Source organism: Triticum urartu, chromosome 1A, assembly GCF_056163025.1.
Source record: "Triticum urartu cultivar PI428250 chromosome 1A, HENAU_Tu73, whole genome shotgun sequence".
NCBI classification, from domain to species: domain Eukaryota; kingdom Viridiplantae; phylum Streptophyta; class Magnoliopsida; order Poales; family Poaceae; genus Triticum; species Triticum urartu.
Genome location: NC_141873.1, coordinates 451,880,371 through 451,952,459, shown reverse-complemented (window position 1 = coordinate 451,952,459; position 72,089 = coordinate 451,880,371). Strand labels below are relative to the sequence as shown.

The 72,089-nt window shown below is 44.3% G+C and overlaps 1 protein-coding gene and 1 pseudogene across 1 annotated transcript; both read left to right on the top strand.

Moving 5' to 3' along the window:
* The first annotated feature begins 37,807 nt into the window (after positions 1 to 37,807).
* Positions 37,808 to 41,154, top strand: LOC147991660 (uncharacterized; annotated as a pseudogene).
* A 419-nt stretch (positions 41,155 to 41,573) lies between these two features.
* LOC147991659 (uncharacterized) lies at positions 41,574 to 44,741 on the top strand. The gene is made up of 4 exons (XM_087538962.1): positions 41,574 to 41,646; positions 42,254 to 42,416; positions 43,512 to 43,560; positions 44,610 to 44,741. Exons 1-4 carry the CDS (start codon positions 41,574 to 41,576, stop codon positions 44,739 to 44,741), a joined length of 417 nt encoding a protein of 138 aa, XP_087395088.1.
* The last annotated feature ends 27,348 nt before the right edge of the window (positions 44,742 to 72,089 follow it).

The following is a 72,089-nucleotide window of genomic DNA, read 5'->3' as shown; positions in this document are numbered from 1 at the left end:
ACTTGGGAGCTGGAGCTCGAGTGCGCGAGAATGGATAAGCAAGGAGGAAGAAGGCGTGGGTAGAAAAAGGTGAGATCTTATCCCTTTATAAGGGCGTACTAAACTATGCGCCCCCACTAGCCTGGTAAAACTCGCTTATCCCCCAAGCACCGTAATTGATGGCGTGGTTGGGTTACCCACGTCCGTATTGATGAGAATCCCGTAATAAGGGGAACATGATCTCTGCTTTGACAAGACGTGTCAAGAAACCGCCTCGCGTTATGTGCGGGGGGTGGTTAAAGAAAAACGGTTCAAATAATTACCGGGCCGTGGCGTCATGTCATGCTGCCAAAACGTGTCAGCAGATTAGATTTGTGGTAATATTATTCTCTCTATGGTGGTATCTGGAACTTATTTTGCAGGGTCGGACACTATCCTTGTATTCAAATTCTTCTGTGATGTATTCGGAGGAGGAACCCGCCTTGCAATGCCGAAGACAACACTGCGCGCCGGACTCGTCGTCATTGAAGCCTGGTTCAGGGCTACTGAGGGAGTCCTGGATTAGGGGGTCTCCGGACAGCCGGACTATATCCTTTGGCCGGACTGTTGGACTATGAAGATATGAGATTGAAGACTTCGTCCCGTGTCCGGATGGGACTCTACTTGGCGTGGAAGGCAAGCTAGGCAATACGGATATGGATATCTCCTCCTTTGTAACCGACCTTGTGTAACCCTAGCCCCCTCCGGTGTCTATATAAACCGGAGGGTTTTAGTCCGTAGAACAACATACAATCATACCATAGGCTAGCTTCTAGGGTTTAGCCTCTCCGATCTCGTGGTAGATCAACTCTTGTACTACTCATATTATCAAGAATAAATCAAGCAGGACGTAGGGTTTTACCTCCATCATGAGGGCCCGAACCTGGGTAAAACATCATGTCCCCTACCTCCTGCTACCATCTGCCTTAGACGCACAATTCGGGACCCCCTACCCGAGATCCGCCGGTTTTGACACCGACAAAGGGTAACGGCTGCGCGAGTTCACGGAGGGCTCCACCCACGAAGGGTCCAAGAAGAAGCAACCTCTTGTCTATCCCACCATGGCCATCGCCCACGAAGTACTTGCCTCACTAGGGTAGATCTTCACGAAGTAGGCGATCTCCTTGCCCATACAAACTCCTTGGTTCAACTCCACAATCTTGACGGAGGCTCCCAAGTGACACCTAACCAATCTAGGAGACACCACTCTCCAAAAGGTAATAGATGGTCTGTTGATGATGAACTCCTTGCTCTTGTGCTTCAAATGATAGTCTCCCCAACACTCAACTCTCTCTCACAGATTTGGATTTGGTGGAAAGATGATTTGAGTGGAAAGCAACTTGGGGAAGGCTAGAGATCAAGATTCTTGTGGTTGGAATGGAATATCCTGGTCTCAACACATGAGTAGGTGGTTCTCTCTCAGAAAATGTATGTTGGAAGTATAGGCATGTTCGTATGGCTCTCTCCACGAATGAAGAGTGGGTGGAGGGGTATATATAGCCTCCACATAAAATCTAACCGTTACACACAATTTACCAAACTCGGTGAGACCGAATCATGAAACTCAGTCAGACCGATTCAGTTCAAAATGTGAACATTAGGCTTTTCGGTGGGACCGACATGTCAACTCAGTGGGACCGATTTCATTAGGGTTAGGGCATAACATAATCTCGGTGAGACCAATCACATAAACTCAGTGAGACCAATTTTTGTAATAGGCAAACAGAGAGTTGCTCAGGAAACCTCAGTGGGACCGATTCACTCATTTCGGTGAGACAGAAACGTTACGAAAAGGAAACAGAGAGTTTGCACTGCGAACTCAGTGGGACCGATTGCTCATCTTGGTTAGACCGAAATGTTACGAAGGGAAATAGAGAGTTTGCAATGCCATCTCAGTGAGACCGAGATCCCTATCGGTGAGACCGAACTGATTAGGGTTTCTGGCTATGGCTATGTCAAGTGAACTAGGTGGCACCGGATAGATCAAATCGATGGGGCCGAGTTTGACTTTTGGTTTGGGACATATGTGGATATGAGGAAGTGGTTGAGGGCTTTTGGAGCATATCACTAAGCATTTTGAGCAAGCAAGACATTAAGCAACACCTCATCCCCTTTTAATAGTATTGGCTTTTCCTATGGACTCAATGTGATCTTGGATCACTAAAATGAAAAAGTAGAGTCTTGAGCTTGAGCTAATGTGTGTCCTTAGCATTAGGGGTCCACATTCCTAGTCCATGCCATGCCAATCATTGAACTTTCTAAAATGATCATCTTGAAAGAGCATTAGTTCAATGAGCTATATGTTGTTAGGAATTACCAAAACCACCCAGGGATAGTTGCACTTTCAATCTCCCCCTTTTTGGTAATTGATGACAACTTATAGATCAAAGCTTCGACAAATGATAATAAGATTTAAATGCATCGTCGCTTTGAGAGGTATGTGATAAGTAAGAGCTCCCCCTAAATTTGTCCATTATTTAAAATTTGCTTTTGAATGCAAATGCACAATCGATTAGGATCATGGATTACTCTTCCATGTCACATACATCTTGGTGGAGCGCTCAAAATGATAGAAGGTAAAAACATGCACTCATCACCAAGGCAAAGTGAATGATCATACAAGAGATATAAAAGATAACATCATTCAAGCACAAGCATTAATGTAGGATATGATCAAACACATGATAAAATAAGTATCTCACACACATAGACATAGAGTATCAAGCAAGCACACAAAAGTATCAATCAAATAGCGAGAGAGACAAAAGAAGCAAAAACACATTCTCTCGAATCCTATGATGTATACATTCCTCCCCCTTTGGCAACAAGTTACCAAAAAGTTTGAAAATGCATAGTACTATTAAGTCCTTCATGGCCAAGCCGTCCACCCTATGCAGCTTTATTAGCTGATTCATCTGGTCGTTTAGAGGCATCGGGTGCTCCGGCGCACGAAACTGCGACCAGAATAGCTTCTCGCTCGAGTTCCCCTCCTGAGCTCAGAAGAATTGTGCAGCATCGGCGGCACTCCTCGGCAGATCCGCAAACACGTCTGGAGAACTCCACACTTTGACCTCCAAATATACTCTGCTAAAGAAAGGCCTTACCAGCCGCTATCTGCTTTGCCTGACGGATCTCCTCGCGAGCACTCCAGGACTCAACCTGCGCCTCTTTAGCCTCCTGGAGAGCTTTGGCGAGTTCAGACGATTAGGCCGAAGTCTTCTCCTCCAAATCCTCACATTTGTGGATGGCATCCTTAAGCTCCTGCTTGACTTCGGCCACTCGAGCTTCGTGTTGGCGGTGGGCGACCTGCTCGGCATTTAGTTCTACAGCCGCTTTGTCAACGGCTGTCTTGTTCAACTTCACCTCCTTATGGGCTTGGGCAAGGGCGCCTTTGAGGGTTTGAACCTCGGCCCCACCAACTATGCTCATAATCAAATCATTACATGAGTTAATCTCCGAATACAACTATCACGTATGAAATATAGCTAAACTTTTAAAAATTATACGCATACCTTGCGTCTCATCGAATCGCTTGTTAATGCGGTCGATCTCTTCATCGGCCAACCGTAGCTTCTGATTGAGTTCAGATACTTTGGTGGCCTGGGAAGTAGCCGCCAACAAGGAAGCCTGTTACAATGACAGAGAAGTATGCTAGCTTTCCCAAATTTCATGTGGATCCTTTGTCCGGTTTATTTCCCACCGGATAGAGCCTCACACTAGAAAAAAAGACACATCCATGACATTTTGGGCCGAACGAATTTTTTTTGTCATACATATGACACTTCTATGACGATAATTGTGACAAAATCCGGTATCATCATAGATGTGGTGGGCTCCTACTTCTATGACAAAAAATCATGACAAAAAATGGGCTTTTCGTCCTGGGTGGGCCGGAGACGTGGCTGCATGACATTCTTTGGGTCGTCCATGACGGAAAAAACCGTGGTAGAAGCGAGGGGGAGGAAAATTTTGGGGAGTTCCCGATTACGGTGGGAGGTCGGGGGCCGAGCGATGCGCGCTTCTCTCGTACATGTACGCGCGTGTGTGCGAGGCGTTGGCTCTAACTGAACCCGAGCGAGGCGTTGGGCTCTAACTGAACCCGAGCGATTGCACTGCAGGCTACGCGTTACTGAACCCGAGCGATCGATCGATGGCTGTTAACTGAACCCGATCGAGCGATTCCTTTGCTACTTCTGCTAACTGAAGCCGATCGATGCTGCCTCTGGATGAACAGTGAGTGTTGCGGGGGGGGGGGGGGTGGATGAACAGTTCCCGATGGGGGTGGATGAACAGGACCCCGTAGTGTTGCCTCTTGATGAACAGGACCCCGATCGATCGAGCCAGTTGGGGCTGGATGAACAGGACCCCGTGGAGGGCTGGATGAACAGGACCACCCTGTGGAGGGCAGGATGAACAGTAGACGGTGGAGGGCAGGATGAACAGTAGCCCGTGGAGGGGTGGTTGAACAGGAGCCCGTGGAGAGGGTTGGTTGAACAGTAGCCAGTGGAGTAGCGCGCGGTGGAGGCTGGATGAACAGGCCCGTGGATGAACAGTCGCAGGTGGAGGCTGGAGGAGGTCGACGGTGGATGAACAGTAGCTCGTGGAGGCTGGAGGGGGTCGACAGTGGAGATGAACAGTATCCCGTGGAGTCCCGTTTTGCGGTACGCCACACCCCTCCCGATGAACATGACCCCTGTTTTGACCGTAGCGCTCCAACACAAGTCTGTTTCCTCCGTTTTGCGGTACGCCACACCCCTCCCGATGAACAGGACCCCCGTTTCGACCGTAGGAGGTCCGTTTCCTCCGTTTTGCGGTACGCCAGACCCCTCCCGATCAACAGGATCCCGTTTTGAACGTGGCCGGTCGAACACAAGGCTGTTTCCTCCGTTCTGCGGTACGCCAGGCCTCGTTTCCATCAGTTGTTCCGTCCAAGCCCTCCCGATGAACACGACGCATTCCGTTGCCTCCCCATGAACATGACGCATGCCGTTGCCTCCCCATGAACATGACGCATTCTGTTGCCTCCCCATGAACACGACGACGACGCTGTTTCTCCGTTCCAACAAAGCCATGTACACGAGCCCTGGCCGTACGTATGCGCGAGTAGGCATTCGAGACCTCGCCCGTATGTACACGTACATGGTCGTATTTTCTTTCTTGCACCCTGGCCGCCTCTACTATGACACGTGCGCACCTCTACATCCATCAGTATATATGTACGTACACGTTCGCGACCAGAATGACAACGCTATGTACGCTTCGACCAGGTGGGTCTCGACTGTCAGGAACTTCCTTGCATGCGAAGATGTAGCTGGTGGGTCCCAGCAGTCAGGGGAAAACGTTTTTTCCGCGAAATACGGTGGCCCGTCCGGTGGGTCCCCGCTGTCAGGTGGAGGAATAATTATTTTGCACTTAATAAGGAGGCACTTCCTTGCTGCGGCCGTGGACCCAGCTGTCAGCCTCTCCACGTACAGTTCACGTCCGATGGAAGCCGTTCCTTGACCACGTTGACCATGCCGTGCCGAGAGCACCAGGGCATTGGACGACGGCGAGGCCTAGGAAGGGGACGACACGGAGCCGGGGAAGACGCGACAGTGGATGCCCACGCGTAGAGGAGTACAAGGGTTCACTAGTTCGCTGCGGTGTGAGGCTGCCGTTGCCGCAGAATAACAGGGGGTGTGGGTGAGTAGAGGGATGGCCTGGCCAGCGGTGGGAGTAGTAGGGGCGGTGAGGCCTCCACCGAATCGCAGCCGGCCACGGGAGGTAGGAGCACGAGGCACGGCCGGCGCTGGTTTGGGCGGCTGGAGCAAGAAGACCAAAGGTTGAAGAAGCACTACGGCCGTTGGATGGACACCGTACGGTCACTGGAGCTTGAATCGTGCATATTGACTAAGTTGACAAAGCCCTCCGTCCCCGTCAACTTAGTAGGCCCACAAGGCAGCCTCCCACCAAGGTGGGTCCCAGCTAGCAGGGGGTATTCATTTTTTGTGCGTAATAAGGAGGCACTTCCGGTGGGTCCAAGATGACAGCACGGGGAACGTTTTTTTCGTGAAATAAGGTGGCCCATCGGGTGGGTCCCAGCAGTCAGGGGCAAACGTCTTTTTTCACGATATACTGGTGAGCATCCGGTGGGTCCCTGCTGTCAGGTGGAGGAATAATTATTTTCCGCGTAATAAGGAGGCACTTCCGTGCGGCTGCCGTGGACCCAGTTGTCAGCCTCTCCACGTACAATATTCTTCTGATGGAATTCGGTCGTTGACCACATTGACCACGCCGCGCTGACAGCACCACGACGGTGGACGATGGCGAGGCCTAGGAAGGGGACGACGCAGAGCCGGGGAAGACGCGGTAGTTGATTCCCACGCGGAGAGGAGTACGAGGGTTCACTGGTTCGGCTGCGCTGCCGTCGCCGCAGAATAACAGGGGGTGTGGGTGGGTGGAGACCTGGAGTGGAGGGATCGCCTGGCCAGCGGTGGGAGTAGTATGGGGGCGGTGAGGCCTCCGCGGCAGCACAGCCGGCCACGGGAGGCACGAGCAAGCGGCATGACCGGCGCTGCTTTGGACGGCTGGAGCAAGAAGACCAGAGGTTGAAGAAGCACTACGGCCGTTGGATGGACATCGTACGGTCAGTCGAGCTAGAATCGTGCATATTGACTAAGTTGACAAAGCCCTTCATCCCCGTCAACTTAGTAGGCCCACTATACTGGGCCCCAGCTAGCAGGGGGGAGTATTCATTTTTTTGTGCGTAATAAGGAGGCACTTCCTTGCGTGCGAAGATATAGCTGGTGGGTCCAAGCTGTCAGCGGCGGTAATGTTTTTTTCACGAAATACAGAGGCCGTTTCGGTGGGTCCCAGATGTCAGGTGGAGGAAATCATTATTTTGCGCATAATAAGGAGGCATTTCCTTGTGTGCGGCCGTGGACCCAGCTGTCAGCCTCTCCACGTACAGTCCACTTCAGATGCATGTCGGTCGTTGACCACGCTGACCACACCACGCCGAGAGCACCGGGGCGGTGGACGACGGTGAGGCCTAGGAAGGGAACGACACTGAGGCAGGGAAGACTCGACCATTGTTTCTGTTTTCCATGCGGAGGGGAGTACGACTGTACGAGGGTTTACTGGTTCGTCTGCCGTCGCCGGAGAATAACAGCAGGTGTGGGTGAGTAGAGGGATGGCTAGGCCAGCGATGGGAGTACGGTGGGGCGGTGAGGCCTGCGCGGCAGCATAGCCGGCCGTGGGGAGGAGGGAGCAGGCAGTCCTGTCAGCGCTTGTTTGAGCGGCTGGAGCAGGAAGAGTAGAGATTGAAGAAGCACGACGGCCGTTGGATGGACATCCAACAGTATACAGGCCATCTGTGGAAAGCCTCAAATATGTGGAAAACAGCATACAGCCCATCTGCCATTATTTCAAATAATTTACAGCTCATTTGCTAATTCTTACGGGCTTTTTTGAGCCCATATTCTTTATGTTAGCATTACAGCCCATATTGTGGCCACAGTTAAAAAATTATACGAAATTATGCATATGTCGGTGCGGTCTGAACTGTTTTTAATGCCAAAATTTCGAGTCACATTCAGACTGATTTTAAAAATAAATGTATATCAATATAAAATCCAATAAATTGTCCACGCATAAAAATCAATGCAATTTAAAATCTCGAAATGAAAAAAAGATATTTGAAAATAATTGCCGGTTTGATGTGTTTTAAAAATGTATAGCCCATTTCTCATTACTGATAGGCCATTTTCTCGGCCAGCCCAATGAAGCTCTCCTCATCTTGAAAGATTTGCAGCCCAACAGGCCTGATAAAGCGACTTACTTGACAAATCACAAAAGAATTGGGCTAGCCATTTTCAGAAAGAAAAAAAAACTACTGGGCTGGTATGTGGTAAACATAAAAGAAAAGGCTGTCTGGACAGGCCAGAGTGTCCCGCACAGCCCAGTTGACACCCTGCTTCTGTCTCAAAAAAAAGTAGATAAATGCCACTCCAATTATGGTGATTCATAAAAATGCCACTGCAATTTCCAAACTTTGAAAAATGCCAGTGCAATTTTTCCAAACTTTGAAAAACGCCACTGCAGTTTGCAAACTTTGAAAAACGCCACTCCAGACTTTGAAAAATGCCACTAGAAATGGCATGAAATGGCATTTTTCAAAGTTTGGAAATTGCAGTGGCATTTCTCGAATACACCAAATTTGGAGTGGCATTTATCAAATTAACCCAAAACAAAAATAATTGGGCGAGCTGCTGGGTCCCTGGTGTCAGCCACTCGTTGTGCAATTCTCTTGTTTATTGACTACGTTGACAATGGCATGGGACCCAGATGTCAGAAATCCACTAGGAGGAGCCATTTTTATTGGCTTGAAATAAGGAGGCACTTGCTTGCGTACTGCCATGACCTTGGCAGGTCCCTGCTATCATCCTCTCCACATACAGTACTAGTTAGTCATGCTTCAAAACTGATCGGCACACCATTAGAAAAATAAAGGTCGATAACTAATGCGGTACCTCGGGCCAACGCGGCCAGAATGCATTTTGCACGAGAAATTACACACCATGTTTCGTTGACATGTGGTCCCATTCCAACATATCAGTGAGACGACGGCGAGTTCGGAGTATAGGAGTATTTTCGAACGGACGTGTAGGCCGGGGCACCTCTTCGTGAACCGTGGCAAACTCACAACCGTCCACGGACTCTTCGCCTTTCCCTCTCGATTTGGAACTGCTGTCGCACGCTCTTCCTCTCCCTCCTCCATTTTCCTTCAGCCCTTCACCCTTCCTTCTGCCATTGTTTGATCGTCTTCTCCATGGAGGGAATAGGCCGGAAATGACCCCGTTATTCTTGCCCCGATCTGAAAGATGACATGATGGAGGAACTCATTGATCGGTGCGACGTCATCGCCTCGGCTAGCATGGCAGGTTCGTTCAAGCCCATTCTCGACTCAACTAATAACATCATGACAAAGAACCCAAGAGTCAAGGAGCGGTTTGATCTCCCCTATCTTCTTCGCCGTGACCCTGATGACTGGCGCCGACACGACGGAGGCCTCGCCCTGTGCCAGTTGATGCCGCTTGATAATGATAAGTATGATGTTAAGATGCCATCGCTTGAGGGAAAGGCTTGGGCGGGCACAAATGGATATTGGATTGTTTACATTGGGTCCAACTACGAGTGGGAACTTGTGAATGTGTACACTCGTCACCGGGTTCCACTTCCAAAAATCTCAGCACACTGCCCAAAGGTTGAGCACACCGGTAATGTACGCATGTTTAAATACGATCATTGTGACTCTCTTCTACGGAAGATAGCAATTTGTCGAGTTCCCAACCGCTCTTGGAATTACAACAACTATCAAGTTGTTGCTATCTTCGACAAGCTTGTTGCCATCCTTCGTGGTTCGACTCGATGGATATTGCTCAAAATCAGTTTCTGTACACGGATGAGTATTGTGATGCAATTCAATACGAGGGCCTTGTGTTTGCTGCCACCACTCGTGGCGCTGTTTTTGCATGGCATCCTAGTAGTTTCGGTACGTTTGTCTTCCACCGTAATTATAATTGTTTCATCCACATGCATGCGGGTTAGCAAGTTTCCCTTTACTAATTAACCTTCTTCTTATGTTTCCATGGTCCTGTGAACATCCCACCACCTATACTTGAAAATTTTTATAACCAAGGGGGAGATGCCGATGGTGATGATCACGAGCAGCACCCATATACTCTATGGTGCATGGCAACTAATTATGATGGATCACCTCTTCTTGTGTGTATACAGCCCACTGATGATGTTACTGCTAAGGAAGCAGGTGTCTCCCATGGTCGCACTCTCCGGACCTATTCCAACACCCGTTGCATGGTATTCGGGATGGATACTAGTGTGCTAGCGCCAACTCCTCCCTGGCACAGAATTGATAGTATTGGAGAAAACTCGCTCTTCCTTGAACAAAACTATCCGATGATGGTGAAAGGTGATCCAACTGCTGTTGACACATTTATGACAAGCAACTGTGTGTATACCTCGGACATTTGGGTGGTTCCCTACCCTGGTACTGATATAGTAGGCCGCTTCAGCCTGGATGATCAGTCCTGCATTGGTCTCCAGATCGACAACAGATGGCCTGTCCCAGAGAATCACTTGTGGTTCAAAGCTAGCGTTTCCAACGCCGCGGAATGGTTGAGTTGAAGTTCATTTCATGGCTTGTTATCTGTTGTGTGGTGAAAACTTTAGTATTTATAATGTATCCTCGTTGTCGTTGTGGGTTGATGACCTGTTGTATGTAATAAAATGATATGCCTGTGATAAACTTACTAAATTTATGAATGGCTTTCGAGTCACTTCTCTAAATTTGTACTAGCATCACATGCTTCGTGTGTCGGGCGGGTGTTTTTACTGTAGCCATATGTTAATGTGTTCGTTGTATGTAACCAGCACCTCGAATCCTCGATACTAGTATACTATATACTAGTAGGAGTAAGTAGTAGGAGTAGTAGGGTAGCCTGGTCCAGAACAAGCATTCACGTCCAGGAGTACGGCACACGCCACCACCACGACATCCATCTGACACCATATTATTTCTTGGAGTCCGTGCTAGAGCAATCTCTTCAACCTCATCGTTTCTCTAACTTCAGCCATAGCGTGGCGGGCGAGGTGGGGGTTTGCCGATAGTCGGTTTCCTTAACTGCGGTCCCACTTGTAAGGCCAACTCCAACACACGACCCCAAACGCACCCCCGTTTTGCATGAAATCCAACGATAATTTTGACTAGAAAAGCAAGACCAAAGAAAACAAGAACCACAAGAATACATTTTACTACTCATGTAAGTTGGATTAGTGCCTTCTCGATGCATTCATTATTGATCTGCGGAGGCTCGATCTTGCGTCTGTGCTAGCTAAAAGTGATAGAACATCTACTAAATTGTGCTCTATCAATATATGGATGTACTCTTCTTCCCAATACAAAAACTTGCATCCATTCTACTCCCTCCGTTGCACAATACATGCCTTCTATTTGTCAAAATATATATGTATCTAGACCTGTCTTAGTATATAGGTATATCCATTTTTGGACAAATGGAAGTTAAGTATTTTGGAACGGAGGGAGTACACGATAAAAAATTTAAGTTAGCACAACTAGTCTAATCCGGGAGCAGAACCGAAGATTTGGTCGAGTTCTTTCTCCTTTTGCTGACACGTGGGACATCCAGTATCCAGGTCATGTCATGAAAGAAAATAGAGTGGTAGTTGAAGCCACGAGATGTGCATCTTGGGTTAAACTGTAAATAAAATCTTACTACTCTTGAGTAACTCCAAAAGCAGCCACCGAAGATCTTTATTGGATTTGTTTTTCATCACCAGCACGTCGAGGTGAAAGATGTGCAGGTTCAGTGGGTCCTCTTGCGTTTTCACTGACATGCGGGGCCTCATGTGAGCAAACAGATGATGGGCTCTGCGCGTCCCCTGGCTGGCTGAGAAGAGAGATAGAGGAGGGCTGAGCACGGACTGCAGGAAATTTGTTCTACGTACCTCGATATAGTGGGGTGGCATGGGCCATAACTAGCATTCACGTCTAGCAGTACGGCACACGCCACCCACACGAGTCCCATCCGACACCAATTTTCTTGGAGTCCATGCTACAGCCATCTCTTCTCCCTCCTGTTTTCTCAGCGATCGCGCGGTGGGCGGGGTGGGGGTTTGCCAATAGTCGGTTTGCTCAACTGCGGTCCCACTTGTAAGTGAAAATGCAACACCGCACGTATTCCTGCTTGAGCGGCGTGCCGGACCAACCGTGTGAGGGTGCGACGCAAACACGGCAGGCTTTTCCTTTTGAACTCGTAACTTGTAAATTTTGGTTCTGCTCCATGGCGCGACCGATAGATAGAAAATAACGATTTTGCCCTGAGTAATGAGAAGTTTGGTTCTGGCGCCGTTCATGCATGGAGTACGTACGAAAATTATGAAGTTGATGCGAAAGGTAAGATAATTACTGTAGTATCATATACTACTACATGGATTTGATGGAAAGATAAAAAAACATACGGATCCATCAACGTTCAACGACATCCTCACGCCCTAGTGCGCCGGGTCACCAACCGACGTGTGAGGAGCAGCGGCGTTGGCGGCGAGCTCAACGTGCTTCTGAACAGTGCCGTCCAAGGTTGCCCCGCACTCCAAGAAGGCCAGCGTCCTATCGTCCTCCTCTTGCATGTAGTAGTCCTTGTGGATGATTTGCGCATAGACGTGGGTGATTATGTCGATGGTGTCTTGCTGTGCCAGGCGCTGCGCGGCGAGCGCGACCTCGAGGTGGACATTCTCTGGCGCGTCGGCGGGTAGTCGCAGGGCCACCAGTGCGCCAAAGAGGTTGTTACCATAGTGGCCGTTGAGGGTGGTGGGCATCGCAGAGCCTGGGCGCGTCGGCTAGAGGCTTACGTCAAAGTCGTCCGCAAGCTTCTTGACGATGGTGAACTTGTCGAGGAAACCGACGAGGACCTCGTCGAACAAGGAGACGAAGCTGTCGTCCAAGCGGCCCCTCGCCCTGGTGGCCTCAAGCAATACTACCTGGAGACGTTCCTCGGTGCCGGGCCGCAGGCCGGCGTCGTGGACCATCTGGCACAGCCGGCTGATGCTCGCGCTCATCGCCTCCATGGGTCTAGCGTAGCTTCCAGTCAACTGATCTTGCGATTCGAGTGATCACTCAGCCCTTGGTTAGCGTGCGTAGGTACGTAGGATTTCGTACTACTCCTCAGCCCTCTACTGCACCTGCCTTTGGCTGTATGATAGGTGGGCCAGCCACCCCCTGGGGCCACATGTCATTCACCCAAAGGCAGTTGCCGTAAGTCAATGAAGTTGCGTCCCCCTCCGTGCCGGTGCAGTATAGTCATCTCACCGGACCTCTAGTTGGGGCCAAACGAGAGAAGTTTGATGTTTACTGGTTTATTGGTCCCCTTTGCATTTTGCGCCAAGTTTTGACCTTTGATTTAACTAATAAAATGTTAATGCATGTAAACAAAAATGTTATGTAAGTCACCTTACGAAAACCAAATAATCCCAAAATACTTAGGCACGGTGCATTAACTCCCTCCTTGTTTCTTATTTCGTGACATATCAACCAATGAGAGATGTGGGCCGTGCATGCTTTCAATGACTTGAGACTACCAAACATGACATGCAGTGTTTAGTTCATTGCATGTAATCCTATTAGTACTTTAGTTAGGAGTAGCAAAAAAACATTAAGTTCTCTCGCCGATAGGAATAAAACACCATGTATTTATTTACAGAGGGAGTAGTACATTTTTGGTGATATGCATTACTAGATATTGCTAGTCAAATAATAAAATCCAGATGGACGTGGTAGTAGTCCTAAATCCAGACGGTGGTGCTACTAGTACTAGTAGTAGTACTACCAATGTAGTAGTAGGAGTACTAGCACTGTACTACCCCTTGGTCAAATTATTATGTGCTGCTCCTCACAGTGAAGTGACAAGACCCTGCGCCGGAGATGACACCTGAGTATAGGCGCCGTGTTTGGCATACCATAGTCAGCCTCACCATCTGCAGTCACTATCATCATGGCTGTAGAGCTAGCCTGCTTACAAATAGCCCTGTTCGACATAATTTCCCGTGCGTAGATGCCCGTGCATTGCACGGAACACCAAGATTGGGGGTGGACGACTCCGGCAGCGGCCATCGCGCCAGATTTTTCCACGGCCTTCTACTCCTAGATGTGGTGGGGAGGAGATGAGGCTGATTGTGAGATAGAAGGAGTTTTTTGTAAATAGGGAACAAGTGCGGGCATCTTTTTGCAAAAATGGAGAAGCCTGGTTTGTATGTGTCAGATCTAGATCCGACGGCTATTGGTGAAAGATGGGAGGCACAACATCATCACCAACTCAGGACCTGTTTGATTCGCGGGATTTTGAAAACGCAGGAATAGGACACGGCAATATTGCAAGTTTCAAACTGATATTACAAATGTTAGGAGTAATGCTGCACCTACGAAGAGGGAATTACTATGAAGTTTACGTAAGAACTTTCGTTACTTTAGGTGGATGCAGCATTATCATACAAACTAAAATCCACCGCCCTGACAAGTCACTAATGGGAAAATAAGTTTTCGAGTCTCTAGCCACTTGATGTTTCAAAAACAAATTCAGCTTCTGCGGAGAAATGAGCTCCACCGTGTACCCGCACGGGTGTGGCTGGGCACGAAGCGTGAGTACGTGCACGGTGCACCTATTCTCTTCTTGTATACATACACCACCTACGTGGGGTTGTGTGAGAGAGATACAAACCTAGAGAGATATAGTGTGTGGGTTCTTGAGAGTTTTTTGTGGGGGGGGGGTCAATCAAAAAATTTAACATATGCAATGTGTGTGAAATAGAGTCCTGGATATAACATATATATAGAGGGGGCGATCCACGAGAAGAGATTGGAGGTATCATTGGCTTGAGGTGTCCATAGAATCAAAGAGAGGGATGATGTGTGTGTGTGCGCGCGCGATCGATAAAGAGTGCCATCGAATTTGTGTGTGCCCATGTCAAAGATATAGAGTGGCTGGCCTACTGGAACGTGAGATGGGACATGTGCAGTTTGTCTCTGTGGCATGGATACCTACCTGCAGCGCTCGACTATCAGCGTGTGGTGGGGGAAGAGGGAGGCCCAATTAACTATAGAGGTACAATGGCTGGTATATGTGTGGAGGAGGAGAGAGGCCTACCTCATGTATTAAGGGGATCGATCTGCCTCATGTATTAAGGGAGATCCATCGACATCCATGCATCTGTGTAGGAGATGAATAAGGTTGGGAGAGAGACAGAGCTAGAGTGTTGGAGGGGGTGGTAGTGGAGTTGCTTCTAACAAATGGTGGGATAGGCTTGCTAGACAAACGGAGGGCACGCCCGCAATATCAATAAGAGAGGAGATGGCTGCTTGTTGTCTGTGCACGTGCGTGTGAGAGACGGGTCAGGAGGCATGCACGAATGATGAGGGGGGACGATGTGGATGTAGTAAGAAGACGTAACTACATAGGAAGATCAATCTCCCTTTGTAAGAGAAAGGAGAGACATAACTTGTGAGGTACGTCGATCGATGGGGGGGTAGTTAAAGCCGATCTAGGTATATGTTGGGAGATCGATCGGTATACATGCATGTGTGTGTTAGAAGCAAATGAGGCGCGAGGAGAAGGATAGAGAGAGAGAGGGATGCATGTAGGAGGTGGTACGAGAGGCATACTATATCGAGGGGGAGGAGTGTGCGAGTATGAGAACGATGAAAAGAGTAGTGGGAGTGAGGCATGGACGGTGACAAGAGAAGAGGGGAAGCTTGTGTTTGTGCTAGGCACACCTGGCTAGAGAGGCATATCGATCGATGTGTGCCGTAAAGGAGCTGGGGGGCCTACACATATCGTGGGTGAACGACCTAAAGTGAAAAGACGAATTTGCGCGATGGAGCTAGAGAATGCTGAGGGAGGGTGAGAGGGATGCGAGCGTGTGCATGCACAAGAGAAAGTTAGTGCTAGCTACAAAGATAAGAGGGTTGTGTGGGTGTAAAAGACGAATAGAGATCATATATACTTCATTATAAAAAGCGAATTCGGATATTTGAAGAATTTATCATAGTGTTTCAAACCGACGGATGTGTGAATATATATAACGGTGATACACATGGTGTGGTTATGAACATGGTATACTACATTTAATATATTTTATCTCTACTCTTATAAAAAACGGAGTTGTTGATGATGGTGTGCCTGCCATCCTGCATTATAGGTCATCTGATTTATATGATCTCCTTCCATAACATGGATTCATACTCCCTCCTTCCATCTATATAGGGCGTAAGGAGATTTTTAAGACTGCCTTTGACTATTGACAAGATTAATAGTACATGACATGCACAATGTGAAAATTATATCATTGGAAGAACCTTTCACAGACGAATTTAACGGTGTGCTTTGTGTAAGTTGCATGTCATATATCATTGCTCTAATATTTGGTCAAAGTTAGCATCAAAAAACGCATTAGGCCCTATATAGATGGAAGGAGGGAGTAGCTTAAAATAGCATTTGTATAGTAAAACGGGGCAAGACTCTCTCTTTGTGTGGTGTGAATAGTTTTATATTTTCGTTTTCTTTTTGGTTGAGGGAAGTGCGAATTGATTTGGTACGTACAAGTACAATATTACTACACGTTAGGCTTGTCCCTAAAATTCAACCCGCGTCTTGTTATATCCCAAAAATTCAGATATCGTGCTCCCAAAACTTGCGCCTTCACAACCCGCGCCTTGCTATCCCGAAATTACAACGCGCGCGAAAACTCCCTCCAGCTGCCAAAGCCCGACACGCAAAATCCCCCTTCTAACCCTGAGCCGAAAGGGCCACTAGTTCAAATCAGTGGGGGGTACTTTTGTAACACACCCTACATTTTGGACAAGCGTGTTCCTAAGTCATGCTTCACCCCCTCCCATCGCCCCCTTTTCGCCATTCGAAATCCCCGGCCGCCATAACCTCTCCCCTCCATCCGCGAAACCCCACCCTCCTCCGTCCGCCATGTCACCGCTGCCCAGCCGGAGACTCTTCCCCGACGATGTCGTCCACCACAACAGCTCGACGTCCCTCGTCCACCTCCCCGGATGAGGATCCGTCGTCCATCTTGCTGTCCCGCCAGTTCAGCCGCCCCGTCCTCCACCTCCAAGGAGCTGCTCCGACGATCGCCCCGTCTATCGTGGCTGCTCCATCCCCACAGCGCCGCCTTAACCTGCTCCACCAGAACCGCAGCATCCTCACCGACTCCTCGGACGAAGCCGAGGCCTACTCGGCGCCACCAAAGAGGTTGTACACTCATCGCATCGCACCTTCTCCTTAACTCGACCTCCCAGCGCCGACGGTGCTCCATCCCGCACCCCCATGGAGCAGCTACCTTGAAGCCAGCGCCGCGGGCGACATCTCCACGGTGGCTCTCCCCCAGTGCGAGGCCCCTTCGGCGGCGGCGGCCATACCAGCCGGATCTGCTGCTGCTGCTCCGGCTCTCGCTCGATTGCTCGCTCGCCCAGCTGCTGCTCTCCCCCTCGCTCGTGCTGCTGGTGTGCTCCGATTAAGCCACACTTCAGTCGACTGAATCGACTTTTGGGTCAGTCGATTTTCAGGGGTTGGGGGGGCTCGCCGGAGTTAAGGAAGAACCACCCGCAGCGGGGATGGGGGCTCGCCGGAGAGGTACCCCACTATCTATATTAGGGTTCAGGGTGGGGGCAGGGGGCCTAGAGGGCTGGCCGGGGCGGCGGTGGTGAGTTGTTTCGGGGCGGCGAGGCGGCACTGGGGCCGGCGGTTCGGCCGGTGGTGGCTGGCGGCTCAGGGGGGTGCAGGTTGAAGATGAACTGCAGGCCCTCCCTAAACTACATGTCAAGTACCTCTCTGCTACCATTGCGTTCAGTTTCGACAATAGCATTCAGATTCCACAGTAAATTTCAGTTTCGACAGTTAAGTTCAGAGTCAACAGTTTTTACCTCATCTGTTGTTGTCAGGTGGTTTTTGGTGATGTTAATTTTACATCCATTTTACATCATCTATTGGAGATGCTATTAGAATCCCACTTGAGATAGACGATATCTGTCTTGTGCTGCTTCAGCCTTGACATCTTACGGCTCACGGGAGCTGCTCCAACGACAGAACGATCCATCACAACAGAGCAGTGCCCTGGACGCCGTCTACATATTCCTCAGATCTTCCTCCACACCTCCGACAACCACCTCTGCCTCAACTGATTTAGCGACCAACCCAATGATGTTGAGGTGGACACGGCTACGGCAAAGAGGTTGTACACTTGTTGCATCACTTACTACTATACATTCACGTCGATCCATTAGGGCTATTTTGGTTCAACGGAAAAACATCGATCCACTGGTTGTTACCATCACTCTAAATTTCTGCATGCTCTCCTTACATAATCTCACCATATTTTTTTCGTATGCATGTCAGATATTGTACACAGTCATGCTGAACATGTAGAGAAAAAGAGAAGAGTTTTGCGCGGCAATACAATGTCATGCAGACATCGCTCCATGGTGGGTTCAATGGCAAACCCTCCCCACCCCTCTCTAGATTGTAATCCAGAGGAAGATATCTGTTCTGAGGCGGATTCAGACGCCGCTGACCACTCCTATTTACCCGCCAAGGTGTTTGCTCTACCTTGGCATGATGATGTTGGTCATATCATGCATATCTTGCCTTGCAATGCCTACTTTTGACATCATATATGCCATCTGCTTAGTTTAGACATGTTCTGTAATGCCACCTGTTTAGTTTCTATATCATATATGGGAATTGTGCAGTCTCATGTCTTTTAGCCAGCCATAATATATGTGAAATGTGCAATGCCATCCTGTTTAACCAGGCATCATATATTTGAATGATATCTTGCCCATCCTTTTCTTCATTACATTTCCATTTGTCGACAATGTTTGTACATTAAACTACTCTTCCTGTGAATCAGCCATTTGGGTGGGAGATGGAAAAATCTGGAGTGAAAACAAGGCCTTCAGAGAAGACAGTGCTACCTGTCGAAGCAGATCTCTTGTTAGGTCCCGATAGCTCCTCAGAGATGGATTCAGAGACAGATGACCAGTCCTATTCCCCCACTGAGGTGTATTCTCTAACTTGGCATGGTTATACTGCTCATATCATGCATACGGTGTCTTGCATTGCATAGTTTAGACATCATATACACAATATTCAACACCATGTTCTTAGTTCAGACATCATATCGAATGCCCTCTGTTTAGCATATAAATCACATATGTGAATTAAATGACGCGATCCTGATTACTTAGATAACATGTAGGAGAATTATGTCATGCGATCCTATTTAGTTATTCATCATATCTTTGAATTATGTTATGCTATGCTATCCAGTTTAAATAGACATCATATATGTGAAATGATGTCATGCTATCCGTTTTAGTTAAACAATATACATGTCAACTATTTTATGCCCTCTTTTTTCCACACTATCTATTGCATCTGTCTCTCATACAATGTCTGTACATTCAACTATGTTTCCTGTTTAGCAGCCATTTGAATTGGAGCGGGTGATGCCAGTATCTAGTGGACTAAAAACACGGTCTTCAAATAAAACAATGCTACCTCTTGGTGGAGATAGCACCCCGGTTGTACATGCACAAGAACCAGCCCTACCACACATAACCCAAACTCTCGCAGATTGTACCCCTACTACGATGGATAGAGAACCAGCTTCACCCAATCTAACCCCAACCCCAGCCGATAGTAACCCAGTTCCTGTTGACACAGCACCATCTCCACCATAGACCTCCCAAACAAGAGCAGTTAGTAAGGCAGCTCCAGTGCCCAAAGGGCCAGTACTATCACGGCGAACCCCAACTCCACCAGTTAGTACGCCTATTCCTGTGGAGGAAGCACAACCAGCTAGTCATAGTTTAGCATCTATCGCATTTGATGTTGTTAAATCGTATGTGCGTATCTTCCCATCTTAGAAATATTATACTGAAGATGAAGGAAAATGCCAGTTGCAGGTGTTTGTCCAGGAATTATGTGTAAGTAATGTTATTCGTGGCAATTACTTTGCTTCGTCCCATGCATCCTACCTCCATGATGGTTATAATACAACAAATTTTCCCATTTTTCTCTATAGAGAAGGACTGATTTGGAAACTCAGTATGAGGTAACCTGTGCTAATACCTCTGCTATCTTCAAGAATGCTTGGTGGCAGTATCGGAATTACCTGAAGAACACGTACTTCACCGGCAAAGAAACTCATCAAATTCCCTTACGTTCTCCTGAGACACATTTACTGGACGATGACTGGGAACGCCTTTTTCTGTACTAGTCCCGAACCAAGAATGTGGTAAGGTCTATAAGCTCATTTTCTATTTTTAAGTATTGTATTCTTGTGTCTTACTGTACTCTGTTCATGTAGAACAAGTGCCTAAACCTAAAGAACAACTGTTCTAATTTAAGATTCCATTGCTACCATAGGACATAGATATATGTTTGTTTGATGCTTTTATTATGTACTAGTACTTGGCAATAGAAGACTTGGTAGTTTAATCCTGTCCACCTTACTAATGAACTGGTTCACCGAAATGAGTTTCATATACTAGTACATGCTAAACTTGTTATGTGTCTGCTTGTTTCTTCTTTTAGAATGCTGACAGAATATTAAGCAACGGTAAAGGAAGTAATGTAGATAAGGTTCAGGATAGTGACACATCCTGTCTTGGTTTAGTGTTGTAGTTACTGGCCACTACCGCTTGCACAAGCTATTCAAACTCACTGTCTAAATCAGTTCGGTTTCTTGAGTCTCAACTACAAGCTGAAAGACATCGTTCAGCTGTGCTGCGACAAGAAGCGGAAGGACTGAGGAAGTCCCTGGAGCATTCAGATGCATACTTTCTGGTGCAACAGCAAGCGTTGGAGGATTTTAGCGCCAAACAGGACAAAGCTAATCAGCTTGCTAAGCTTATTGCCAGCATGGTGGATACCCAGGATAACGTTTCTTGAGCTCTTCTGAAGTTGTTTCAGTTATGCTCTTGTTTTGCTGCCGCGTTTATTTGCACTGCTGGCCAATTTTGACGGCCAGTGTATATGATATGCTGCTTTGTTCCCTATATTTGCACTGGTGGCGAACTTTGATGCCCAGTGGATGTAATATGTGTAATAGCCGTGATAGCCTAGCGTTAGTTGCTTGCTTATTTATTTCCTTGTTGTCTTGTTTATTTGTTTGCTTGTAGTCATTGCAGTTCTTTTTCCGCGGTTAACTAGTGGCTGCAATAACCTATTTTTTAAAACTAGGCCACAATAACCATGGGCTAATATTTACTATAGTGACACTGGGCCTCCTACAGGCCGTAGAAACAGTGGGCCTTCTATGGGCCGTAGAAACAGTAGGCCTTCTACGGGCCGTATCATCAATGGGCCTTATACGGGCCGTATGATCGATTGGCCAAACATGGGCCAATAACAGGCCGCATTATGGCCGTAAACGGGCTAGAGTTGGAATCGTCCGTTCATGGGCCGACCGTAACGGGCCATCGTCAATAGGCCGTATTTGATGACGCTATGAAAACGGCCCAACATATTAACAGACCACAAACGGGTCGACTGTAACCACGGGCTGAATTTGGCCCACAAGCAGAAAATGACAGTAACGGGCCGTAAGTAAACGAATGCTGGAAATGAGCCCAAGAATAAATGGGCTCTGAGAAGGCCGAAAGATAACATGGGCTGGAAACGGCCCAACGGAATAACGGGCCGTTAATGGGTATAAAGTGATACACTGTTCATTACGGGCCAGTTTTACCATGGGCCGTTAATGGGTGTAAAGTGATACACTGTTCATTACGGGCCAGTTTCACCATGGGCCGTTAATAGGCCAAGATTTACATAGGGCCTCATATGGGCTGAAAGACGTCATGGGCCATACATGGGCCAGAAGTGAAAATGGGCTGGAATCATATTGGATGGCCCAAATGACGCTACTGGGCCTAATTCGGATAGGGTGTAACGGGCCTTGGGTTAGCGAGCTGTAAATGGGCTATATGCGAACAGGTCGTTAACAGGCTTTCCATGGGCCGGCCCGCCACCTTTTGACCAAGTCAAACGGGCCGGCCTTTTCACAGGAATGGGCCTCTGTTGGGCCGTGCCACATGTCGACGTATCATAGGCGCCTATCTCACCCACTGATGAGCTGACACGTGTTTTGTCCGGCCAATAAGAATTTTACACGTGGAAATTTCCCATTGGTCGGGGCTGTTAACGGGTTATCGGATCCAAAACCGACCCGATATCTTAACGGCGTTCCGTTATGGTGGATGCCACGTGTCGGTCACCCTTGACGAAAGCACTTCTGTGACGCGCGATTTATCGTCATGGAAGTGGACACTTCCGTGATGATAATTTTGGTAATGTCATGGAACACTTCTATGACAGCACAGGTATGACTATCTTGATTCTGTCATAAATTTGTCATGGATGTACATGCATGACAAAAAACGCGACCTACTGTGACAAACACGTATCATCACGGAAGTGTATTTTTTTTGTATTGTCAGGGGCTACTATCTGTATGTATATATATATATGGAAAAGCGTTTAGAGCATTACATCACATACCTCGAAGCATGTTAGTAGGCTGGTAAAGGCTTCGTTCAATCCACTCTTGGAAGACCGAACCTTCTCTACCACCACACCCATCAGGGTGCGGTGCTCCTCCATGATGGAAGCACATCGTAGTGCTTCCGCTAGAGTGTTCGGAGCCTCCAAATCAGTGGAGGCCGCCGATGGAGCTGATACTCCCCCTCCTTCGAAGGGGGCTGCTCACCTGATCCCGGAGCCGCATTGGTCTCCGGAGTGGTGTTCTCTTGGGGCCCAGATTGTTGGGGGCCCCACCGTCGGTTGTCATAGGGGTTGCCTCCCCTATGTCTTCGGCAACCGAGGTATTAACCTCGGGCTCTTGCTCGACGGCCTTGCCCACCGCTCCGCGACCAGGAGAGGTCCTTTGGGACAACACCTCGGTGTCATCCATGGTGATGAGCGAAGGGGATCGTGGCAGCGTCTGATACGTCTCCAATGTATCTATAATTTTTTATAGTTCCATGCTATATTATATTCTGTTTTGGACATTATTGGGCTTTATTATACACTTTTATATTATTTTTGGGACTAACCTACTAACCGGAGGCCCAGCCCAGAATTGTTGTTTTTTTTGCCTATTTTAGGGTTTCACAGAAAAAGAATATCAAACGGAGTCCAAACGGAATGAAACCTTCGGGGACGTGATTTTCGGAACAAACATGATCCAGAGGACTTGGACCCTACGTAAAGACATCAACCAGGAGGCCATGAGGGTAGGGGGCGCGCCTACCCCCAGGCGCACCCTCCACCCTCGTGGGCCCCCTGTTGCTCCACCGACGTACTCCTTCCTCCTATATATACCTACGTACCCCCAAACTACCAGATATGGAGCCAAAACCCTAATTCCACTGCCGTAACTTTTTGTATCCATGAGATCCCATCTTGGGGCCTATTCCGGAGCTCCGCCGGAGGGGGAATCGATCACGGAGGGCTTCTACATCAACACCATAGCCCCTCCGATGAAGTATGAGTAGTTTACTTCAGACCTATGGGTCCATAGTTATTAGCTAGATGGCTTCTTCTCTCTTTTTGGATCTCAATACAAAGTTCTCCCCCTCTCTTATGGAGATCTATTCGATGTAATCTTCTTTTGCGGTGTGTTTGTTGAGACCGATGAATTGTGGGTTTATGATCAAGTTTATCTATGAACAATATTTGAATCTTCTCTGAATTCTTTTATGTATGATTGGTTATCTTTGCAAGTCTCTTCAAATTATCAGTTTGGTTTGGCCTAATAGATTGATCTTTCTTGCAATGGGAGAAGTGCTTAGCTTTGGGTTCAATCTTGCGAAGTCCTTTCCCAGTGACAGTAGGGGCAGCAAGGCACATATTGTATTGTTGCCATCGAGGATAACAAGATGGGGTTTATACCATATTGCATGAGTTTATCCCTCTACATGATGTCATCTTGCTTAAAGCGTTACTCTGTTCTCTTAACTTAATACTCTAGATGCATGCTGGATAGCGGTCGATGTGTGGAGTAATAGTAGTAGATGCAGGCAGGAGTCGGTCTACTTGTCTCAGACGTGATGCCTATATACATGATCATACCTAGATATTCTCATAACTATGCTCAATTCTGTCAATTGCTCAACAGTAATTTGTTTACCCACCATGAATACTTATGCTCTCGAGAGAAACCACTAGTGAAACCTATGGCCCCGGGTCTATCTTCCATCATATTAACCTTGCAATACTCATTTATTTCCTTTACCATTTATTTTACTTTGCGTCTTTTATTTCTCTTTATCATAAAAATACCAAAATATTATCTTATCATATCTATCAGATCTCACTCTCGTAAGTGACCATGTAGGGATTGACAACCCTTATCGCGTTGGTTGCGAGGATTTATTTGTTTGTGTATGTGCAAGGGACTCGTGCGTGGCCTCCTACTAGATTGATACCTTGGTTCTCAAAAACTGAAGGAAATACTTACGCTACTTTGCTGCATCACACTTTCCTCTTCAAGGGAAAACTAACGCAAGTGCTCAAGAGGTAGCAAGATGGATTTCTGGCGCCGTTGCCGGGGAGGTCTACGCAAAAGTCAACATACCAAGTACCCATCACAAACCCTTATCTCCCGCATTACATTATTTACCATTTGCCTCTCGTTTTCCTCTCCCCCACCTCACCCTTCCCGTTTTATTCGCCCTTTCTCTCTCCGTCCTCCCTCTCTTTCTCTATTCGCCTCTTTTTGCCCATTTTTTGTTTGCTTGTGTGTTGGATTGCTTGCTTGTCACGATGGCTCAAGCTAATACTAAATTGTGTGACTTTACCAATACCAACAACAATGGTTTTATTAGCACTCCGGTTGCTCCTCTTACCGATGCTGGATCTTGTGAAATTAATGCTGCCTTGCTGAATCTTGTCATGAAAGATCCGTTTTCCAGCCTTCCTAGTGAAGATGTCGCTACCCATCTAAATAGCTTCGTTGATTTGTGTGATCTGCAAAATAAGAAAGATGTGGACAATGATATTGTTAAATTGAAGCTATTTCCTTTTTCGCTTAGAGATCGTGCTAAAGCTTGCTTTTCGTCTTTGCCTAAAAATAGTATTGATTCGTGGAATAAGTGCAAAGATGCTTTTAAGTATTTTCCTCCCGCTAAGATCATCTCTCTTAGAAACGATATTATGAATTTTAAGCAACTTGATCATGAACATGTTGCACAAGCTTGGGAGAGGATGAAATTAATGATACATAATTGCCCTACACATGGTTTGAATTTGTGGATGATTATACAAAATTTTTATGCCGGATTGAATTTTGCTTCTAGAAATCTTTTAGATTCGCCCACGGGAGGCACTTTTATGGAAATCACTTTAGGAGAATCTACTAAACTCCTAGATAATATTATGGTTAATTATTCTCAATGGCACACTGAAAGATCTACTAATAAAAAAGTGCATGCGATAGAAGAAATTAATGTCTTGAGTGGAAAGATGGATGAACTTATGAAATTATTTGCTAATAAAAGTGTTTCTTCTGATCCTAATGATATGCCTTTGTCTACTTTTATTGAGAATAATAATGAATCTATGGATGTGAATTTTGTTGGTAGGAATAATTTTGGTAACAACGCGTATAGAGGAAACTTTAATCCTAGGCCGTATCCTAGTAATTCCTCTAATAATTATTGTATTTCCTACAACAATTCTTATGGAAATTATAATAATATTCCCTCTGATTTTGAAACTAATATTAAATAATTTATTACTTCGCAAAAGAATTTCAATGCTTTGTTTGAACAAAAATTGCTTAAGATTGATGAGTTGGCTAGGAACGTTGATAGAATTTCTCTTGATGTTGATTCTTTGAAACTTAGATCTATTCCACCTAAGCATGATATCAATGAGTCTCTCAAAGCCATGAGAATTTCCATTGATGAGTGCAAAGAAAGAATCGCTAGGATGCGTGCTAAGAAAGATTGTTTTATAAAAGTGTGTTCTTCTAGTTTCCATGATAATAAAGATGAAGATCTAAAAGTAATTGATGTGTCACCTATTAAATCTTTGTTTTGTAATATGAATATTGATAATTATGTGACTGAATATGATCCACCTTTACCTAGACGGTATTCCAAGAATTCGGAGTCTTTAGATCCTGATGCTAAAATTGTTAAAAGTGGGATTGAAGAAGTTAAAACTTTAAATATTAATGAACCCACTATTTTCGATTTCAAGGAATTTAATTATGATAATTTCTCTTTGATATATTGTATTTCCTTGTTGCAATCCGTGTGAAATTCTCCTCATGCTTATAGTCAAAATAAATCTTTTACGAAACATATCGTTGATGCTTTGATGCAATCTTATGAAGAAAAACTTGAGTTGGAACTTTCTATCCCTAGAAAACTTTATGATGAGTGGGAACCTACTATTAAAATTAAAATTAAAGATCATGAATGCTATGCTTTGTGTGATTTGGGTGCTAGCATTTCTACGATTCCAAAGACTTTGTGTGATTTGCTAGGTTTCCGTGATTTTGATGATTGCTCTTTAAACTTGCACCTTGAGGATTCCACCATTAAGAAACCTATGGTAAGAATTAATGATGTTCTTATATTTGCAAATAGGAATTATGTGCTCGTAGATTTTATTGTTCTTGACATAGAATGCAATCCTTCATGTCCTATTATTCTTGGTAGACCTTTCCTTAGAACGATTGGTGCAATTATTGATATGAAGGAAGGGAATATTAGATTCCAATTTCCATTAAGGAAAGGCATGGAACACTTCCATAGAAAGAAAATTAAATTACCTTATGAATCTATTATGCGATCCACTTATGGATTGCCTTCCAAAGATGGCAATACCTAGATCTATCCTTGCTTTTTATGCCTAGCTAGGGGCGTTAAACGGCAGCGCTTGTTGGGAGGCAACCCAATTTTATTTTTATTCCTTGCTTTTTGCTCCTGTTTAGTAATAAATAATTTATCTAGACTCTTTTTTAGTTGTGTTTTTGTGGTTAATTAGTGTTTGTGCCAAGTAGAACCGTTGGGAAGACTTGGGAAAGTCTTTTTAATCTTGCTGTAAAAAACAGAAACTTTAGCACTCACGAGTACTGCTTCCATTTTTATTTGGAAGTGATATTTAGTTAATTATTTTTTCAGATGATTAACAGATAAATTCCTCACGCCCAGAAATTTATTTTAGAATTTTTGGGGTTCCAGATCTTGTGTTAGCTACAGATTACTACAGACTGTTCTGTTTTTGACAGATTCTGTTTTCCGTGTGTTGTTTTCCTATTTTAATGAATCTATGGCTAGTAAAATAGTTTATAAACCATAGTGAAGTTGGAATACAGTAGGTTTAACACCAATATAAATAGATAATGAGTTCATTACAGTACCTTGAAGTGGTGCTTTGTTTTCTTTCGCTAACGGAGCTCATGAGATCTTCTACTTTAAGTTTTGTGTTGTGAAGTTTTCAAGTTTTGGGTAAAGATTTGATGGATTATGGAACAAGGAGTGGCAAGAGCCTAAGCTTGGGTATGCCCATGAAACCCCCAAGCTAATCTAAGGACACCAAAAAGCCAAAGCTTGGGGATGCCCCAGAAGGCATCCCCTCTTTCATCTACTTCTATCGGTAACTTTACTTGGAGCTATATTTTTATTCGCCACATGATATGTGTTTTGCTTGGAGCGTCTTGTATGATTTGAGTCTTTTCTTTTTAGTTTACCACAATCATCCTTGCTTTACACACCTTATTGAGAGAGACACACATGATTCGGAAATTATTAGAATACTCTATGTGCTTCACTTATATCTTTTGAGTTATACAGTTTTTGCTCTAGTACATCACTTATATCTTTTAGAGCATGGTGGTAGATTTGTTTTATAGAAACCATTGTATCTGCTTCACTTAGATTATTTTGAGAGTCCTACAAAACAACATGGTAATTTTCTTAAATTACTTTAGGCATTCAAGATTAATAATAAAATTTTCTTATGAGTGTGTTGAATACTATGAGAAGTTTGGAACTTGATAACTGTTTTGAGATATGGAGATGGTGATATTAGAGTCATGCTAGTTGAGTAGTTGTGAATTTGATAAATGCTTCTGTTGAAGTTTGTGATTCACGTAGCATGTACGTATGGTGAACCGTTATGTTAAGAAGTCGGAGCATGATGTATTTATTGATTGTCTTCCTTATGAGTGGCGGTCGGGGACGAGCGATGGTCTTTTCCTACCAATCTATCCCCCTAGGAGCATGCGCGTAGTACTTTGCTTCGATAACTAATAGATTTTTGCAATAAGTATGTGAGTTCTTTATGACTAATGTTGACTCCATGGATTATACGCACTCTCACCGTTCCACCATTGCTAGCCTCTCTAATACCGCGCACCTTTCGCCGGTATCATACACCCACCATATACCTTCCTCAAAACAGCCACCATACCTACCTATAATGGCATTTCCATAGCCATTCCGAGATATATTGCCATGCAACTTTCCACTGTTCTGTTTACTATGACACGCTCCATCATTGTCATATTGCTTTGCATGATCATGTAGTTAACTTTTTAGTTGTGGCAAAGCCACCGTTCATAATTCTTTCATACAAGTCACTCATGCATCATTGCTATCCCGGTACACCGCCGGAGGCATTCATATAGAGTCATACTTTGTTCTAGTATCGAGTTGTGATCATTGAGTTGTAAATAAATAGAAGTGTGATGATCATCATTCATAGAGTATTGTCCCAAATAAATAAAAAAGGGGAGAAAGGCCAAATAAAAAAGGAAGGCCCAAAAAAGGGCAATACTACTATCCTTTTTCCACACTTGTGCTTCAAAGTAGCACCATGATCTTCATAATAGAGAGTCTTTTGTTTTGTCACTTTCATATACTAGTGGGAATTTTTCATTATAGAACTTGGCTTGTATATTCCAACGATGGGCTTCCTCAAAATGCCCTAGATCTTCGTGAGCAAGCAAGTTGGATGCACACCCACTTAGTTTCTTTTTGTTGAGCTTTCATATACTTATAGCTCTAGTGCATCCGTTGCATGGCAATCCCTACTCACTCACATTGATATCTATTGATGGGCATCTCCATAGCCCGTTGATACGCCTAGTTGATGTGAGACTATCTTCTCCCTTCTGTCTTCTCCACAACCATCATTCTATTCCACCTATAGTGCTATGTCCATGGCTCACGCTCATGTATTACGTGAAGATTGAAAAAGTTTGAGAACATTAAAAGTATGAAACAATTGCTTGGCTTGTCATCAGGGTTGTGCATGATTTGAATACTTTGTGTGGTGAAGATGGAGCATAGCCAGACTATATGACTATGTAGGGATAACTTTCTTTGGCCATGTTATTTTGAAGAGACATAATTGCTTAGTTAGTATGCTTGAAGTATTATTATTTCTATGTCAATATTAAAATTTTGTCTTGAATCTTTCGGATCTGAATATTCATACCACAATTAAGAGAATTACATTGAAATTATGCCAAGTAGCATTCCACATCAAAAATTCTGTTTTTATCATTTACCTACTCTTGGACGAGCAGGATTTAAGCTTGGGGATGCTTGATGCGTGTCCAACGTATCTATAATTTTTTATTGTTCCATGCTATATTATATTCTGTTTTGGACATTATTGGGCTTTATTATACACTTTTATATTATTTTTGGGACTAACCTATTAACCGGAGGCCCAACCCAGAATTGCTGTTTTTTGCCTATTTTAGGGTTTCGCAGAAAAAGAATATCAAACGGAGTCCAAACGGAATGAAACCTTCGGGAACGTGATGTTCGAAACGAACATGATCCAGAGGACTTGGACCCTACGTCAAGACATCAACCAGGAGGCCATGAGGTAGGGGTGCGCCTACACCCCAGGCGCGCCCTCCACTCTCGTGGGCCCCCTGTTGCTCCACCGACGTACTCCTTCCTCCTATATATACCTACGTACCCCCAAAGTACCAAATACAGGGCCAAAACCCTAATTCCACCGCTGTAACTTTCTGTATCCACGAGATCCCATCTTGGGGCCTGTTCCGGAGCTCCACCGGAGGGGGCATCGATCACGGAGGGCTTCTACATCAACACCATAGCCCCTCCGATGAAGTGTGAGTAGTTTACTTCAGACCTACGGGTCCATAGTTATTAGCTAGATGGCTTCTTCTCTCTTTTTGGATCTCAATACAAAGTTCTCCCCCTCTCTTTTGGAGATCTATTCGATGTAATCTTCTTTTGCGGTGTGTTTGTTGAGACCGATGAATTGTCGGTTTATGATCAAGTTTATCTATGCACAATATTTGAATCTTCTTTGAATTCTTTTATGTATGATTGGTTATCTTTGCAAGTCTCTTCGAATTATCAGTTTGGTTTGGCCTACTAGATTGATCTTTCTTGCAATGGGAGAAGTGCTTAGCTTTGGGTTCAATCTCGCGGTGTCCTTTCCCACTGACAATAGGGGCAGCAAGGCATGTAATGTATTGTTAACATCGAGGATAACAAGACGGGGTTTATATCATATTGCGTGAGTTTATCCCTCTACATCATGTAATCTGCTTAAAGTGTTACTCCGTTCTCTTGAACTTAATACTCTAGATGCATGCTGGATAGCGGTCGATGTGTGGAGTAATAGTAGTAGATGCAGGCAGGAGTCGGTCTACTTGTCTCGGACGTGATGCCTATATACATGATCATACCTACATATTCTCATAACTATGCTCAATTCTATCAATTGCTCAACAGTAATTTGTTTACCCACCGTGAATACTTATGCTCTCGAAAGAAACCACTAGTGAAACCTATGGCCCCCGGGTCTATCTTCCATCATATTAACCTTCCAATACTTATTTATTTCCATTGCCATTTATTTTACTTTGCATCTTTTATTTCTCTTTATCATAAAAATACCAAAAATATTATCTTATCATATCTATCAGATCTCACTCTCGTAAGTGACCGTGTAGGGATTGACAACCCCTTATCGCGTTGGTTGCGAGGATTTATTTGTTTGTGTAGGTGCGAGGGACTCGTGCGTGCCCTCCTACTGGATTGATACCTTGGTTCTCAAAAACTGAGGGAAATACTTACGCTACTTTGCTGCATCACCCTTTCCTCTTCAAGGGAAAACTAACGCAAGTGCTCAAGAGGTAGCGGCGTCTCGCTCTCTGCCATCTCAGGTGGTAGAGAACTCCCCTCCGATAATGAAGGGTTTGGGAGATCGAGGGGAGGGCTAAAAGGCACATGGCATAATAAATCATATAATGTAAACAGCAAAACTAAAAGATAAACAACAAGTATCTAAATACTTACGGTTCGGCCAGGGGCTTCGCCTTGGGAGGCTTTTTGGGGACCAGTTCGTCATCTGAGTCCGAACTGTCCTGGAGGGTCATCTTCCCCCTCTTGGGCGCCTCCCCCTTCGGTCTTCGGAGGCCGCCCTCTTCTTCTTCCTCCCCTTTAAGGGGGAATCGCTCTCCACTTTCTCCTCCTCTTCTTCCTCCTCTCCCTCATGGGAAGAGAGGGCTTCGGTCTCTCCGGACACTGCGTCCGAAGGACCCTTGCGGTGGAGACCGCCTCTGGCCTCCTTCCCTTTTTCTTCTTCGTCTTCTTCTACGGCGCCTGATAGGGCACCGGGACCAGCATATCTGTTAGCTGGGGTATGGCTGGATCTTCGGGCAGCGGTGCCGGACACTTGATCCTCTCCGTCTTTGCCGTCCAGCCCTTTACAAAGAACAAGCAGCGCATTATGTCTAAACTAATTTACTGAATAGGTACTCTGGAAGATTATACTTACCGATGAGGCCGGGTTCTAGATGTCGAGACCGATATCTTCGGTCTTCTTTGGCCATGTTTTTTGGGCCTTGTAAAGCAACTTCCAAATATCTTAGTGTGTCGTGCCGAAGAAGTGCTTCAAAGTCCATGGCTCCTCCGGACTAAACTCCCACATATGAGAGGCCCGGAGTTGGCGAGTGAGAGTCCGGCAGAAGAGCAGCACCTGAATCACGTCAGTGAGACCAATGTTTTTATCTTTCATGTTGGTGGTGTGCTTTTGCAGCATCTACACCTCCACTGTGGACCCCCAGTCAAGGCCCTTAGCGGTCCAGGAGGTGAGCCTGGTAGGGTTTCCGGATCAGACGGCAGGTGTGGCTCCCCTGTTGGCATTGCGGGGTTCGGTGATATAGAACCACTCCTGTTGCCACACCTTCACCGTCTCCACGAACGCCCCTTTAGGCCAGACGGTGTTGGGAAGCTTGCTCGCCATGGCCCCACCGCAGTCCGCATGCTGTCTGTCGACCACCTTCGGCTTTAGATTGAAAACCTTGAGCCATAAGCCGAAGTGTGGTGGGATGCAGAGGAGAGGCTCACACACGACGATGAACGCCAATATGTGGAGGAAGGAGTTTGGGGCTAGATCATGGAAATCTAGCCCGTAATAGAACATGGGGCCGCGAACTAAGGGGTGGAGGGGAAACTCTAGTCCGTGGAGGAAGTGGGGAATGAAGATTACTCTCTCGCCGGGCTTCGGGGTAGGTGTGACCTGACCCTTGTTGGGGAGCCTGTGCGCAATGTCCGTGGGCAGATAGCCTGCACCCCAGAGCTCCTTGATGTCCTTCTCAGTGACGGAGGAGGCCTCCCACTTTCCCTTGGAACCAGATCCAGACATGGCTAGGGAGGTCGGTGGCGGTGGGGAAGATTGAGATTTTGGGCGTTGGGGCTCAAAGGAAGGGAAGGCAGGAGCTAGGAGAAGGCATGGGGGAAAAGGAGGAATATTTACCTTCTTATAGGCGGTGAAATACCAAATGCCCCCCTCTCGAGCCTTAAAACTCGCATGTTCCCAAAGAGATCGTATTGATGAGGATCCCGCAATGGGTGGGCATGATCTCTATTTTGACAAGACGTGTGAATGGAGGCTATGCCTTGAAACGTGAAGCGGGAGGCGTGAAAACGGTTTGAAACGTTCAAGAGCCAGATATGACGCTTCGCCAAAAAAGGTTGTCAGTAAAAGATATTGTTTTACCTTGATGTCTTGCCTTCATGGCTATGGGTTATATTAATTATACAGAGCCGGATACAGATCCTTTGTGCAGGGAGTTAGCTTAAAATGTTTAAAGAGAAGGAACTCGCCTTGCAATGTCGAAGACAATCCGCGTGTCGAACACAACGTCATCGAAGACTGGTTCAGGGGCTACTGAGGGAGTCCTGGATTAGGGGGTCCTCGGGTGTCCGGGCTATTTGATGTTGGCCGGACTGATGGGCCGAGAAGATACAAGCAGAAGACTTTCCCCCGTGTCCGGGTAGGACTCCTGTATGCGTGGAAGGCAAGTTTGGTGTCCGGATATGTTCTTTCCTTCCCTCACAAACCGACTCTGTACAACCCTAGACCCCTCCGGTGTGTATATAAACTGGAGGGTTCAGTCTGTAGAGATCATCAGAATTCTCATAGGCTAGAAAACTAGGGTTTAGCCATTACAATCTCGAGGTAGATCAACTCTTGTAACCCCTATACTCATCAAATACAATCAAGCAGGACGTAGGGTTTTACCTCCATTAAGAGGGCCCGAACCTGGGTAAACATTGTGTCCCACTTGTCCCTTGTTACCCTCGATCCTCAAATGCATAGTTCGGGACCCCCTACCTGAGATCAGTCGGTTTTGACACCGACAGGGGGGGTGTCATTGTGGAGTGCAGATTCCTTCGATCTTGGCGGCATTCTCTAGGCTATCTTGAATCATCGCTCAGAGATTCCTCGGCATCGGCGATGGGAGCTCTTGTTTGTCTCCTTTAATTTACATGTGACCACATCATCAGGTCTCTCGGCCCCTTCTGCTCGCCTACAGGGACAACACTCCTCAGTTTGGAGCGGGGTGGCCGAGGGTCCTCTCTGGCGACAATTTGGTGGGGACACCGAGGCATGGTCAATTTTTTCATTAAGGAGGCATGTGTTCATAGGTTTCTTCTAGCTGTGGTTCAACCACTCCCATGCTTTTTCTCGATGGCTCGCCGAATGCGCTCCTGGTTTTTTGTTAGCCTTGTTCATTGTGTGTATTTGTTTTTCTTTGAACAACATGTATGATGATTTCTCAACATTTAGTATCATTCAGTCCTTTGGGGTGAAAGCTTATTCTCTGGAACAATAGGCATCAAAGGAGACACATCCTCACCAACTTGCACTTACAGATGCACCAACTTTGGTTTGAGGGGATCTAACAAGCATGCTCTTAGAGAAACTCTAGCAGGGTCACCATATTGGTTTGACCGCTATAATAACTGCCAATATTGGCGATTTTGGACCAAAATGGCACTCTGACAGAGTTTCCATAACCGACGAAGGGCAATCCATATTGAGTGAGCGAGCCTTCGTATTTTAAGGTTGTGGGCATTGATTTGGGCCGTACGCAAACTGCTTGTGTCGGATGTTTCACCTCCTTCCTCAATCTCACGTGTGTCCCATCTTATCTTCGTGACAATGGCATAGACGACCAGATGTCCATGGCACCAGGAAGAGTGTCAATTAATGGTGGTCGTCGTGTGCCAACAACCCGCGGTCATTTCTGCCACATTTCGCCCTCGATTGCTACATTTTCCCACCGACCATTGTTCATGTATAAAATGGTCATCACCATGTCCGAATAGCTAACCTCCATCGCTCGGACACATATTGCCGCCATCCACAACCTCCACTTTCCTAACCTCCACCCTTCCACTTTACTCCCCATCACCGTGTCGCTTCCCGTATGGTTGAACTAGGTGTCGCTTTCAGGGGAGGAGGAGCTTATGGTGGACAAGGAGCAAGCGAGCGAGGGGGGGCTTATCGTCAAGGAGGAGGTTAAGCACCATTATGTGCTGGAGGCAGTGTAGGAGGATCCTGCCTTCGATGAGTGCCCGGATAGGAATTCCAAAACACACTCTGTTGAGTGGGTTATCCAGCACAACTACGTGTGGATCACGTATGAGAGAAAGTAGAGAGCTCGCACACACATATCAAAACGGGCACTGTGTGCTCCATGTCGCTTCACTGTCAAGGAAGCATGGGATGAGTGGTATGCCGCTTCCACCTCGGTCATCTGCCTCGTGAAATCTTCAAGCATACCGTCGTCGAGAGGGGTTAAAGGCCGAGATGACTGTGTCATGTGGCTCCATTAGAAGGAGGAACATGCGGATTTGGCAGCGGCGAGGCAACACATCAGATGACGCACATTCGACATGAAGATGGTGACATCCACCGAGACAAATTGCGCCATGTTGGGCCTCACCCCTATTGAAAATTCTGACCCCGACCCGACGATAATGGGTAGGAATGCGACGAAGACGAGGTCGAAAAACAGTCACACAACCTGCCTGAATGACGAGTGCACTCGTCACATATGCATTTGTCCCGTGCACCACATTCACCTGATGGTGGTGGCGAGCAACTAGTGCTTCTCCCAAGATGTAAGCAATCATCAGATTAGTAAAACAATGTTGCTAATTGACTTTTATACCCCACGAACCACTTTGTGATACAATATTATCTTACTTGGTGTTTTAATCCCTCAAATTCAGTGTGTGGATTTTTGAGATGATGTCACACAAAAAAAAAGATATAAAGACCACATGGCGATTCTATGTTTGCACACAACCGCCGCAATCTCTATATTCATATGAAGCATGCTTCATATGCAATACGGCGACTGCGGATACAACGACTTTGATAGAGTTGCTCTTGATTAGACGCCATCGTCCAAGTGCTGATATCTGGCGTGATGTACCACTGGCTCATTTCTTATACTCTTGACTTCACTTCTAGGAGTACCTGGTAAGCTAACTGACGTGGCAAGCAACTTGAAAGGTATCGCATTTGCTTTCTTCGGTTGAACTTGTTGCCACATAGCAACAACACTGGCCAAAAAAGCATAGCAGAGACCGAGCTCCACATAGCTTGTTATTTCTTTTCAGCGAAAATACTATTTCTACACATTGAAAAAATCTGAATAAAATATATACATAGATGTTTATTTGTAGTATACATGTATAAAATTTCATGAACATATATGTTAACATGTAATGTATATAAAAAAGATAAATACACAGATTAAAATGGGCTTTATCTTTGTCGTTTTTGGGCCAGATATTTATCTTTTTTGTGTAGCATGCAAATAATCAAATTACCTGATGAAACTTTTTTGTAACTTGACGAACAGTCATATGTATTTGTATAAAAAGATTTGATATTTTTTAAAACTTTTAAGTATATTCTGATTTTTTTTGATAAAACGGGCTTCATGGAGTCCGGCCTCTGCGACGCCTCACTCCAACACTGGCACTCCTTTTCAAACTTGTATTCTTTCTGCATTCTGCAAACGCACTATTCAGCGGGCCACCATGATTTGACCATGGAGACGAACTGCTAGATATTTAAACCCGACGCGCCTGAAACATCCGCGTCGTGCGACGCCTGCCAGGCGACCACGCACAGCGCGCACAGACCCACGTACGTACGTACCCCGACCGATCGACTGGCCGCCCCACTCACTCCCGCGAGTTTGCCCGGCAGCGTACGGTCGCCTTGGCCCAACGGTGGCCGCCCAAAGTGGCACGGCACGACGCCGACCGGCGACCGCGAGGCGGGCGCATCGCGCCGTGACACGTACGCGCGCACCCGCCGGGCATACGCGACCGCGACGTGCACCGGCGGCCACGCGGCGCGACGGCCGAGGTTGCCGCCGCGCCTGTCTAGCACCGATCGACCGGACGGTGGCCGCCCGCGCTTCTCCCGGCCGGTCAGCGCGTCGCGGACGCGATGCGATGCGATGCGACGTGGGTCGCGCGGCTGATCAAGCCCCCGCCCTGGAAGCGCGTGCATCCCTTTTGCCTCGGGCTGTGGTTCGGCCACGCGGGCGTAGTGCATGCACGTACGTATCGGTCGACGGTGGATGGACATGCTGCTCGGGATCGGCCACATCCCATGTGTTCTTTTGTGCTTTGGGTATGTACGGTCCCTGTCCATGCTCACGATGCCACACCACATGGGAGCCATGATCGGCCCTCGTGGCATGGGATGGCACCATCGACCATGTGTTTTGGCAACCAGATCAAAGAAAAGGCCCGCGGAGTTGATTTGCACGCGAAAAAGTTATGGCCTTTGATCATGTGTTTTAGATGGAGAGAAATGCAAGGGTCTTTGACAATGCCTACACGTACGCTGCTTGTGATTGATCAGATCGAAGAGGATGTTAGGCAATGGGCTGTCGCTAGTCTAGGTCGTTTCATGCTCCACTGTGTGTGTTGAGTTGTCTTGTTTAGATGTCGTCGTTTTCACCCTTCCCCGTCGGGGTGTTTTGGGCACTGATGAGGGTACGGTGTTTTGGATCTTGGTCTCCATAGAAGCCGAATTAGAAAAAAAAAATCAAAAACCAAACTTTTCAGTTTTAAGAAAAGCTATGTTTTTTTTACAAATAAACAAGGATGTGTGGTGTATGTGTCTGAAATTATAGGATGAAATACATTAAAATGCGACCTGTATAAAAAAGACAAATTCATAGTCTGTGTGTTAGAATTATTGGGCATAACCCATATAATAATTCATATTTTGTGCCAATAATTCAAAGTAAATCCCAGAGGCTCATGTGGCCCATCCATGCATGACAAGGTTGTGTGGAAAATTAACCAATGCCACGTGTATGCGCTGTTTTATCACGCGAGAAGAAAATTGAAACAATTGACGCATAAATGGGAGAAGAAACTGAACACTTCGTGTGAGTTTTAGTACGCTCGTTTCTTCTCTCCTTAATGGTTTTTAGTGCGTCTGTTTAATGGTGTTTATTGCACCGGTTTCTCTTCTACTAATGAAGGCCAGTTTCAACTCTTCTCACGTATATAAGAGGTCGCTCCTCTATTGTTCCAAGTAGCACAACAACCTTTCTGTCTCATTCCAAAGCATTAAGCTGCCGATCTCTTTCCCATCTCTCTTTCTGGCGTGCACCAGGAAGTGAGACAGCAGGCCTCCGAAACCCCGCCTCTTGTGATCCGGTATGGGAGAGGGGCGATCAGGTTTTTGGGGAGCGTCCTTACGCGACTGCTGGAATCTTGTTCATCGTGGCTGCGAACGGCGACATCACTGACGACGAGTTCCCCAACGACGACTTCTTCCCCGACGTCAACGACCTCTTCAGCGACATGACGATCGGGACATCTGCACCTTCTGCTACTGCGCCGTATGCCATCTCATCCTCACTGTTAGGGCTAGCATTTGGTTTATTGCTAATAGCAATTGACATGGATATGATGCATTTTGCTTATGATTTTGATTGCATGACTAGTCTCAACGAATTGTTGCTAGTTTCTAGTTTCATCAATATATTGCTATTCATGTTTTATCCATTATTTTTCTGGATTAAACTAAACGGGAAAATGCCTAATTATTCAACAATCCAAAAACCTGATATGTGTAGGCAATTTTCTCCTATTGCTTTTGCTGCAACTCTCAAGCCCGCACCATTTGAGGGCGTGAACTATAAGAGGTGGCGTGCGAGGGCAGTTCTTTGGCTTACCACCATGAACTGTTTTCACGCCTCTAAAGGCAAGCCAGAGGGAGAGCTGACTGCTGAGCAGGAGCAAGCTTTTCAGGCTACTGACACCCTCTTTAGAGGTGCTGTCTTGAGTGTTCTTGGCGACAAGATTGTCGATCCATTTATGACCATCATGGTCGGTAAAGATATGTGAGATGCGCTCGAAGCCAAGTTTGGAGTCGCAGAAGCAGGAAGTGAGTTGTATATCATGGAACAGTACCATGACTACAAGATGACTGATGACCGCTCCGTTGTTGAGCAGGCTCATGAGATTCAGTCGCTCACTAAAGAACTTGAGCATCTCAATTGTGTGTTACCGGACAAATTCATTGCCGGAGGCATCATTGCCAAGCTTCCACCTTCATGGAGGAATTTTGCTACCTCTCTGAAGTATAAGAGGCAAGAATTTATTGTTGTCAATCTAATTGGCACTCTTGATGTGGAAGAGAAGGCGAGGGCAAAAAACACACGTGCTCGTTTCTATGAGGGGAATACTAGTGCCAATTTGGTACAAAAGAGAAATTTCCAAAACCACAAACCCAAGAACAAAAATAATTATGCGGGCAAAGGAAAATTTGATGGCAAGTACAAAGCCCCCAACCTGTCAACTTCAAGAAGAAGAAGGATACTTATAAGAAGAAAGGAAAGTGCCATGTATGTGGCAGTGAAGAACATTGGGCTTCATCTTGCAAGGACCGCTGGGACATGTGTCAGAATGAGAACAATAGCAAGACCGCTAATGTTGTTATTGGCGATGTTGACATGAAAGATATCGGGTATGGTAAATTTCCTACCATTCTTTCAGTATGTCATTCTCCAGATTGGTGGATTGACACCGGTGCCAATGTACATGTGTGTTCTGACATAAACATGTTTTCTTCTTATCAGGTCACAAGAACTACACCCGTGCTGATGGGAAATGGGACACATGCTTCTGTTCATGGTGTTGGTATGATCGATCTGAAGTTTACTTCGGGAAAGATCGTGCGATTGAAGAACGTGCAGCATGTCCCTGCTATAGATAAAAATCTTGTCAGCGGTTCTCGTTTGTGTCGAGATGGTTATAAATTGGTATTTGAGTCCAATAAGGTTGTAGTATCTAAGTGTGGATAATTTGTTGGGAAAGACTATGAGAGCGGAGGCTTGTTCCGCTTATCTTTGTCAGACTTTTGCACTAAAGTTATTAATCATGTTTGCAGTGAAACCGAATCAGATGTTTGACATTCACGACTTTGTCATATTAACTTTGGTGTCATGACGCGGCTAGCAAATTTGAGTTTAATCTCGAAATTTACAATTGTCAAAGGTTCTAAGTGCCAAGTTTGTGTGCAAGCAAAGCAACCTCGCAAGTCTCATACGACTGTTGAGGCGAGGAATTTGGCACCACTTGAACTCATACATTCAGATCTTTGCGAGATGAATGGTGTGTTGACAAAAGGTGGAAAAAGATATTTCATGACTCTAATCGATGACTCTACTAGATATTGCATAATATATTTGTTGAAAACAAAAGATGAGGCTTTGCACTACTTTAAAATCTATAAAGCCGAAGCAGAGAATCAACTCGATTGAAAAATCAATAGGCTTAGGTCGGATCGCGGTGGAGAGTATTTTTCCAACGAGTTCAATTTATTTTGTGAGGAACATGGTATAATACATGAGAGGACGCCTCCCTATTCCCCCCAGTCAAACGGGGTTGCCGAACGAAAGAACCGAACTGTAACTGATTTGGTTAATGTCATGTTAGATACAGCGGGACTTTCCAAGGAATGGTGGGGGGAGGCTTTGATGACTGCAAGTCATGTCCTAAATAGAGTTCCCACAAAGAATAAAGAGATTACTCCGTTTGAAGAATGGGAAAGGAAAAGGCTTAAACTTTCCTACTTACGGACTTGGGGTTGTTTGGTGAAGGTCAATGTACCAATTACTAAGAAGCGTAAGCTTGGGCCAAAAACAGTTGATTGCGTTTTCCTGAGTTATGCTTTCCATAGCATTGGCTATAGATTTCTAGTGGTGAAATCTGAGGTACTTGACATAAATGTTGGTACCATCATGGAGTCGAATTATGCGACTTTCTTTGAGGATATTTTTCCTATGAAGGATATGCCTAGCTCATCTAGTCAGAGGTCAGAGGAAACTCCTGGACCTACTGTTCCATTGGAACATTCCGATAAAAACACACAGATATTCCTGAGGAGGATGACAATGAAGCTCCTAGAAGGAGCAAGAGACAAAGGACTGCAAAGTCATTTGGTGAAGATTTCATTGTGTACCTCGTGAATGATACTCCGACTTCTATTTCAGAAGCTTATGCATCTTCTGATGCTGACTACTGGAAAGAAGTTGTGCGTAGTGAGATGGATTCTATCATGGCTAACAGGACATGGGAGATCACTGATCGTCCTTATGGGTGTAAACCTGTAGGGTGTAAGTGGGTGTTTAAGAAAAAACTTAGGCCCGATGGTACAATTGAAAAGTACAAGGCGCGGCTTGTAGCCAAGGGATATACCCAAAAAGAAGATGAAGATTTCTTTGATACTTATGCGCCCGTGGCCAGATTGACCACCATTCGAGTACTACTCTCATTGGCTGCCTCACACAATCTTCTCGTTCATCAAATGGACGTTAAGACAACTTTCCTAAATGGAGAGTTGGAGGAGGAAATTTACATGGAACAACTTGATGGTTTTGTAGTAGATGGTCATGAAGGAAAAGTGTGTAAATTGTTGAAATCTTTGTATGGTTTGAGACAAGCACCTAAGCAATGGCATGAGAAGTTCGAAACACTTTGACATCTACGAGCTTTGTTGCAAACGAAGCCGACAAGTGTGTGTACTATCGCCATGGTGGGGGCGAAGGAGTCTCTACTCCTAATGGAGCAGTTGGTAGTCTCGCTTCCAGGTTTTCTTTAGTCCTACCTCCTCTGGTTTTTTTGGTACCTCCTCCCACCTCTAACTTATTCACCAGAAACCGGAAAAACCTCCTCCTGAGGCCCCAACCCACACCCATCCACGTACCAAAAAAATAGACCTGCGAAGGTTAACCAACGAAAAAAGACCTACGAAGGTTAACCAAAGCTACGAGTACGAGAACCACGCCCAGCCGCCATAGTGGAGTCCTACGCCGCCACCGAGATCTGAGATGAGCTGGCCACCGGACACCATGACCTCCATCCCCAGCCGGCCGCCACCACCCCCTCCCCCAGCAGCCATGTACAGCAGGGCAGCGATGGGTATCAGCCTCCCTCCTCCCTTCGCCCAAGGCTAGGAACTCCCCTCCCCTACCCGATCTCCTCCCTTCGTGCAAGGCCACGAGCTCCCCTCCCCTACCCGATCTGACGGAGAGAGGGCCAGGTCTTGCCACTCCGGTGTTTGATGTGGCCAGATTCGGCCGGGGGATTCGCCGCAGAGCCTCCATGTCGGTGGAGCAGCAGCAGCCCGACAGAAGGTGGGTTCCCAATCCATTTTTTGGTGATTTGTCTATAGTTAGATTAGCACAGGGAGGGAGCAGTGCAGCGCGGATTAGAAGAACGGACATCAAACTCTCCATTAGATTAGTTCATATTATATTCCTACTATCATAGTTCATATCATAATGCTGATGCCTCTTTAGATCCAGCGCTCAAATAAGATTAGGAGGACGGGCATCACACTCTCCGGGAGCAAACAAGATACCACATACCGATCCTGTCAGTGCATGTAATATCACTATGTTGTATTAACAAATCTGCCTAATGTTGTATTAACAAATCTGTCTTTTCTTTTTTCACATTGTGTAGGATTCGGAATTATGACAGGGAGTCAGGGACACAATCAAATTTATACCATCCGTTGTGATTCAATTTGACCATTTCATTAAAATTTCCGGATGGATCTTAATTCCTCGGGAATGATGTGGTTCTGGAGTCTATTGTTAATCTCTTCTATCGTAGATGTTTCACAAATCCAACTCCCATGTTGATTTTCTGATCATTCTTTGGTCTGGAGTCTGGACTATACATGATATATGTATTATATCATCATCACAATATGATTATTTTTCTTCTTCTCACAAGGCGCTTCCGATGCACAGATGGTGGCAATGAAGCGGCAGGCTCCGGAGAGCGTGCAGGGGAGGAAGGAGTTCCTGGTGGAGGTGCTGATGCTGACGGTGCTCAGCCAGCCTAACTTCGTCAGCCTGGTCGGCTTCTGCGCGCAGGGGGACAAGCGCCTGCTATTGTATGAGTACATGCCCTTCGGCAACCTAGAGAGCCATCTCTTTGGAATACTTCGTCTCAACTTGCTCTCTGTTTGGTCCAGTTCATCTCTGCAATGCAGTTAATATGTATCTATCTCTGCTCTTAACATATTATAACTAAGCATCCCTATTGAAATGCATTGGCTTTTCTTCATGATGCATGTGTTATGGTAGTAGTTCTGTTTGTGTGGTAAACCTTCACTCTACTGGTGTGTGTTCTAGAAAGTTGTTCGTGTGGATTTGGGAAATCAAAGAAGAAAAGAAATGGGTCATAGAAGAATCATCTATGGTTCTCCTTTCTCAGTTCTGGGAAAGAGTTCACTTCAAGAATTTGCTTTTCTTTTTGTTCACTTTCAATTCCCCTTTGTCAATCCCTCTCTCATTTGATTGCAGGATATAGGCTTTCAAAGGTGGGGCATAGGCTCAGAGGTGAGGCCACTAGCGGTTCAACTTTGCACATATAAGAAAATAAAATCAAAGTTCTGCTGCTGAATAGATATTGTGTTGTAAACTTTAATATACACACACATGGATAAGTCAGTTAACGATTGCCTTCTGTGATCAAATTGGCTTGCTATTCTGAAGGAAATGAGTTGTTTGCTTCTACTTCTGTGATCATGGGTTAGTTGGAAATCAGAATGTACGATTAATTATTAGAGAATGTCGCTCATAGTTAATTTCTATAAATCCGCACTACAAGCTAAATGTGTGCAATTTCTGTTGGGTTCGATCCAATATAGAAATTTGGACAATATATAAGGATCAATACAAATCCTGCTGCCTTCCTATGAATAAATCTTTCAAAGGACATCTTCTAATACAACAGCCACACATTGTTCTTACATATAAATCATATAAATGGATTCATTCAGATTTATTTTGTTTCATGTCCCTAAAAGTTCTCTCATCTTTTGATGTGTGTTTATTGTAGGGACTTACTTGGTGTGAAAATTATGCTCCTGCTTTAATAGCTGATATCAGGAACTATGTTTTAGTGTTTATTCCTTACCACTTCCAATATACTAATGTGCCTACTTTTGTACAATGTTCTTAACTGAAGTCGATTGTTCATGTAGGCACAAATTGGACGGACAAATGTTGATAGAGGAGGAGAACACCATGCAAGTACCTATGTGCCAAAATTGATAGATTTACCTCTAGGCATTGCATTATTTGCCGCAGTTTAGGTGTACTCTTTAAAGAATTTGTAGAAGATAGCAAAGGACTAGATGAAGGATCCATTCCTTTTAGAAACAGGTGGAAAGCATTCAGTTTAGTAAATATTGTATATACCCTTCTCCTGAAAAGTTAAATGTTGTTGCTTGGGAAAAAGGAAAATGCTCACAGATCAAATCCTTCGGTACAATGATTACTTTTTAGGGATGCAAATTTTAAAATTCAGTCATGCTTTATTGGTCGTTTTTCTCTAATAATTATCTTCCATGTAGTATAAACATCTGGAGGTATTATTAGTTTTTATTTTATTTTGTACTATAAGATAATAACAATGCATACAATCAAGACTGAATTAGCTTAGGACATCAAAGGAAGTTCCTTTTGTAACTTGAAGAGTGTTCTTTCATACGTGTTGATAACAGTGTGCCTCCAATTAGTTTCTAGACATCCTTTCCAAGTCTCATACCTTTTATATTCCTCTGTTTTGTCCTTTTAGTCCAATTATTTCTTGAGAACTAAAATAATCATATACTCCCTCCGTCCAGAATTACTTGGTGCTGAAATGCACATCTAGATACATCCATTTCAGTGTCAAGTAACTCTGGACGGTCATTTCTCTTGATTTTTGAACCAAGTGTTATCTTGTTTTCTCGATAGGCAAGAAAGGTCCAACTGGCAAAAGCATAAGAGGATGTTTCTGCACTTCTCTTCCTCTATTGAGTTTATAATGCGTATAAAAAAATGTATACCTGTTTCTGTTCTTGCACCTACATTATTCATTTATGCTCCTTCGACTCCTTTTGAATGTCTTATACTCTCTGCAATCACCAAACTGGAAGACATGCGCTTTTTAGGACATCTTCAATGCAAGACTCTTATACACGCGCTTAAGAGAACTAATTTTTTTTTTGTAAAATACAATAAAAAGAAACACCCAAGCGTAGATCTGTTTCAACGCACACGGTACCTGATGCTAATATAATTTGCCGGCATAGCAGCGATCCATCCAACACGGCAAGAGATACCTAGGCACTCGGTGCTATTTCTCGCGTCAATGCACCCCCTATGCCGGGAATCGATGGCTCAACCGGCAATCGAGCAGGATGGATATCCTAGCGCCTCTATATTAGCACCCACAAGGAATGTAAACAGAGGCGCATATTGTGTTCAACATGATGATACAAGCGAGAGTTGGCCTACGCCGCCAACTGATCTGCGGCAGCATGGAAGGAGTGTTCAAAAGCAGCATGAGCAGTTGTTCTACTGCTGGTCGGAGGGAGAGCTTGGCAAGGGAGATAGAGGGAGCTCTACAACCACGATATTGGCATACAACCCGATGGCATCGTGCCCACGTAAGCTTCTTCCATGTTCCAATTCTTGCACTTGTTGGTATTTTACTATCGAAGCTTACGAAATCTTAGATGTTGCTGACAAAAGACCGAGATACAATATTTCAATTACATGCTATATATTATTCAGCAAGTACGTTCGCAAAAAATTGATCTCAGCAGGTTGGTGTTCATGTACAGGTTGCTATATGAGAATATACTGCGTATTGGTCAAATCTCAAAACAAATGGACCATTCTGACCATAACTATTCCAAAAGCATTGATAGGCTTTTTAAAACATCAAGCTATCTGTATATTGATCTCAGCAGTGTCCAAAATCCAAATGGTTATGTTTGTTCAGATGTTCCTCATTTTTACGTTCTTTGAATTAAAGTAGTGCTTGAGGTTAATAATAAATGATTGTTGGTAACTTAACTAGCTCATGAGAATAATTTGTGATATAGGTTGCTCCTATATGTGTCATTGACAACGTTCTAATGTCACAACTTTTTTTATCATGCACTCTTACAAGGTCATTTCTTCTTGTTTGTTTTTGTGAGCAGAGCAACCTCCTTCTGGATGACAAAAGAATTAGGTCCAGATAATTCGTTCTTTGAGCAAAGCAACTTTGTTGGGGATGCCAAAAGAAGTTTCAGTTTTCTTACTAATTAATGCAGCAATTGGTAAGGATAGAACAATGTCAGTTTTCCTTATGTTGGTTTTGTACTAAACATAATCATTTATGAAAGACCTTGAAAGAACTCTATACAATATGTCAATCAGGAAAATCATGTACTCCCTCCATTCCTAAATATATGTCTTTCTAGAGATCTCAAATGGACTATCGCATACGGATGTATATAGACATATTTTAGAGTGTAGATTCACTCATTTCGCTCCGTATGTAGTCACTTGTTGAAATATATAGAAAGACAAATATTTAGGAACGGAGGGAGTAGCTTTTTGGGCGTTTTCTCTTAGTATTACAACCTTAATCCTTGTTGGGTTTGAAAGAAATTGTGTTAAACATGGTTATGAGCTTATTGGATCTTAAACAAACTACTCCCTCCGTTCCTAAATATAAGTCTTTTTAGAGATTCGACTACGAACTACATAGGATGTATATAGACATACTTTAGAGTGCACATTCACTCATTTTTCTCCGTATGTAGTCCGTAGTGGAATCTCTAAAAAGACTTGTATTTTGGAACGGAGGGAGTACATTACATGTGTAGTAATTTTAGTAGCTAGACATGCATACTCTGCTATGTTAGATTTAGGAGAAAGAGTTGTTTTATTCATTCATCTGGAATTTTTTGTCTATAATGCTGATCTATTTTTTCATCTTTTGATCTTCTTTGCTTCAGTTGTGCTCTTGTTACATTAACTCAGCATGACGGAATGTTTTGTGCTAACATGGTTCATGGTTGCAGGCTGCCGCGACAGAAAATTGGGAGCCCCCTAGGAACAAAATAAAAAAGGTCCCAACCTCCTGTCGATGCTTATCTTAATAACTTGGCATGAATTTTGTTTCTTACATATATTTGTCCATGGTTACCTTTTTCAAACAAGCTTTAGCTTCTACAATGGGATAAGGCCTCACATGAGTGACTGAAAAATCGTCCCTTTTTAAAATTTACCTGATAGTGTTGGGATTTAAATATTTCCTTTTCGGTAACACATTCATGATTCATGTGACATTCTAAAGTAATGCAAATTTGTAATGAATGAATTACACTTTTGTGCAGTACAGAAAGATCCTGCCTTTGCCCTTAATACACCTGATGGGCAATGTCATCACCAGCATGAGTTTGGTCTCCTTAACGCACCCGATCGAGGCCATGGAGTCCATCAAGTGGTCTGTCCTGACAAATGAAATGTGATGAACACCCAGGGAATAATGTACCTATATAGGATTAGGAATCTTTTTGTATCAATGAAATTGTTGTGCATGCTCGTAGGTATATGTTCTCCTATCTTGACAAATGAAATGAGTGATTACAAAACTATTTTTGATCGATGAAATGGATGGATGTATGGACATCTTGTTATGCAGATGTCATGTGTGAAACTCTTTTCAGTTGTATTGTCTTGACTCGTTTAGGATGGCACAACCAGTTTCTACCACAACTATTGTGGTATCAAGTATCAAGGTGAGGCACTTATATGTGATTATCAGTCAACATGAGGTATAACAAGTTGAAGGTCCAGCTATCTCCAGGGGTTCACTACCACAGACCGATGGGTTTGAATTTTGATGTGTGTGTGATTGGGGTGTAAGAGAAAATTTGAGCTGACTGCATCATGCACAACTGCCAGAGGTGGCAAGTTTGGATAGATGGTGGAGAGACGAAAATAGTGGATGAAATAAGAAAAATAAAAGAAGATGAAGAGTTATTTAATGATCAAAGAATTGTCGATAACACCACCCTATTTGCACGAGTGTCCTAAAGGTTTATATTAAACTACAAAAATATGTATGCTCTGTAGCAATGGATGGGCAATTAACTTGCGATGGATTCAGGGAAAGACCATCCAGTTAACGTCTAGCGGGGGCAAGGAGCCAAGAACGTGGCTGCACAAGACACCAATTTACCCGGAGATCACCCTCGGCACCGAAAATCGACCTGGGAGGGCCAGGTCGATGACACGGATCGCCCCAGGTAGAAATCGTATAGTATGAAGCCCATGGCACCAGAAATCGCCATGGGATGGCCATATTGATGTCGTCGCTGAATCCGGCTACTCACCATGACATATATGTGCCCACCGCAGCTCATCAGATCTGACCAAAACATATAACCAGGGAGGGGATGGGCGACATAGCGATTGATGGGGGGGAGGGGATGGTGAGCGTGGATGGGAAGGTGGCAGCGACATGCCACGATTGGGAGATATGGTGGCAGCAACGCCGTGGCAGAGAGAACGAGTGAGAGGGGTGGTTGCGGTGAGAGAATCGGTTGCGAGGGGGACACAAGGTCCATTATGCTAGAGTCAACACGAGGTTAGAAGTTTTGCGACAAGGAAACTATCCAAACGTTGGCAACATTATTTGATAGCTGGCCTGGGATAGACAACGACATCTCATCGTGCAACATGATAAGTAAAGTATTTTGTCTATTGTTATCATGGTTTATTGTTGTTTCTAATAGCTCCACTTGTAGATTTATCTTCCCTATGCATCCATCGACCAATACATTTTATACGTCATCAACAAAGAGGCACATTGTCTATATATTATGGAGCCTATTCAAACATCATGATCGTTAGAGGATAAAAATTTAAGGCATGCACTGAAATTAAAAAGTTTTGCAAGGGATTTCAAAGAAGCACTCGAAATAAAGCTGCCTGGTTGAAATTCTGATATATCTAAATGGCAACATTTATTTCCGTTTGGTATTTCAACGAGTATAGATGGGTAATTAATTCATAATAAAAATATTTATTTTTATTATCACCATATTCTTTATATTATCAATTTAAAAAATTGCAGGAATGTGTCTAGCTATTTTGTTTTTAATTTTATGCTCTGGTGGAACGGTAAAGAATTGGTCAAGTCGGTTTGCGGGGTGAGTTTTGTCCGTTACATGTTTTAAGTCCTTTGCGTGAAATTTTCATACCAACTACATATAATGTTTGTGCAAGATGGGTATGAGTTCAGAAAACAATTTTTATTATACGTGCTAAAACATCGTGGGAATGAAGCTAAAGGCAACTTTCCTGATATTGTGAAAGAATTTTTTAAACGCATCATCTAGATATTGATAGTTTTGTAATAGATGTTAAGGTCGAACATCGCTCAGTTTGTTACATGCACATGTCGTTAATCTTTCTTTTTGTTATCAATTTACATTGCAAAATTGGACTTCAATTATTCAATAATTGTGTTTGTGTTATATTGTTTGTATGTGTGAAATTTAACATGTAAATCTTTCAAACTATTTCAAGAGCCCGTGGCAACGCACGTGCACTCTACTAGTTATATTATGTTTGTATGTTGATGACATACTTATATTTGGAACAAATCTCAAGGTCATTCAGGAAGTGAAAGATTTTCTAAATGAAAACTTTGAGATGAAAGACCTTGGAGTAGCTGATGTTATCTTGAACATCAAGCTTTTAAGAGGTGGTGATGGTGGGATCACTCTCTTGTAGTCTCACTATGTGGAGAAGATTTTGGGTCGCTTTGGATATTCAGATTGCAAACCTTCTCCGACACCTTATGATCCGAGTGTTTTGATTCGGAAGAACGAAGGAGAAACAAAAGATCAATTGAGATATTCTCAAATCATTGGCTCGCTTATGTATGGTTTTCTGTGAGTAAACTAAGCCGGTTTGTTTCAAACCCGGGAGATGTTCATTGGCATGCACTTGAGAGAATAATGCGCTATCTGAAAGGTACTGCGAGTTATGGGCTTCACTATACCGGGTATCCAAGAGTACTTGAAGGTTATAGCGATGCAAATTGGATATCTGATGCTGATGAGCTTAAAGCGACAAGTGGTTATGTGTTTACACTTGGTGGTGCTGCTGTTTCCTGGAAGTCTTGCAAGCAGACCATCTTAACAAGGTCAACAATGGAAGCAGAACTCACAGCATTAGACACGGCAACAGTTGAAGCAGAATGGCTTCGAGAACTTTTGATGGACTTGCCGGTGGTTGAAAAACCAATACCAGCTATTCTAACGAACTGTGATAATCAAACAATGATCGTCAAGGTAAACAGTTCTAAGGATAATAAGAAGTCATTAAGACACGTGAGAAGGAGGATGAAATCTATCTGGTTCATGAGAAACTCCGGAGTTATAGTGTTGGACTATATAAACACATCGAAGAATCTGGAAGATCCCTTCACAAAGGGTTTATCACAAAATGTGATAGACAATGCATCGAAGGAGATGGGATTGAGACCCACTACATAAGTTGTTCATGGTGGTAACCCATTCTTTGTGATCGGAGATCCCGTGAATTAGAATTGGCGAGACAAGCTATTGGATAACTGAGAGGAGAATATTTATTTGACAAAAATCCACTCCGCCATGATGCAATTCTCTTCTAATCTGTATGGTAGGCTGATATTTATCTTAATGTGTTCTGCATGGCTTAGGTAGGCAAAGATGTTGTCCTACAGAACATCTAGAAAGAACACACCTATATGAGTTAGACTGTTAAACGTCGCGGTCTGTGAGAGTTGGGTGTTCTCTAAAAACTCATGAAGAGGCCCCGGAGTATGACGTATATGCTCCTACCCGCGGGAAAGTATTCAGCGGTCTAGTATCGGTCAAGGCTTTTACGTGAAACTTGTTTGCACAAAACTTGCAGTTCAAGGCGTAGTCCACTGTTCAAGTTGTTAACGAGTGTAGTGCGGAGTTCTAGGTGGAAGTTCAACTTAACAGTCTCCACCAAGACACCGGTATATAAACAATGTTTTGGAATGGTAGGCAAGTTTATGTGCCTCTGGGATCTGGTGGGGGATTGTTGGAATTATTGGGCATAACCCATATAATAATTCATATTTTGTGCCAATAATTCAAAGTAAATCCCAGAGGCTCATGTGGCCCATCCATGCATGACAAGGTTGTGTGGAAAATTGACCAATGCCACGTGTATGCGCCTTTTTATCATGCGAGAAGAAAGTTGAAACAATTGATGCATAAATGGGAGAAGAAACTGAACACTTCGTGTGAGTTTTAGTGCGCTCATTTCTTCTCTCCTTAATGGTTTTTAGTGCGTCTGTTTAATGGTGTTTATTGCACCGGTTTCTCTTCTACTAATGAAGGCAAGTTTCAACTCTTCTCATGTATATAAGAGGTCGCTCCTCTATTGTTCCAAGTAGCACAACAACCTTTCTGTCTCATTCCAAAGCATTGAGCCGCCTATCTCTTTCCCATCTCTCTTCCTGGTGTGCACCGGGAAGTGAGACAGCAGGCCTCTGAAACCCCGCCTATTATGATCCGGTATGGGAGAGGGGCGATCAGGTTTTTGGGGAGCGTCCTTACGCGACTGCTAGAATCTTGTTCATCGTGGCTGTGAACGGCGACATCACTGACGATGAGTTCCCCAACGACGACTTCTTCCCCGATGTCAACGACCTCTTCAGCGACATGACGATCGGGACATCTGCACCTTCTGCTACTGCGCCGTATGCCATCTTATCCTCACTGTTAAGGCTAGCATTTGGTTTATTGCTAATAGCAATTGACATGGATATGATGCATTTTGCTTATGATTTTGATTGCATGACTAGTCTCAACGAATTGTTGCTAGTTTCTAGTTTCATCAATATATTGCTATTCATGTTTTATCCATAATTTTTCTGGATTAAACTAAACGGGAAAATGCCTAATTATTCAACACTGTGAGGATGAAGAGTACTCTCATGTGTTAAAAAACCCTAGATTTATCTTGAAAAAAAACACAGATTTTTTTACACAACCGTCATTTCAAGGTATTTTGCACTAAAAATTTATACACTTGTGCATTATGCCTTCATGTATGCTTGTATATATTTTTAGATTTTCTATAAAAATATGATTTTCATGAATTTTGAATTGTGCATTTGGAGGCCTTCATGGTGCTCGGCCTCCAAAAGCAATTTCCGCACTGATATTTGTATCTTGTGACCTTTTGTTTTACTCTTAGTTAGATGTTAGGGTTTTCTTATTGATTTGGACAAGGTGTTTTGTATCGGCCGATTGTGTATTCTTCCCCTTCTCTTAATATATTACATTCAGTCCCCCTCCATGGTTAAAAAGTAAATAAAGTATGGCCTTGACTTGTTAAATGGGATAGATGGGTATGGGCATGTCGATTTTAAGAGAGCTGGTATCTTTTTTGTTTTCAGGTTATCATTACGTCATTAATTTAATTGAATGTTAACTCGAATAGGGTGTGTTGAAAATATGCCATAGAGGCAATAATAATATTATTATCTATTTTCATGTCTGTAATTAATGTTTACTTTCTGTGTTATAACTGCAATGGTTTTTGAATATGAGATCAGAAGAAAATTCAATTGGATGTGTGGAAATGTAAACACCAAATAAGTTCTTAGTCTCGTCTCTAAGACTAGCTCATGTGTTGCATGATGGTCCCGTGTTCCTAATGATAGGACATAGTTAAAGTAACAAGGACGCCGACAATAATAGGAGCACATTGTTGGTGGAACAATGACATTCAACACACCCAACCGATTCATATACCACGAGAATACATCGTGATGAGTTATTAGTGTTATCATACGTATTTTAATGTATGCTCACTTCCTCAAAACATGAGAGTATCAAGTACCTTAATGCCGGACGGTTTACTTTGGGGTTCGTCAAATGTTATATGTGATAGGGTGATTATAACGACAAGTTTCAGGTGCATCAGAAAAGTATGTTAAGGGACTTGATGGCTTGAGATTGAGATTTTTCTCCTCCGATGATGGAGACATATTCTTTGGGCCCTCTCGGTATTGCGGTATCCATCATCATTTGGCTAGACATAGCGTGATGTGATCACGGGGATGCCGGAATACGAAAACAAGAAAAAGAACAAAACCAGTAACGAGGGTAGCTTGGTATATTGAACAAGTTGTTGCTTCACAAGGATACCGAAAGCCTCGCCTCGGGTTTTGTTATATCGTAAAGCAAATGGAATTGTGTAGAGGACAATAGGTTCAGTCTATAATGATTCATGTAAGTGCGTAGGAGTAAATATGGATGCCCAGCACCCGCTATTGATTATTGATCGGAAGGAGTTCTGGGCCATGTCTGCACTTTACCAAACCTGCTAGGTCACACGCTTAAGGTTTGCTAATTTTTTGAGTAATAGAATTCTTAGGAGCTTGAGAGAAATTCTGTGGAGAAGCTTTTGTAATATATAAAAAATGTTTCGAAGAGAGAACCGGAAGTATTTTGGAGAAAACCAAAAGTGTTTCGAAAGAAAACTAGAAAGTTTTCTGTGAAATAGAAAGGTTTCGAAGCCCCAAAGAGTACTCTGGAAAGCGGAAGGTTCAAAAGATTCCGGAGCCTCCCAGAATGCCCCAAGGCAAAGCCCAAGTTGGGGGAGGGGAGCAACCGAATGGTCCCTAAGGACCTAATAGTGGGGCGTCCCCCTAGGCATGGTGGCCAAGGTTTTAGTGTGGGGCCTACCCTAGGTGTCGCCAACCTAGGAAGAGGCAGCCCCTCCTCCAAGGCTGCCCACCCCTCCGATGCACCTATATGGAGAGGGTTATCCCCTCCAAATGCATCTCTTTATGCGTGAAGGCTTCCGCATCTCTCACTCTCTCCCATGAAATCATCCCGCCGCTAGGCTGCCCACCCCTTCGTAGGATGGATTTTTTATTACGTTTTCCCAACAGTAGTGTCACTATGAGTAGATGCAAGTTTCGATCTAGAGCACATGAGATGTGCGGATATTGCACAATTGTTTTTGTGCGAGTAGCAGATGTGATGTATTACTTGATGTCCTTGTGCTTCCATTGAATTTGTGATTTTCTGGTCTTCGTGGCATGGTGGTGTTTTGTTAAAAAGTTCTGGCTATCCAAGATCCTTCTATGCTACTCATACCATGCTGGTTGTTGATAACTCACAAGTGTAGGATATCATAACAATTTTCGATGGTAGTATTTCTCCCAAATTTATTGATTTGACACAAGGGGAGCTAAAGATTATTTGCAAGTATTAGTACTTGAGCTGTCAATTCAACCACACCTAGAGAATCAAATATCTGCCACAAAGTGTTTAGTAGCACAGTAGCATGATAGTTTGATAGTGGTGGTAACAGTAGCAATAGTAATGTTAACAATAATAGTAGCAGTTTGTAGTGATTGTAACAATAGCAGCAACGAAAGTAACTTAGCAAAGACCAATATGAGAAAAGCATAGGCATTGGATCAGTGATGGATATTTGTGTTGGATGACATTCATCATATAACAGTCATAACCTAGAGCGATGCACAATAGCTCCATTTCGTCAATGTAATGCAGGCATGTATTCCGTATATAGCCATACATGCTTATCATAAGAACTTGCATGCCATATTTTGTCCTACCCTCCCGTGGCAACGAGATCCATAAGGAAATCTAAGGGATATTAATGCCTTCTTTTAATAGAGAACAGGAACAAAGCATTAACACATAGTGAATACATGAAGTCCTCAAACTACGGTAATCACCGGAAAGAATCCCAATTATTGTCACCTTGGGGTATGCGGTCATAACACGTAATATGTGCATATAACTTGCAAGAGAGGATCAAGAACTCAAATATATTCATGAAAATATACTAAAAAAATATTCATGAAAACATAAAAGGTCCAGATACAAAATCATGGCACTCGGGCCCTAGTGACAAGCATTAAGCATAGCAAAGTCATAGAAACATCAATCTCAGAACATAGTGGATAGTAGGGATCAAGCGCTAACAAATTGACTTCATTACATGACAAATCTCGTCCAACTCCATCACCGTCCAGCAAGCCTACGAAGAAATTATCGACTCTCGGTGGTGAGCATCATGGAATTGTTGATGGAGAAGGGTTGATGATGATGACGGCGGTGAATTCCATCCTCCAGAGCCTTGAACGGACTCCAGATCATACCTCTCAATGAAGATTAGAAGGTGGCGGTGGCTCCATATTGTTAAACACGACGATTCTTTCTCTTTGATTTTTTCATCCAAGAATAGGTATATATGGAGTTGGAACTAGGGTTGCCGGAGGCTCTAGGGTCCCACAAGCCCCCAAGATCGCCCCATAAGCTTGTGGCTCCTGGGTGGCCCACCTCCGATAGTTCTCTTTGCCAATATTTTTTATATTTTTTGAAAATATTCTCCGTAAATTTTTAGCTCAATCTGAGAACTTTTATTTCTGCACAAAAACAACAGCATGGCAATTCTGCTGAAAACAATGTCAGTACGGGTTAGTTTCATTCAAATCATTCAAATTAGTTTCATTCCAATCTTCAGAGTTGTGTTTGATTCTTTCAAGAAGATCACATTTGAATTCAATAGTTTTCTTCATAAAGGAACCAACAGAAGAAGTGTCAAGTATTGATCGATTATGAGAAAGCCAAACATAAAAGTTTTGTATAATCATATCTCTGGAAAGCTCATGATTGGGCATGTTTGCATCATATATTGAAGCCTACCCCAATCTTGAGCTATACTTTCTCATTCACGAGGCCAAAAATTATATATATATATATTATATAATTTCGATTACAATAAACCAAATGCATAGGATAAAATTTCTGGTGGAATTCTAGCTTCAACCGGTTACAATCCCATATCCGGGTATCATCCAATATCCTATACCAAGATCATGCCTTTTCCCTCAAAGATAAGGGAAATACATTCTTCTTAACTCCATACTCTAATAAGCTTGCAAGCTTAAACAATCCACAAATTTCATCTATATATATCAAGTGCATATTATGATGCATTGTTCAATCTCCTAGATATGGTTTAGCAAGCAATTTCTCCATAATACCCGGAGGAATTTTATAGTAAATATTCTCAGTAGTTTTAGTAGGTGGAGGAGTGACTCTTAACGCCTCTAGTCTAGGTGAAGATACCCCGAACAAAGCCCCTCAAAGGATTACTTTTCGTAGTGACAAGTGACAGTAAATTTCAGCACGTAATAAAAATGTTTCCTTACCAAAGGCGCTTCACTCCCCAGCAATGGTGCCAGAAATGGGTCTTGATGACCTACAAGTATAGGGGATCAATTGTAGTCCTTTAGATAATTAAGAGTTTCAAACCCAACGAGGAGCAGATGGAAATGACAAGCGGTTTTCAGCAAGGTATTCTCTGCAAGTGCTGTAAGTAGTGATAACTGATAGTTTTGTAGGAAGTAATTCATAACAAGTAGAAATAGTAACCAAGGTGCAGCAAGGTGGCCCAATCCTTTTTATACCAAAGGACAAGCCAGAAAGTTCACTTATATAAAGCAAAGTGTTCTCGGGGACACATTGGAATTCTAGTCTAGTCATGTTCATCATGTTTAGTTAATTCACGTTCACTACTATGATAATTTGGTATGTGGGTGGACCGGTTCTAGAGTGATGTTCTTACTTGAACAAATGACCCTCTTATGATTACCCCCTCTCGCAAGCATCTGCAACTACGAAAGAAGAATGAAGATAAATCTTTTTTGCGAAGGGAATTAAGATAAATCTAATCATAACATGAAACATATGGATCCAAATCATCTAATTATTACTCCCCGATGCCTTCCCCTAGGCCCAAACATGGTGAAGTGTCATGTAGTCGATGTTCACATGACACCACTAGAGGAAGAACGAGATACATATCATCAAAATATTGAACGAATACCAACTTCACATGTTTACTTATAACAAGACTTCTCCCATGTCCTCAAGCACGAAAGTAACTACTCACATATCATATTTAAGTTCAATATCAGAGGTGTATTCAATATGCTTAAGGGTCTAAATGTATAATCTTGCACCAAATAAACCAACTAGCATCAACTACAAGATGTAATCAACACTACTAGCAACCCACAGGTACCAATCTGAGGTTTTCTGGCAAAGATTGAATACAAGGGATGAACTAGGGTTTGAGAGGAGATAGTTCTGGTGAAGATGTCGGTGAAGATTGGTCCTCGCACGATGAGAGGATCGTTGCTAATGTCGATGGCTTCAATTTCCCCTCCCGAAGGGAAGTATTCCTGGCGGAATCACTCCACCGGAGAGCAAAAGTGCTCCTTCCCAGGTTCCACCTCAAGACAGCGGCACTTCGTCCCGAAAGTCTTCTTCTTATTTTTTTCTAGGGAAAAGGCCTCATATAGAAGAAGGAGGGCACCGAAGGGCTGCTGTGGGCCCCACAAGGTATCAGGGCGCGCCCTGTTGCCTTGTGAGCTGTAGGTGGCCCCCCTCTGGTGGTTCTTCGTTCTAGTATTTTTTTATATATTCAATAAAAAAATCTCCGTGAAGTTTCAGTTCATTTGGAGCTTCGTAGCATAGCTATCTCTACTGTAGCACTTTTAGGTCTAGAATTCCAGCTGCCGATAATTTCCCTCTCCATGTAGATCTTGCAAATTAAGAGAGAAAAGGTATTAGAATTGCATCATGACGTGAAATAATGACCAAGCACATAATAAATAACAGTAGGAAAACATGATACAAAATGGGTGTATCAAGTAGCTCCAGGCAAAGCATGGTAGCAATATCTACATGTGAAGCGGAATATATAGCTACTTCGGAAGCGGCACGGAAAGGAGTCTGGATGAAGGAGTTCATGTCCAATCTAGGAGTGGTTCCTAGTGCATCGGATCCCATGACTATCTATTATGACAACAGGCGCCATTGCCATCACCAAGGAGCCTAGGTTTCGTAAGAAGACCAAGCACATCAAACGCCGCTTCAACTCCATCTGTGATTACATCAAGGAAGGAGGCATAGAGCTTTGCAAAGTTCATACAGATCTGAATGTGGCAGAACTATTGACTAAAACCCTGCCACAAGTAAAACATGATCAGCACCAAAACTCTATGGGTGTTAGATTCATTATGATGTAAACTAGATTATTGAGTATAGTGCAAGTGGGAGACTATTTGGAATATGCCCTATAGGAAATAATAAAAAAATTATCATATTTCCTTGTTCATGATAAATATTTTTTTATCAACACTGTAATTGTATTGATCGGAAACTTAAATACATGTGTGGATACATAAACAACATTGTGTCCCTAGTGAGCCTCTACTAGACTATATCATTGATCAAAGATGGTTAAGGTTTCCTAAACATAAACATGAGTTGTCATTTGATAACGAGATAACATATTTAGGAGAATGATGTGATGGACAGACCCAACCGTAAGCTTAGCATTATATCCTATCACTTAGTTTATTTGCTATGGCTTTCTTCATGTCAAGTATTTGTTCTTTAGACCATGAGATCCTGCCACTCCCAAAAACCAGAAGAATACTTTGTGGTTAACAAACATCACTTCGTAATTGGGTGATCATAAAGGTGCTCTATAGGTATCTAATGACCCACAAGTATAGGGGATCTATCATAGTCCTTTCTATAAGTAAGAGTGTTGAACCCAACAAGGAGCAGAAGGAAATGATAAGCGGTTTCTAGCAAGGTATTCTCTGCAAGTACTGAAATAAGTGGTAACAGATAGTTTTGTGATAGGATAATTTGTAACGAGCAAAAGTAACAAAAGTAAATAAAGTGCAGCAAGGTGGCCCAATCCTTTTTGTAGCAAAGGACAAGCCTGGACAAACTCTTATATAGAGAAAAGTGCTCCCGAGGACACATGGGAATATCGTCAAGCTAGTTTTCATCACGTTCATATGATTCGCGTTCGGTACTTTGATAATTTGGTATGTGGGTGGACCGGTGCTTGGGTACTATCCTTACTTGTACAAGCATCCCACTTATGATTAACCTCTATTGCAAGCATCCGCAACTACTACAAAAGTATTAAGGTAAACCTAACCATAGCATGAAACATATGGATCCAAATCAGCCCCTTACGAAGCAACGCATAAACTAGGGTTTCAGCTTCTGTCACTCTAGCAACCCATCATCTACTTATTACTTCCCAATGCCTTCCTCTAGGCCCAAATAATGGTGAAGTGTCATGTAGTCGACGTTCACATAGCACCACTAGAGGAGAGACAACATACATCTCATCAAAATATCAAACGAATACCAAATTCACATGACTACTAATAACACGACTTCTCCCATGTCCTCAGGAACGAACGTAACTACTCACAAAGCATATTCATGTTCATAATCAGAGGGGTATTAATATGCATATAGGATCTGAACATATGATCTTCCACCAAATAAACCAACTAGCATCAACTACAAGGAGTAATTAACACTACTAGCAACCTACTAGTACCAATCCCGGACTTGGAGACAAGAATTGGATACAAGAGGTGAACTAGGGTTTTGAGAGGAGATGGTGCTGATGAAAATGTTGATGGAGATTGCCCTCTCCCGATGAGAGGAGCGTTGGTGATGACAATGGCGATGATTTCCCCCTCCCGGAGGCAAGTTTCCCCGGCAGAACAGCTCCGCTAGAGCCCTAGATTAGTTCCGCCTCGTGGCGGCAGAGTTCTGTCCGAGAAGATGGCTTATGATTTTTTCCCCATCGAAAGACTTCATATAGTAGAAGGTGGCCACCGGAGGGCCACCAGCGGGCCCACGAGGCAGGGGGCGCGCCCAGGGGGTAGGGCACGCCCCCACCCTCGTGGGCAGGGTGTGGCCCCCTGGTGAACTTCTTCCGCTGAGTATTTTTTATATATTCTGAAAACGTCTTCTGTGAAGTTTCAGGACTTTTGGAGCTGTGCAGAATAGGTCTCTAATATTTGCTGCTTTTCCAGCCCTGAATCCCAGCTGCTGGCATTCTCCCTCTTTATGTAAACCTTGTAAAATAAGAGAGAATAGGCATAAGTATTGTGACATAATGTGTAATAACAGCCCATAATGCAATAAATATCGATATAAAAGCATGATGCAAAATGGACGTATCAACTCCCCCAAGCTTAGACCTCGCTTGTCCTCAAGCGAAAGCCGAAATCAAAAAATATGTCCACATGTTTAGAGACAGAGGTGTCGATAAAAATGAAATATGAACATGAGGGCATCATGACCATTCTTAGAATAGCAACTTATATAATTCTTGTCATATGATTTCTTATGCTAGAGTGATAATTCAATCACAATTTCAAGTCCGAATCGTAAACTTCATTGAAAACTAACAAACTATAATCTCAGTCATTGAAGCAATTGCAATTTATCATAACATAGGAAAGAGTCAATGTATAAGAGCTTTTCAGCAAGTCCACATACTCAACTATCATATAGTCTTTCACAATTGCTGACACTCACGCAATACTTATGGGTATGGAGTTTTAATCGGACACAGAGAAAGATAGGGGCTTATAGTTTTGCCTCCCAACGTTTTACCTCAAGGGTAATGTCAGCAATAATAGTTCATGAAAACTCACATCCAATTAGCCATATATACCAGGATCTTTCCAACATACTGTGCTTGCCAAAGGATAAAATGTAAATAGGAAGGGTGAAGATCACCATGATTCTTAAGCAAGGTAGGAAATAAAAGTAAAAGATAGTCCCTTTGCAGAGGGAAGCAGAGGTTGTCATGCGCTTTTATAGTTGGATACACAAAATCTTAATGCGAAAGAACGTCACTTTATATTGCCACTTGTCATATGGACCTTTATTATGCAGTCTGTCACTTTTATTTCTTCCATATCACACAATCGTATAAAGCTTATTTCTCCCACACCAATAAGTCATACATATTTAGAGAGAAATTTTTATTGCTTGCACCGATGACAACTTACTTGGGGGATCTTACTCAATCCATAGGTAGGTATGGTGGACTCTCATGGCAAAAACTGGTTTTAAGGGTATTTGGAAGCACAAGTAGTATCTCTACTTGGTGCGATGAATTTGGCTAGCATGAGGGAGAAGGGCAGGCTCAACATGTTGGAGGATCCAAGACAATATAATTTATCTCATATGTAAGAAAACATAAACCATTATGTTGTCTTCCTTGTCCAACGTCAACTCTTTAGCATCTCATATTTTAATGAGTGCTCACAATCATAAAAGATGTCCAAGTGAAACACCCACGATGTGGGTATATCTCCCACGTGTTGAAGCACGACTTAGAGGCATAACCACATTGTAAGCAATGTCGCAAGTGAGGTAATCTTCACAACAACCCATGTAATGAATAAGGAAAAGAGGTACATAGTTGGCTTACACTCGCCACGTCACACAATAGCATACATATCATTACATTCATCCAGATACAATCAAGGTCCGACTACGGAACCAAAATAAAGAACAACCCCAAATGCAACAAAGTCCCCGATCGCCCCAACTGGGCAGCACTACTGATCGTCTGGAAAAGAAACGTAGTATCGTCCTGAGTCCTCATAGAACTCCCACTTGAGCTCAGTCGAATCTCCTGGAGCAGTATCGTCGGTCCCTGCATTTGGTTTCGGAAGTAATCTGTGAGTCACGGGGACTCAGCAATCTCACACCCTCGCGATCAAGACTATTTAAGCTCAAAGGAAATGTAAAAGGTATGATGTGGAGCTGCAGCAAGCGACTAGCATATATGGTGGCTAACATATGCAAATGAGAGCGAGAAGAGAAGGCAAAGGCACGGTCGAGCAACTATGATCAAGAAGTGATCCTAGAACAACCTACGTTCAAGCATAACTCGAGACCGTGTTCTCTTCCCGGACTCCACCAAAAAGAGACCATCACGGCCACACACTCAGTTGATTCATTTTAATTAAGTTAAGTTAAGGTTATCTACAACCGGACATTAACAAATTCCCATCTGCCCATAACCGCGGGCATGGCTTTCGAAAGTTCAAATACCTGCAAGGGTGTCCCAACTTAGCCCATCACAAGCTCTCACGGTCAATGAAGGATATTCCTTCTCCCAAGATAATCCGAGCAGACTCGGAATCTCGGTTACAAGACATCTCGACAATGGTAAAACTAAACCAGCAAAGCCACCCAAATGTGCCGACAAATCCCGATAGGAGCTGCACATATCTCGTTCTCAGGGCACACTGGATTGTCCAAACTTCCGGTAGGCCAGCCCAGAGTTGCCCCTGGTGGCCACCGGCGGCTGACAGGTTGGACCAACACTCAGAGGAGCACTGGCCCGGGGGTTTAAATAAAGATGACCCTTGAGTCCGCGGAACCCAAGGGAAAAAGAGGCTAGGTGGTGAACGGTAAAACCAATGTTGGGCATTGCTGGAGGATTTTTATTCAAGGTGAACTGTCAAGGGGTTCCCATTATAACCCAACCGTGTAAGGAACGCAAAATCAAGGAACATAACATCGGTATGACGGAAACTAGGGCGGCAAGAGTGGAACAAAACACCAGGCATAAGGCCGAGCCTTCCACCCTTCACCAAGTATATAGGTGCATTAAGATAGACAAGATATAATAATGATATCCCAACAATAAACATGTTCCAACAAGGAACAAACTCCAATCTTCACCTGCAACTAGCAACGCTAGAAGAGGGGCTAAGCAAAGCGGTAACACAGCCAAACAACGATTTGCTAGGACAAGGTGGGTTATAGGTTTGACATGGCAATATGGGATGCATGATAAGAAAATGGTAGGTATCGTATCATAGGCATAGCAAAAGAGCGAGCATCTAGCAAGCAAAGATAGAAGTGATTTCGAGGGTATGGTCATCTTGCCTGCAAAGTTCTCCGAGTTGACGTTAGCTTGATCCTCGTAAGCGTACTCAACGGGCTCCTCGATCACGTACTCGTCTCTCGGCTCTACCCAAAGCAAGAACACAAGCAAAGGGAGACACAATCAACCACGTGCAATGCACAAGCAACATGATGCAAAACATGGCATGGTATGCAGGATGCGATATGCGATGCATATGCATGCTTCGGAAAGGAATGATTGAACCTGGCCTCATCCTGGAAAACCAAGAGTTCCACTGGAAAGAGGAGTTGATTTCGGTCGAAATCGATATAAAGATCACCGGAATCGGATGCACGGTTTGCAAATGGAAAGCAAAACAAATATGTCACCGATCTACGATTAACAGCACGAGGCCATCTAAATGCATCAAGAATAACAAGCTACTGCACTCTAACATAACAACAAAATGCATGGCAGGGATCCACTCAAGATGCTTGACCAAATATGAACACTGAGCTACGGCTAATTCACTCAATAGCAGGTTCAAACAAGCATGGCAAAAGTGCAAAAGATAACAGGTTACAGACTTTGTGAAATTAACAAGTCAGTAATTTAACATCAGGAAGCAATGTTTAGAGCAAGATAACAACATTCTACAGGAACATATCATGGCAAAGCAAGGCATGGCATGAAGCTACTCAAAGCATACAACAAAAGTCCCTTACTGACCATAAGCCAAAAGGGATCAGAATATACAATGGCAACCATGTGAACATAGCAATTATCGTTAACAGATTCAGATTTAGTAGAAAACTGGAACATGGCAAAACAGATATCAAGTAGGCATGTTTACGAGCTCAATGCACTCACCACAAGGCATTGCATGACAAACTAAGCATACACCCAGCAAGTAGACATGGCATAGAAGTTAGACAGGGCAAGAACAACCTCATAGTATGCATGGATCAACTACAACAAGCTCGACAAAAATGCTTAACACGTAAACATTCTGCCAGGAGCATTTTATAGCAAAAGTAGAGCTCGATTGACTCAAGCTAGGGTGCTCCATAATTGCAAACAAAGACATGCATGGATAGAGCACCACAATATCTACAAAACATCCTTACTGATCATGCTCAAAAGAGACATGGATCACTGTGTAGCAGCAAGAAAACATGGCATAAAAATATTGAAAGGACAAAGACTTAGAATATTTCTAAGTCTGTGAAATCAGCAACATTATGAGAGCTACTTTGCATGCTTGTGCTAGTCACCACAGAGATCACAAAAATACATGGCATACACCGCTGTAAAGATGGCATGGCATACTTCAGAACTCATGTATGGCTCAAGTTCATAGGAGGCACACATCAATCATGGCAAAAATGACAAATGTCCGAACCCTGATAAGGATCTGAAACTAACAAAAACTAGCACTCTTGCAACAGCATTTAGGGAATCAAGATGAGCTTAAATGAACATGATGCAATGAGATGAAATGAATTACTCGTCGAGACGAACAATTTGATATGCTACACGCCCAAAACGGAGCCATGGTTGCAGAGATACGATGCGATGAAATATGCATAAAATTCTAGGGTTAGGGGGCAAAGTCAACCGAGTTTCCAGATCTCGATCCGGATCGGGTACTGTAGCAGCGCGGAGTTCGAGGTTCACCGGAGTTCCTGTTCGCCGGAGAGGAGACTCGAGGTCGCCGGACTTGGAGATCCGGTCGGCGAGGAAGAGGTCGGAGGGGCCGGTGAGGTGCGGTGGCGGGCGTGGAAGGCGGCGGTGGCCTGCGTCGGAGTCGGGCGGCGGGCACGGACGGCGGAGGAGGTCGGCGATGGCGGCGGAGGTCGGCGATGGCTGTGGAGGGCGGCGTGGCGAGGGCGCTGTCCCTCGGGCGAGGCGGCGATGGGAACGTGCCGCGGGGGCCGCTCGTGGGCTCGGCGGCGATGTGGGCACCGACCTGGGACACGTGGCAGCGTGCTATTGGCGCGGATCGGCGGCGCGAAGCGTCCGGCCGGTGGCGGACATGTCCGGCTCGTGGCGGGGAAGTTTTCCTAGGGTTAGGGGGGAAGAGACCCGGGATTTTCGGGGAGGAGCCCTTTTTATAGGTAGAGGGAGCTAGGAGGCTCCAAATTGAGCACGGTTTGCGGCCACGCGATCGTGATCGAATGGCCTAGATGATGGAGGGGGTTTAGGTGGGTTTTGGGCCACTTTGGAGAGGCGTTGGGCTGCAACACACACGAGGCCTTCTCGGTCCCTCGGTTAACCGTTGGAGTATCAGATGAAGTCCAAATGGCACGAAACTTGACAGGCGGTCTACGGGTAGTAAACCAAGGCCGCTTGCAAAGTCTCGGTCCAATCCGAGAACGTTTAACACCCACACATAAAAAGAGGTATAAAGGGACACCGGAGGACATAGGAGCGCCGGAATGCAAAACGGACAACGGTGAAAATGCTCGAATGCATGAGAAGAACACGTATGCAAATGCAATGCACATGATGACATGATATGAGATGCATGACAAAGACAAAACAACACAAAGACAAAAACCCGACAACGAGGAAATATCATAACTTAGTGTCGGAAATGTCAAGAGTTGGAATACAAATATGGCAAGTTACATACGGGGTGTTACAACACTCCACCACTACGAAAGGATCTCGTCCCGAGATCTAGGACTGGAAAAACTCCGGGTACTTAGAACGGAGGTGATCCTCGCGTTCCCAGGTGGCTTCACGATCGGAATGATGTGACCACTTGACTCTCAGGAATTTGATAGACTTGTTGCGAGTCTTGCGCTCAGTTTCTTCAAGAATAGCAACGGGGTGCTCATGATAAGACAAGTCTTCTTCAAGATCAATCTCTTCAAAGTTGATGGTGCGTCAGGAGTCTTGAAACACTTGCGGAGTTGAGACACGTGAAACACGTCGTGCACGTTTGCAAAGTTGGATGGAAGCTCAAGTTGATAGGCGAGATCGGCTCTTTTGCCAATGATCTTGAAAGGACCCACGTATCTAGGGGCAAGCTTCCCTTTGATACCGAAGCGACGAGTACCTTTCCTTGGAGAGACGCGGAGGTAGACATGGTCTCCGATCTCAAAAGCCAAGTCATGATGTTTGCTATCATAGTAACTCTTCTGGCGCGATTGCGCGACTTTGAGATTTTCACGAATGACTTTGCACATTTCCTCTGCCTCTGTGATGAAGTCATTTCCAAGAAGTTGATGCTCACCAGTCTCTAACCAGTTAAGAGGAGTGCGACACTTCCTGCCATAGAGAATCTCGAATGGGGCCTTGCCCGAACTCGCTTGGAAGCTGTTGTTGTAGGAAAACTCGGCATATGGAAGACAATCTTCCCACTTCATACCGAAAGAAATGACACAAGCTCTGAGCATATCTTCAAGAATTTGATTGACTCGCTCGACATTTCCACTAGTTTGAGGATGAAAAGATGTGCTGAAGCAAATGTTGGTGCCCACGGCCTTCTGTAAAGAATCCCAAAACTTGGAGGTAAAGATGCTACCACGATCTGAAGATATCAACTGCGGAATGCCGTGCAGAGAGACAATCCTGGAGGTATATAGCTCTACCAACTGAGGTGCTGAGATAGATTCTTTGATAGGAAGAAAATGAGCCACTTTGGTGAGCTTGTCGATGACAACGAAGATAGCATCATTGCCACGCTTGGACTTTGGAAATCCAGTCACGAAGTCCATCTCAATATGGTCAAACTTCCATTCTGGAATGGCAAGAGGTTGGAGGAGACTAGCTGGTCGTTGGTGTTCTGCTTTCACTCTTCTGCATACATCACATTCATTCACGAACTGAGCAATCTCGCGCTTCATTCGAGTCCACCAGTACGACTGCTTGAGGTCCTGGTACATCTTTGTACTTCCGGGGTGAATAGAGAGGAGTGAATTGTGAGCCTCGTTCATAATGACTTTACGAAGGTCACCTTTAGGCACAACAATGCGATCCTCGAAGAATAGAGTATCCTTGTCATCAAGACGATAGCACTTGTACTTGGGTTGACTCTTGGCAATCCCAATCTTCACCTTCTTCACCATGGCATCAAGAAGTTGAGCCTCACGAATCTGATCTTCCAAAGTAGGAGAGACTTGGAGGTTGGCAAGAAATCCTTGAGGAACAACTTGAAGATTGAGTTTGCGGAAAGCTTCACAAAGCTCCGGTTGGTAGGGCTTGATAATCAGACTATTGCAGTAAGCCTTCCTGCTCAATGTGTCAGCAATTACATTGGCCTTTCCTGGAGTATATTCGATAATCAGATTATACTCTTGAATCATTTCGACCCAACGAGTCTGCATGAGGTTGAGGTTGGGCTGAGTGAAGATGTACTTGAGACTCTTATGATCAGTGAAGATGTCCACTTTTCTTCCCAATAAGAGATGTCTCCATGTTAAAAGAGCATGGACAACTGCCGCCAACTCGAGGTCATGAGTGGGGTAGTTCTTTTCGTTGGGCTTCAACTGGCGAGAGGTATAGGCCACAACTTTCTTCTCTTGCATCAACACTGCACCAAGACCTTGAAGGGAAGCATCACAGAAGACCTCAAACGGGTTGGATTCATCACGAGGAGTCAGAACTGGAGCAATGACTAACTTCTCTTTCAGGGTGTTGAAAGCGATGTCACATTCAGGCGTCCAGACATACTTCACATGCTTCTGGAGAAGGTTGGAAAGAGGCTTCGCGATCTTAGAGAAGTTCTCAACGAACCTTCGACAATAGCTTGCGAGCCCAAGGAAGCTGCGGAGTTGCTTCACATTCTGAGGCGGTTCCCAATTCACAATTGCAGACACCTTCTCAGGATTAATAGCTATGCCCTTGGCAGAGATGATATGACCAACGTAGAGAACCTCATCGAGCCAAACTCGCACTTTGAAAACTTCGCATAGAACTGATGTTCTCTGAGTTTATCCAGCACCAATCTCAAGTGCTTGGCATGATCCTCCTTGTTCTTAGAAAAGACCAAAATGTCATCGAGGTAGACCAAGACGAAGTCATTTGTGTATGCGTTGAAGATGAAGTTCATCATGCGAGAGAATGTTGGAGGAGCGTTGACAAGGCCGAAAGACATGACAGTGTATTTATATGAACCATAGCTTGTTCTGAATGCTATCTTGGGGATATCTTCTTCACAAATGCGAATCTGATGATAGCCCATACGGAGATCAAGCTTGGAGAATAGTTGAGCACCTTTGAGTTGTTCGAAAAGCTCATTGATGTTGGGAAGTGGGTACTTGTTCTTTATGGTCTTCTTGTTCAATGGACGGTAGTCGACACAAAGTCGGTCCATTCCATCCTTCTTCTTGACGAAAAGAACACCACAACCCCATGGAGAAGAACTTGGTCGGATGAGACCCATACGCTCTTGAATATTGAGTTGCTTCTTCAGCTCCTTCAACTCTTCAGGTCCAAGCTTGGAAGGACGTTTGCAAACAGGTTCCGTGCCAGGCTCAAGATCGATGACGAATTCAACTGGCCGGTGCGGAGGCATTCCTGGAAGCTCTTCTGGAAAGACGTCTTGATACTCACAAACGACTGGAATCTGAGAGATGGCATCCAGCTCGCCCTTCTCACTGAGAGAAAACAGTCGAATGGTATCATCACGAGCGGCAAAGATGATTGCATCCTCAGACGAATGTGTCAACTGAATCTGCCTGGCAGCACAATCAAGCTGAGCCTTGTGCTTAGAAAGCTAGTCCATTCCAAGAATAAGATCAATATCCGAGTTACCAAGGATCATTGGAGAAGATAGAAACTTATAGTCACCCAACTTGATAGAAACTTCCGGAACCACGTAGCTTGCGTGCAAACATTTACCCGGTGAGACAACTGCTAACGGTGTATGCATATCTTGGAAAGCCAACTCATGCTTAGATGCAAATGGTCTCGAGATGAAGCAATGCGATGCACCAGTGTCAAAAAGAACTTTTGCAGGAATATCATTAACAGGAAGGTTACCCATAATCACATCTGACGAGTCCTCTTCCTGAGCTGCGTTCATGATGTTGACCTTTGCAAACTTGGGGTTATGCTTGACCACTGCGGTGCTGGCAGATCTCACAAGAGGAGGAGGAGGAAGGCGCCTCTGATTGAAGCATTTGTTGGCATAGTGACCCTTCGGCTGACACTTGTTGCACGTGACCTCCGAGAGCGGACGGTGATACGGAGCTCTTGATCTTGGAGCATGAGACAAAGTCTTGTTCTGAAAGCCTGGGTTAGGTGGGTGGGATGTAACATCCCAAATTTTCAATTTGGAATGTTTTACAATTATTAGTTAAGCATCTATGCATTTTGTTTGAATTGAGTGGCATTTGGAAATTTTCAGAGGCTTTTGAATTTTTGTTGAATTTGGATTCAACTTGGCATTTGAAAAATCTACCTCAATATCCCTCACAAATACTTGAGAAAAAGTATGAGAGGAGCTAACATGACACTCCAAAAATGTCAGAAGAAAATATAGCCAAAAGGTTTGAATTCAAATTTGAATTTTATTTGGAGTTTGCAGAAAATGTTTTTTTAGTTTCTGTCTTGCCTCTATTAAAATGTCCACGCTATAGGATTTATTCCCCTGAGAATTTTGATATATATATGTCCTATATAAAAATATTATAGGATTACCTATAATTAGTTTTCTCTCTTTGTGGTATTTCAAAAAAAGGGTCCAAGGCGCCAGCCAGGCCAACCGGCCTAGCAGCGCTGAGCCGCAGCCCTGAAGCAACCGAGCCGGCCTGCCCCAGCGCGGCACACGCTCGAACCCCTCTCCCCTCGGTCGTCCGCTCGCTCTCCTCTCTTCCTCTCGCACTGACCCGCGGGGCCCGCCCTATCCCTAACCCGTCGCCCATGACACACCGCGCCGGAGCACGCGCAGAGCGCGCCTGACACCGCGATCCTCTCGGGATCGTGATCCCGAGTCGCCCCCTGCTTCGCGAAGGTGTCCTATAAATACCCCTCGGCCTCCTCTGTCGATCCCCCTAAAAAACCCTACTCCAAAACCCACCACAGCCACCGCCGTCGCCAAATGCATCTTGCCGCGGCCGCCTCAGTTCGCCGCCACTCCCGACGCCGGTGAGCCCTCTATGCCCCTCCCAGCACCTTCACCCGAACCTCCACTACCTCCCGCACCTCTTTGACACCTTTTCATCGCCCAGGAACCGCCGAAGCCGTCGCCCCCGAGCTCGACCACCGCTCGCCAGAGCTGCAGCTCACCAGGGAGCAGTCGACATTGCCCCGACCACCTCCGTCATCCCCGAGCTCCCCCGACTCCATCCCCGACCTCCACTCGAGCTGCCGCACCCGCCCGACAACTCCGCCGCCGTCCCGGACCACCGGAGCACCCCCGCCACCGTCGCCCGAGCCGCCGCCGTCCCTCGTCGCCGCTGTAAGCCACCGAACACCCTCCACCGTTCGATCTGCACTGCACGGTTTAGATTAGACTAGCGAAGGGGTACGGTTTATTTTCAATAGATCGGTTAGTTTATGGTTTATTTCCGGTTTAGTGTAGACCGGCCGATCGGTTATTTTTATTATTAACCCTACGCGTGTTAGCCTATTCAACGCATGAGCGCGGTTTAGTTTTAGAATGCCCACTGTTTCGGCCCATTAGCGTGTTAGTTTTTGTTTAGTTTTATTTTAGTTTCTGTTTTAAAACAGAATAGTTCCAGTTTTGTAAAATCCATATCTTTTAAGTTATTTAATATTTTTAGTTGATTCTTTTTGCTCTATTTTTCAAATTTCCTATAGTTGCTGCAGAAATTAGATTCGGCCATGTTTAGGTTTTTAAAAATTGTTTTATATTAGTTTTAGTCAGATTAGTTTTTTTGCTATAAATTGAGTTAGGATTAGTTTTTTTAGTGTTTCTTTTTGTCACTGCTTTGTTTTGACTTTGTCTAGCAGTGGGAATTCATTTGGGAATTTATAGTCTTTATTAAAAATAGTTTTATGCGAAGACAAGCTTTTCTAGTTTATTTTAGCTTGCTGCTATTTTCTGCTGTTCTAGTTTTTTAAATTTTATTTTTCCTATGTTATAATTTATTTTAGATTAGTTTCTGTAGTTACAGAGAGTGAACATTTATTTACAGCAAAATAAAAAGTTTTATTTTATTTTCTTAATAGTTTTGTTTTAGGTATAACAGGAGTTCTATAATAGATATTGGTTTGAATCTTTTTGCACCTAGTTTGTATGCTGTTTTCCTTTATGTTAGTTAGTAAAACCATTGTTTTGGATATGTAAAGAAATGTGTTAGTAGGATAAAACTATTTCCTTGTTGTTGCTTGATGTGATGGAAACCTTGATTTTGTTTTCCTCGAGTTTTCTATGATTTTGGTTTGAGTGCTTGTGTGTTTTCCTTTAGTTTGCTGATATGTCATTAGTGAAATACTTATTTGTGCTATTGTTTCATTAGATAGAATTTCCGGAGTGCGAAGCTTGCTATCTCGAGTCACTAGCATTTGAAGACCGTCAACCAAGCAAGTTATTTGATCATGTTTTACAATACCTATGATTTTGTTGCATTAGAATTATTCCTCCCCACCATGCATGCAGTAGGAGAATTTTAAGTTATGTTCTTGAGTAGTATCATGAGGTAGGATGAACCCACTTCCCCTTGTTACCATTGCCCGGGACGATGTAGTTTATTTTGCTATGCTCGTAGATGGGGTTGGTTGAGTGTTTCATAAGGGAGATGTGAGAGTCAAGATGATGACAACCCCATGACTTCAAGCTCAAGATGGACTTCAAATTCACTACTGGGTGGAGGACGGTTGACGGGCACCCTGGAGGAACCAGCGGATGGCCGGGATGCATGGAGGAGCGCCATGACATCTTTTGGAAAGCTTCACCCAGCCACGAAGAGACGGATGGATACCCTTTGACCGGAAGCTTACCTATGCAGCCGCAAGCCATTATGGGCTCTAGCTGGGTTGACCCTAGGCGTGACTCTGGACGGACGGTGCCAGCAGATGTAGAAGAACGGTAGGACATGGATGGCTACCGGCAGTGCTTAGAGAAACTCTACGGAAGACCCTGTTTCATTCATCCCGTCTTCAAACACCAGGCAGTGCGAGGACATAAAGGAGGGAACGATTCTTGCGGGTAAAGTGCACAAGACTCTGCAGAGTAACAACCTAATCGATTAGCCGTGTCCCCGGTTACAGACAAATGAGCCTCTGGAAATTGGAGTATTTCGGAAATCTCAACACCGAACTAAATTAATTGAGGGGTTATTTAATAATTGGGAATGAGACATTGGTTGGCGGAACCATCTCAATAACAACCAACATTTTGTAGTAATTGCAAGAAAGTCCTTTGTTATAGGGAAAAATTGGCTTTTTCGCAAAAACATAAAACTTAGAGCCCCACAGCCAAATTGCATATAGTGTTAGAAATTTTATTGTTGTTCTCTCTATGACTTGCCGGCATATTCAAAATGCTGACCTACACAGCTGCAACGTCTTATGTTGCAGAGGAGTTTTCCGACCAGGAGTGAGGCTACGATCTACGCTTGGCTATTGCCCTATGGAGTCGGATGGACTCGCTATTCGTCTACGTTTCCGCAGCTTTATTTAGTTTATTTCTCATGAGTTGGACTTCGGCCAAATTTATTCTATTGTAATAAATACTCGATATGAGAATCGTGTAATAAATTCAGGTGTGATTGAACTTTGAATCTTTTCATCAATGTACTGTGTGTGCCAGCATGATCTTGGGATGGTACAGCTACACAGAGACTTGACCGATTTTGGGTCGGGTCGCTACAGAGATGGTATTCAGAGCACACGCTGACCGTAGGACGTAACCCCTAGGATCGGAAAGCCATAGGAAGAGACTATTTTATTTTATGTCCTTATCATTCTGTAATTCTCCCCTGTTCATTTCTGACTTCTCTCCGATTTCAACATTTTAGATGGCCGTCAAG

Excerpts from the sequence above, each read along its gene's own strand:
- LOC147991659 (XM_087538962.1), top strand. The coding sequence starts at position 41,574 with ATGTGGCCAGATTCGGCCGGGGGATTCGCCGCAGAGCCTCCATGTCGG. Across the intron at positions 41,647-42,253 it reads CAGCAGCAGCCCGACAGAAG|GCGCTTCCGATGCACAGATG; the intron begins GTGGGTTCCCAA and ends TCTTCTCACAAG. Across the intron at positions 42,417-43,511 it reads GGGGACAAGCGCCTGCTATT|GCACAAATTGGACGGACAAA; the intron begins GTATGAGTACAT and ends TTGTTCATGTAG.